Raw genomic sequence first — 72,089 nt, forward strand, 5'->3', positions numbered from 1 at the left:
AAGAGGCGGCACGGGGGCCCCACACCACAGGGCCGCGCGGCCAAGGGGGGGGCGTGCCGCCCTAGGGTGTGGCCCCCTCGTCGCCCCTCTTCGTCTCTCCTTCGGACTTCTGGAAGCTTCGTGGAAAAATAGGCCCCTGGGCTTTGATTTCGTCCAATTCCGAGAATATTTCCTTACTAGAATTTCTGAAACCAAAAACAGCAGAAAACAAAGAATCGGCACTTCGGCATCTTGTTAATAGGTTAGTTCCAGAAAATGCACGAATATGACATAAAGTGTGCATAAAACATGTAGATAACATCAATAATGTGGCATGGAACATAAGAAATTATCGATACGTCGGAGACGTATCACCCCGCTCGCATGCAGTGAGAGAGAGGAGAGGGAGAGAGCGCAGAACTAAAATTTGACTTTACCACCGCGCGTATACGGAGGGGGCAGCGAGCCTCTCGTCGCCCCCTCCGTATACGCGCGGTGTTTTTTTTGGATCGAGAGGGGGCGGCGAGGGTTATGTGTACGTGTTGTCCTCGGCACCGCCACTGCCCTTTCGCCACCGCCACCGTCACCGACACCACGTCTTTAATCGCCGCCCCGTCTCGCGCTCTACCGCGACACCCTCTCCCACCCCTTCCAGCTCGCCGGCCCCCTCCTTTTGCCACCGCCCTTTCGCCACCGCCACCGCCCCCCTTCTTCACTTAATTAATTTGTTTTGACTACATGTTTTCAGGACTGACATATGGCGGACGATAGAGCTGACCCGATTATGGACAACTATGATCCGGACGCTGAAGACCATATTTTTGGCATCATAAAAGGCGATATTCTATATGTGCCGACCGGACAAGAAGAAGATGATATCTCTTCTTATCTGAACCTTGAGGGTGAAGATGAAGGGCGCCGTCAGCAAGATGATGCCGAAGAAACGTCGATAAACGACGATCTTCAATTGGAAGTAGCAACCACCTCCGGCGCCGAGGTATATATATACATTGAGCCTCTGGTGATACAAACTAACTGATTTGAATAAATATGTGTGTACTAACGCGCGCGACTCTCTTTCTTATTTTAGCCCTCGGCCGGATCGTCGAAAAAATCGAGTACGTCGTCAAAGCGTGATGCAACCAAGACGATGAAACCAGGAGAAACATGCACCATCGAGGTTGTCGAGGAAGCAACCGGCAGGCCACTGGAGCCCAGCAAGAACGCCACCAAGTTTATCAGCCAATGCGGAGCCGTTGTTAGAGACAACGTCTCGATCACCGTCCAGGAGTGGAATGAGCCAAAGAAGGCACGTCTTGGTTTCACTTTTGTCGATAAGAGAACAAAAAAAGATTGCTTCAACAAGCTTATGGAACATTTCGTTCTACCTCCGGAATACCGCAAATACGATGAGGAGGGTAACAAGATTGAGGAAAACAAGGAGAGGTGCAAGCTAGTCAAACAGTTCGCTCTTTCTAAGATGTCCAACGCATTCCGGAAATACAAGCAAAATCTAGCCCATGACTTTGTCAAGCAGGGCAAGACTCCGGATTTCAAAGGACAATATGAGAAACTGCAACATGATTGGCCAGAATTTGTGAAGCAAAAGAAATCGGAGCAGTTCCTTGAAATATCGAAAAAAAATAAGAATAATGCGGCCAAGAAGGAGTACAATCATATTATGGGGCCAGGAGGGTATCGCTTTTGGCAGCCTAGGTGGGAGAAGATGGAGAACGAGCTGAGGGCGCGAGGAATCCGTCCAGGTACGGAGGGATGGGACCCAAGGGCCAAAAACTGGTGGTACGGGCATGGGGGATCGCTGAACCCGGAGACAGGGGAGTGTGTTTACCAGGACAAAATAATTAAACCCACCCAAAAGCTTATTGAGGCAATGAGGGATGCTCAAGAGGGGAGGATCAAGTTCAACAGAGAGAACGACGCCCTGACAAAAGCCCTCGGGAATCCTGAACACGGAGGACGTGTACGAGGCATGGGGCACATTCCGTGGAAAGTAGGGTTCCCAGACGATGACCCGTACGGTTACAGAAGCCGTAAGAGAAAGATGGATCGGGAAGCAGATGTTGTGGCGCGGTTGGCATCGGAAATGGATGTCATGAAGAAAACCGTGAGTGTACTAGTAGCCGAAAGAGATGCAGCTCGGGCGCAGCATGAAGATCATCCATTGGATCTCGGAAGCCAGCAGCGGAGAAGCAGCGTGGCTTCCACGGAGGCCCCACCGGCTGGTGCACCGACGATCGAAATTACTGCACCGGAGCCTCTGGTGGTCGAAATTACTGCACCGGAGCCTCCTCGCTACCCCGTGGACGATATAAAGGAGATGAAAGCATGTCATCTGTATTATCCTATCGGGAACATGTCCATGAAGGTAGCCATCGGCAGTGCTTTACCACCTGGAGCACTCCACCACAACAACCCCGTTCAAGATGGCTATGCTTGTGTCACGGTGGAGGACATAGTCCAAGGGTTTGAGGACCTGGACATTGACATTGCTACACCTGAAGGGGCGACAAGACTTGGAGATGTCAAGCGCTAGTTCATTCTATGGCAGAAGAAGTTTATCAAGTTTTCAGGCGAGGCGCCAACAAGTCCACCCCCCTACGGTGGTGGTGGTGGCGGCGGTGGCGGTGGTGGTGGTGGTGCTTCACCTACACCTCCTTCACGTCAGCCGACGCCGCCCCCCAATTCACCTCCGGCGGGTAAGCAGCCGCCGCCCCCTAGTCCGCCCCGGGCGGGTAGCGAACGCCGCCCCCAATCCACCTCCGGCGAAGAAGCAGAAGCAGCAGTCCTGGATTATTAACCCGGACCCTTACGTACCTAAGAAAACAAAGGTACCGGAGCCATCACTGAAGCCTCTCCCCACGAGGCCTTGGGAACGTAGTGCCGAGGAAGTCGAGGCGGCCGCGACTGCTGATTTAGAGAAATGGAAGGCGGCCTGCAAAAGAGAGCCCGAGCCCAAGCCAGTATTTTCTGATGAGCAAAAGAAGTGGGCTAAGTCATTTTTGAACGCACCGTCCCAAGCCGCGAAGAATCTGCCTGACGACTATGCACGTGAACTAAAGAATCAGGCACGCATGTTCAAGGAGAAGAATGAGGAGGCCGATAAAGCGGAATTACAAAGTGCACAAAGCAGGAAACGAGTTGTTGCCCAGCTCGGGGAACAAAGTAAACAATCGATTGCCCCGCTTATAGTGACAGCCGCCGGTCCGGATGCCCCCGAAATCATAGAAGCTGCGGCAGCAAAGGGATTGACTGTAACGAGTGCCAGAGAACAAGCGGCCAACTTAGGTATTACTCTTCGTGAACTGTTAGGCCTTGATGAGGTGCCAGTGAAGGAGGTAGTACTTACATATGTGAAGAATGGGCCTCTCGTCGAGCCTGCGCAGGAAGAGGATCTACCTCCACAAATGAAAGGTCTGCTGAACTGGTACAAGGGTTACATAAAACATAAAAACGCCAAAGATTATATTTATGCGGAAGTTGGATATGAGCATCACTTCAAACAATACTCTGTACAAATTCATCTGAGTGAATTGTTCCAGCTTTTCAATCTGCGCGAGCTCGACAAATCTATCATCAGTTGCTACGTTCTGTAAGTGATTTATTTCTACCCCATCTCGTTCATATTGCCTGCACTATATATATATATATATATATATGTCCTAAATATATTGTTGTGTCCGCTATTATACATGCAGATTGAAGATTAAGGAATGCAAAGTAAGGAGCATCCATGATGTTGGGTTCATTGACCCACACATCGTTAATGGATATACGTTAAAGCATCACCCCGCCGACGTGGAGAAAGACCTGTGGCGGTTTCTTGATAAGCAGGAACTCAAAAGTGATATTCTATTTCCTTACCATTTTGGGTGAGTGTTTATGTCTTGAGCACATTCTCTTTTGTTTACTCCATGCATGGTATGTGGCCGGCTAATCGATGAGTTATGCATGACGTATTGTGCATGTATCGTGTCCGCAGGTTCCACTGGATTCTGCTAGTAATTAAAGTTGACAAATCAGAATGTATCGTCCACGACTCTCTGAATATAGATAAGGCGGAGTGGGCCGACATGAGACAAATGATTCAAAAGTAATTGTTTTCATTCATTTGCGCTCTATATCGATCGGCCTATTTCGTTCATTTCCTAATTAAGCTTCAAGTAATTAACTAATAACTCTCTTGTTCATTTAATTTTCTTTGCCTCGTAGGGTTTGGAGACGGTTCTCAGATACAAAGGTCGGTGAATTCAAAAAAGAGCTAAATTTCATGCGATCAAAGGCTAAGAATGGTAGCGATATGCAGCCACCGGGAACCAATCTGTGTGGATACTATGTCTGTGAGATGATCCGGAGATACACCTCTGAGCGCGTTCCGAGTGATCTCAATGCTCAGAGGAATAACCTCCGGATGATGCTTAGTCCAGAAGCTCGCTTCCGACCACTTCAAGAGGAACTAGCTGGATGGTTCAGGAGGGAAGTCCTCGATCCTAAAGGAGAACACCATTGCGAGGACGTAGAACTATACATGCATTAAATTATGTATGGAAACTTGTTCAAACTTGTATATGGTCATCCGATGATATTGAATATATATTGTATATTCCTCTTGAATTCTTTTTGGTTCTAATTTCAAATTTGTTTGAAATTGTACATTCATATGCATGTATATATGTAGTACCGTAGAATATGTGAAACTCCTTCAAAATTACAATAAAGCACAAAAGAAATAAAACAATATACAAATTAAACAGAAAATATGTTTAGGGGGGGGGGCAGGTTTAGGGGGGCCTAAAACCCTAAACCTGCGGCGGCCTTTAGTCGCGGTTGGCTAGAAGAACCGCGACTAAAGGTCCTCCGCCCCGACGGCCGCCTGGCGCCCATGTGGACGGGCCTTTAGTCGCGGTTCGTAAGGAACCGCGACTAAAGGGGGGGCCTTTAGTCGCGCTACTTTGGTCGCGGTTGCGCAACCGCGTCTAATGGCAGTTGCGAACCGCGACCAAAGGCCCTTTTTCCACCAGTGCATTATCAGTGATCTATATCTGCACGCTCAAGCTTCTTGATGGTGCGATTCAAATCATAGACAAAGCTTAGAGAATTCGCCTTTGGAGAAAGATGGGTGACATGGCTATACCATGACATTCCTGGTGCAAAGTCCGGGAAAAAATAGGGGAAACCCCAAGAAAAAATCTATACGAAGCCAAAGCCCATATACTATGTAAAATAGAAAAGCTAGGTCCATATCGGGTAAACTGACATACAACATGTAAACGACTTCATGGTGGACTCTCAGATCTAGCCCGATATATAAAAGCTAGGAGGAGCCACCGAGGGAGGATAGATTCAACTAGACGCAACACCCTGTAACCTTAGTTTCCATACAATACAATCTCGACGATTTGCCCTTGATCATATTTTTTGTCGGCTGCCTAGCTTAGCTGACCGGTTTGTTGATTCGCCAGCATTCTCCTTCCTAGAAATCCAAGTCTATCATCATGGGCATTGACAAGGTTAATCCTTTCTCATTGGCGCCGTCTGTGGGACGATGAAAGCACGAATTCGACGACCTCTTCTTCAAGTAACTCAACTAGATCGGTGACTAGGTGCGCTTCGGATCGGTAAATTTTCGTCTGCACCCACCCACCTTCTCCCGGTGTTTGGTGACTTTAGACGGGGAGGGACCTGACAATCGGGAGCTTCGGCTTCAACATCGAAACTCAAGGAACTTTCGCCGATCAGAACCAATCAACGGCAGAAGCATCGACATCATCCATCGAATCCATGGGTGGAAAATTCTTGGACATGATGGAAAGGAGCAACATCGGTTCTGCTACAAGTCTGCGAGATCTCGTCGAGTTACACATGGGTCTCTTTCGGGTCGGCATCGACAACCAGCAGCAACGCATCTGATCGGGTGCCCCAGCACTCGAAGACGGAGAACATTGACAAGGAGGGTGATGAGGACAGTGCCAACTCCGGAATCAGGAAAGTCGATTCATACCCAGATTTCTATACTAACAAAGCTTACTTAGGGCCTGTTTGTTGTAGCTTTTGGACGCTTTCCACGAAAATAAGCAGCTCAAACGAGCCAAAGGGCTCGGCTGCGCGCTGGGCTTTTCCAAAACCAGACGTTTTCCTTCAGATGGGGAAAAGCACCGTTTTAGGTGCTTCCCGAGCTTCCCCGCAAGTCAACCGAAGTAGGTTACAGTTTAGGTCATATCGTTGCTTCAAATTACCGAAAAAATGCCACCGCAGGAACAGCCCGACCCGTGCCGAACCGAGCATTTTCTTGCCCCTCCCGAAATATAACCACACCTGCTCGCTCCCGTGCCCCTTCCCTAGCCGCCCTGGACGCCGCCCGCCGCCGCCACCCCTCCCCTAGCCGCCCTGGACGCCGCTCGCCGCCGGCCGCTGCCCCTGGACGCCGCTCGTAGCCCCTGGACACCGTCCGCCGCCCCTGGATGCCGCCTGGTCACTGGCCGCCACCACACCCTGACGCCGCTCGCCGGCAGCCTCCACTCCCTCGCCTGACCGTCGGACGCTGCCACTCCTTCGCCTGACCGCCGGACTCCCGTGCAGATCGAGCTGGAGGCAGGAGGAGCCGATTGATTTTTTGTGCTCTGTTTTAGGGCCTTTTTGCAAAAAAGGTTTTCCTTTTTGCAAAAAAAAAACAACTAGTTAAATACAGAATATTAAATGAGTGTGTATTTTATGGAATATTGAATTAGTGTGTATTTTATAAAGTGTGTATTTTATACTTACATATAGTCTAGCTTTGTTTCAATACATACATGTGCTACCAAACACACTCTACATGAATGTTAGGGTGTTTCAGACAATTCAACAGTTTACAGCCAGACAGCCAGCTGGTTTGCCAAAGACTTTCACTCAGAAAAGCAGCTTCTCCTAGACAGCAGCTTTTCTGCACAGCACCCACAACCAGCCACAGCCAGCCACAACAAACAGGCCCTTAGCACGTCATCAGGTGTGCATGGTCGATATAACTCGACAAACTGGGGAAGATGAGCAAGTAGACGTCTGTTGAAATGATGAAGAGGAATCATATGATGAAAACGGCACTGTCAAAATAAACGTGGATCGATTCGAGCGGCATCAGCGGAGGTCAGTGTGAGACGCTGCGGGCACCGCTAAGCCGTCCCTAGTACACCTGGCGCTGGCCTCGGTGGCGTCGATGGAGGTATCAATACAGGCACACCAATTTAATGGAGCACGAACACGACATAGGCCGTTATTGGAGTTATCTCGTGAGACGTGGGATAAGGCGAAAGATGTTTTTGAGGGTACAAGCTTTTTTGGAACTGATGCCACCCGAGATGAGCTCATGACTTACCACTATATGCTACAGATGCAGAAGAAAAGGTTAAGAAGAGAAAGGAGAGAGCTCGATGATCCCAGGGCAAGAGCCGACGAGTCTAGCGTCGACGTGCAGCACTGAGTTCCATAGGAAACAAAAGTGTGGGAGCAGGAGCAGGAGCAGCATCAGGAGCAGCAGGAAATTGCAACCAAATATCTTCATCTCGGTTGAACAAGATACCAGAAGATGGATGGCGAGAGATGACTAGGAATCTCGACTTATCATTCATGACTTACGATTCAAGAGGAAACATGCACCCTACAACGCCGCAGGCAGCGACTGTAGCGGCTCAAACGTATTCGATGACAACTCAACCCGAGCATGGTCCGCGAGCACAGGTCCACGGAACCTTGATCGCAGGTTTGAATGATATCGGGCAACATCTGGAGGGTACCCCACACCGTCACGAAAGTCCTCGGCAGGAAGTAGTACCACCAGGTCGAAATAACGCCGCGTGGCAAGAAATGGCACCACCAAACAACCCCTCACGACAAGAGGTAGCACCACCGTGCCGTCACAATAGTTCTTGGCAAGAGGTGGAGCCCCGACGATCAAGATCTCTGCGCCAACCTCAAGCAACCGCCAGAATCCATGGCGATGCCAGGAACGATATCACGCATGGTAGAATTGACAGAGCTCGCGAAGAGCGGGGAGGTCGACGTAGAGATGATGAAGACGATTACGGTGATGACTATGAAGATGAAGACGATAAAGAGCTTAGCGGAGCCGTTTGCTTTTCGCAGGTTCGTAAAATAGCTGCTCCAAATGGATTCAAGCTTCCTACGGACAAAATAAAGTATGAAGGGATCACGAACCTGAAGCATGGTTAGAAGATTATCTTCAAACTATAAGGGTACATGGAGGTACCATGGCTACCGCTTAGCAGAGTCTGCAGCTTTTCTTGAGTGGACCCACGAGGTCTTGGCTTCGGAAGCTGACAGAAGGATCAATCGAACACTGGAAGGATTTGCACGATCAGTTCATCTGAAATCTTCGGTCAACTTTTAACCGCCCATCATCAATCGAAGAGTTGCGAAAGTGTACCTAGAAATCAGGAGATTCAATGTGCTCATACATCCAGAGGTGGAGCATGATAAAAAAACACAGCCGAAAACATCTCCGATGAACGGGAAATCGATGCATTTAACAATGGGTTGCGCCGCACGGACTTTATTGAGGAGTTAGGAAGAGCTAGACCAAAAAAAAGTAGGAGAGTTAATGGATTTGGCAAACAAATGGGCTAATGGTGAGGATGCAGCAAGTAATAAACGATCAAGGTCACCCGAAGAGGACCGACCAAGGTGTGGAAACGATCGCAATAGACGGCCTCGAAACTACGACGACTATGATCGACCTGTGCAAGTTGCGGCTAGCTTCACAAGTAAGGATGGTAGGAAGGATGACTATCACAACAACAGATTTCGAGGCAGCAATCGAGACAAACCAAGCTCCCGCAGGAAGATGTACAAATCTAGGCCACGGTATGCTTAACGCACCATGTACCATGCACTTCTACTTTGACTCTAAAGGGCACAGATAGTCGAATGATCTGCCGAAGGATTGCAGAACTTTCTAGCGGATGCTCCCATTATTCGAAAGATCACATCAAAATGCATCAAGGCAAGGGTTTGCTGGAGCGCCTGGGTCGGTTGCGATCAATGCACCCCCTCCGCCACCACTGTCTCCACAGAGAATCCAGTACTAGCGATACAAGCAGCACCAGCAAACAATAGTAATCCATCGAGTGGATATCCCAGGCCCAGGGGAGCAGTCAATATGATCCAGAAGGCGAGAGCACCCAACACACAACTAGAGATAATCACGCGACAAGTAAACTTTGCGATCCAGGCACCACCTCCCACGCCTGAATACCTCGACTGGTCCGATCAATACATCGGGTTTGGTAGGAGGATCACCCTTACAAAATCCCTCGACCAGGTCACTCACCTTTGGTCCTTGATACTAAGATCAGCGGGTACGATTGTAGCATGGTTTTCCTTGACGTAGGAAGTGCCATCAATTTGATTTACGCTAAGACCTTGCGAGCAATGAACATATCTCTCACAAACCAGATACCCTCGGATGTTGGGTTCCATGGCGTAGTTCCAGGAAAACCAGAGATGCCTTTGGGGAAGATTTTGCTTGACTTAGTATTCGGGACAAGGGAAAACTTCAGAAGAGAAAAGCTTGAGTTTGAAGTTGTGGATTGGCCATCATAGTATCATACGATACTAGGAAGACCTGCATATTCTCGGTTCATGGCGGCTCTCATCACCCATACCTTCTTTTGAAGATGCCAGCACCTAATGGGGTCATCACCGTCAAAGGAAGTTTTGTCCGAGTTCCACAAGTTGTCAGACTCTTTCGGGATGCACGCAGAATTCCTCCAATTCTACTCCTCGGGCTCTATGATCTCTTGCTCTTTTGGGTGGAAAGACATTCTTAAGGCTCAATGTCCAAAAGGCTCGCTACCTTCCAAATCGTCTAGTGAATCGGCCCTTGTTTGTAGTGACAATTGGACACAGAGATTCTCTTCAACAAATTTCCCACACTCCAATCCGTTGTAATCGATAAACTGGCCTCAAGTCGGAGACAACCGAGTTGACCCCATCGATGCCTTCCACCTTCCTCTACCTACCCAAGCTTTCAATGAAATCCATGAGTTTAGGCAACTAGTTCTTCAAGCTCAAGTTGGCCTCAATATGAATGACCATGATGTTTGGGCGTACAAGAGGGGCCTTTCTTTTTTGCATCTGAAGTCTACAACCTCCATTTTGAGCAATATTGAGACCCATAGCTTCTCTAGGTGGATCAAGAAATCTAGCTGCACTCCAAAGATCGAACCTTTCTTCTAGCTCCTAGGCTCCTAGCTAATGGTCGAGTAAATACGAAGGACCTTCTCCGAACGAAAAGCTTCTGAACTAGTAACAATAGATTATGTTGCATTTGGGAAGATGTTTCCCTTGAAACCAAAGATCACCTTTCTTGAAACTAGACTTTTCGCGAGCGTTGCTGCATTTGAATTAATGTTAGACAAGATTTAGTCAAGATATTGCGATCTTGCCAGCATGCTCTCCTCGGCTAGAACATCTTTAGGCAATCCTTTTCCTTCTAGCTCATCGTTGATTCTGCTTGGTGATGGAATGGAACCACTTTGGAATAATTTGTCACAATTACACCTTAGAAGTCACAATCAAGTATATCAAAGATGCCATGTACTGCATCTCAAAAAAAAAAAAGATGCCATGTACTGAAATACTCCCTCTGGTAGCATTAAATTGACGCGCCCTCAGACAGGAAATACACAGGGGGCAGGTACTGTGACGCGTCGATTATTTCAGACCGGAGGGAATATTCGCTAATTCAAAAAAAAAAAAAAAAACATATCCTATAACTAAACCAGCTATTTCTAGCCGGAGATGGTACAAAGAAGCACATAGGCCAGATGACTATACCTATTGCCTTGCTGTGCTCTATATTAGTAAGCAAAAAGGAGGACCTCACGGTCAGTTAGATGTACAATATGTTACTCTTAATTTATAGACAGAGAAGACTATAGAACACGAGGGGTATGAAAGCATTATCGAGCTGTGTCGTATATGCTTCCAATAATAAGCTTAATATCACGGCTACCGAAAGTGACACCCAGTGCTGTGTCAACATGAGAAAATTGGTTATTAGACTTAGTCTGCGTGTTCCAGCATAGAGCTTCAGTGACTGGTGAAAGAAATTAAGGGACCAAACCTGTGAAAGAATGTATCCACTTGAAGCTAAGAGTGATACCAGAATTGAGCAGGCTGCCAGTACAGAGGTTATGCCTGCTGCCGTGCCTTCAATTGTTTTCTCTAACATTCCAGGGAAAAATGCACAAATGAGCAGAGAGCAAGTGTGGAAAGAGGACCAAGAAATAATTATGACCAGACTCACTTCCTGTTTTGCTCCATCTTAGGACACCATACTTGTACCCTATCATTGATGCCTAGGTACAAATAGGAGAATTCATCAGAGAAAACAGACTAACAGTAGAAGATGTTAACAGACTATTGAACATACCATGGTATCACCTATTCCCAAGCTGAGAATTCCAGCAAAAGGGGCAAGTGGCCGGTCATTGAATCCAGATGACATCCATTTAGGAAGCGCACAGCCCAGCAAGAGTGAGAAATGACTGAAAACAAAACAATAAAAGACAAGTTTAATCCTACAATGGAATATCAAAGGAGGTATAAATGTGGAAATAAAGACAAAGCGCACTTACCTAATAATGAGAATCTCAGAATCACGATGGTCAGTGAAGGCGTTCATGAATTGATGTACAGTATGCCCAAGAGGATATACTTCCCAAACCTGAGAGCATAATTTTGTGGGAGAAATGAGCAAGCTTGGCATAATAGATACGGTTGAAGAAAAAAGGGAAGGGAATGGGGAAGAAAATGAGGAAATCAAAAGATTCTTACACGAATCATCTCTAGTATTAAGAAAACTGCAAACGCTGCACCAAATGCCAAGTCCAAGAAAGCAGGCTTCAAAACATAGAACAAATTGATCAAAATAATCTCTGAATGTTCTGATAGGATTTAAAAGTAAGAAAGATGTACATTACCTGAAATATAACAGCAGGAGAGAAAATCAGGACAGCAACAAGATGATAGTACTTGCGCAAAAGAATCCTTTCTGTTTTGCTTCGCTTTGATATACTGTAGAATTTTTTAACAGATACAAATATCACACATATCCAGTATGCACATAATGCGAGACGTTCATGTGAATTGGTGAACATATAGTTAAGAACCCTGTGAAATAATGAGCCATTAAAAAAAAGGGAAATAAGTATCGACAATATACAGAGGATATCTAAACTTTTAAGAGAAAATTGCTAATTTAAAGTAATAAATTCAATATACTGATGATAACAGACACCATTTTTATCTTCTCATGAATGTCAAATGCTGATGCTTACCAGACAAACGGATGCACTTCGAGACCCTGAACAAGGTGTGTCCATGATGGCACTAACATCAGCAATACCACCAACAATGAGACATAAAATACAACAGAACCTATTCTTTTTTCTGCATGCTTCTCAACTGCTTGTGTCCTTTGCTTCCCCAGTGTTTTAAAGTAAACCCAAACTTGAAGAGAACATTTGCACAACAAGGGAAGTAGAAAAAGTCCAAGCAAAATCCCCTGCCAAAAGAAGGAAGACATATAAACACACAATAAAGTTTCCTTTAGATTAACTAGGAGGAACTGGCCAACTTTTCACTGATAGAAAAACTAGGCACCCAGATTCGAGTTGAAGAGGATTCAAAATGGGTGGTGGGTTGGGTGTACACGCACAACTCCCACAAACTTAGCTAGTCTCAGTTCCTAAAACGCACTAACAGCTCAAGCCAGAACTTTCAAAATAAAAGAAACTCTACCTGAATAACTGTGGCTATCTCGCTTCGAGTTCTAGGCGTGTGAATGAGTGCTTCTGATGATGCAGAAAACTCCATCTGCCATACAATTACGATGAAAAGAAATGCATGAGATTTTCTCCTTTTATATCAAACATATAGTTAGGATTAAATCATACCTTTGAAAGAGTATGGGCCAGCATATCACCAAAGTAAAGGGCGAGGCCACTTGATACCAAAAGTGCCTCCCCTGGAATACACAACAGAGTATAAGTAAATAGGAAAAAGAAGTGCCACTTCCAAGTCAATGAAGGAGAGATATACTAATATACTGCACCGCTTAACAAGAACCCCTCAAAATGACTGCAAGAGATACTAAACAGAGTGGGGCAATTATAATCGTTCTTATATGCATATGTATTTCTGCAATGGAATTTATCTGTAAGATATGCACGAAAATGTATAAATCCCTGTCAGCATATGCAATCACATATGACCAAAGTAAGAGAAATAAAGAACTAATTACATCTTTAAACTTCAGGTACAAACCAAAAGATGAACATGAAGGGAACTTCTCTAGGATGTGCTTCATTAAGATCACAGCAGCCACACCATGAACGAGTAAATACCCATTTTTTGCCATCAACAGACCTACAGTAACATGCAGCATAGATGAATTTGCCAATCTCTTGTTATCAGTGTACTCGAATTAGGTTAACAAACAGGTCGTGTTGTTGCATGTTACCTCCATCAGTCTTCAGTAGGAAAAATAATAATGTCATGACATATAAAACTACGATCAATGAACCACATTTCAAAGTTTTAGAAACTCCATTGTTGGCAGACTGGCGTAGATGCCAAAGGAATGAAGCTAGCACACTGAGGCAACTGATAGATACCGCCCAGTACTGCATTTCGAGGTATGCAAATTCTGGCCACATAAAGAGAAAGATGTGGAGTTAGTAAAGTGTATGCATCACAGAACAGATCAGTAGCACATATAAGACAATAAATACAGTTCACAAGATGGCTGAATCGTGAATTGTTGATGAAGATGATAAAGTATAAATATACCTTCTGGCCCATTAGGATCTGTCGGTAAGATCCTCAAAAGTTGGATTAACCGTGCAAGCATGACACAGGGCAGAGTAGTAGCGCCAAGAAGAATGCCTGACGAAGCACCTGGCCTGGAGCGTATATACATCAGACAGCAAGCACCAGGGGCAATTTTGTTTTGCAGCTCACAAAAAAAAGGATAATATTTAAGTAGCTACACAATTACAACAGAGTATCTTCAGGAGTAAAGGCTGTATAATTCACTTAGCGGATCATAGAATCAAAGTGTATCCAAACGGACCCACTGAATGCGTATGACCAAATAACATCTTATTGGCCTATTCCACAAGAGTTAACTAAGCAACGATGAAAACCAAACTACCTGCAAAATTGACTAAGCCCTGAGGCCACTCCCACTGCCTTCCATTAGTGCGTTAACCATCTGAGTCTAATTGGATGATGAATAGATCCACTTCAATTTCAGACCATCTGAGTCTAATTGGATGATGAATAGACAATATCTAAGATAAGAGACAGTTTCCTCTTCTCTCCTCATTAACTTTGTGTCATGGAGAAAAAAAAAATCATATGTGAACGACTAATAGACTCCTCCGTCCACAAATTAATAAGAGGTCGTTTGGTATCCATCATTTGGGCCTGGAATCCTGGAATTCATTTTGGAATTCCATAGGTGGGCTGTTTGGTTGCCACAGAATTGTGCTGTCATTTCATTTAGGAATTCTAGCAAAATGACTCCATGGGTAAACATGATTCCAAGCTGAAACCTGTCATTTGCAATTCTCTATGGAAGCCTCTACACATTCAATATTGAATTCTGCTGTCATTTGCAATTCCTGTGGCAACCAAACAAGTGTATATTTCTGAAATTACAATGTAAATGAAATGAATACATGTATTCATTTTCAAATGCTACAAACGAAATGAAAGCCTGGCTTCCAAACGACCTCTAAGTGTAATTCCAATTCTTGTCCTAAGTCAAAAAAAACTATATACATATGTTGAGCAACTTTGGAAAATTGTAGTGCATGTAGTGATATTATGAAAATTGTAATGTAGCAATAATTGTACTAGCAACAACTATTGCTCAATTGTATGGCAAGCCACGGAATGAGGCAGCTAAGGAGCATCGTTCTGACCAACTCGTACGAGAGATTTTGGGAGAGAACCACACCATCCATGCAAGTGGAGCTCGTCTAATCCCGCCCGGAACCAAATCGCGAGCATTTTTTACCATACTAATCCCTTGTTGTGGGGGAAAACCGACGCACCTCGTCCTGAACCTTTGGAGCGGGGAGGAAGGGGCGGAGGCGGAGCGGTCGACGGCGAGGTCGACCGCGAGGGCGGCCGCGGCGAGGAGCGCGAGCGGGGCCGCGAGGTGGGCCGGGGCGGCGACCGCGACGCGTGCGGCGAAGAGGAAGACGACGAGCCGCTCCCCGGTTACCAGCGCCGAGGAAGACGCCATGGCCGAGCCCGATCCCGGGGGAGGTGGCGCGAAGAACCGGCCGGGTCCAGGTGTTGGAGCTCGGGTGTTAGAGCATCTCCACTCGTCCCCCCGAACAGGCCCCCGGCGAGCGTTTTTTCCATCCGGACGGCGTAATTCGGCCCAGTCGCGTCCCCGGTTCTCGTTTTCGTCCGGATTTGGGCCTAAATTCATCCGGCGATCCCACGACATCCCCGGCCCCCCGGGGAGCTCTCGGGGACTCCGGACGAAACGAAAGCGCGCGAAACGGCGAGGAAACTTCCCGCGCGTCTGGTGGCCCCAACTTGTCGGCGAGAGAAACCGATCGTCGTCCTCATCGCATCGTCTTCCGCGCGCTGTAAAGGCCTGCCGCCGGTCTGCATTCGCCGGCCACGCGGCGAGTTAATGTCGTCGTCTTCCGCGCACGCATCGTCTTCCACGCGCACTAAAGGCTGCCGCCGGTCAGCCACGCCTATATACGCCGGTCCACTCGCCGCGAAACGTACCCCGTGCTCCACTCTCCCTCCACTCTCCCTCTACTCTCAAGATGGCGTTCTACGACGACGACGGCGCAGCCAACAACGGCTTCCCCCGCCGGTCGCTCCACGCGTGGGAGGGGCACCTCCTCCACCAGGCGGGGTACCCCTGCCCGCCGGACACGAGGCCTCCCGTCCTGCGACACCTCCATCCGGCGTCGCTGTCCCCGTCGTCGACCTCGAGTCCTCCGACGACGACTGGTACAAGCCATCCCCGGGGTGGGGAGACGCCGGCCAGGGCAGCAGCAGCCAGGCCGCGCAGCCGAAGGCCAACGACGACGGCTCCGACGACGACGGCGGCGACTACACGGTGTTCTACCGCCATTTCGGCATGTAGAGCGCCGTGTTTTAGAATTAGCGTTTGAATTCCCCTAGCCGAATTCGAAATATAGTCGAATTCGGCCTCTATGTATGAACTCCTCCCGTAATGTAATAAATATCATTAAATTTAGTCTATATTCACCCGTTTTTAGCCGTAGTTTGTCAAGTTTCCGTTTTTTAAATTCGCATCGTCAACTTCGCCTGGGCACGCGGCTGGGAAACTACTACTCCCCACGCCAAATCTTCCTCCGATCCGGACGAAAATTTCGCCGGATTTGGGCGTGGGGAGCGCCAACGAGTGGGGATGCTCTTAGGGCATCTCCAACGCGGGGACTCAAACCCAAAAACGGACTCCGGATTGGTCCGGATGGGTCAAAACTGCACCCAGCGGGGCAACCCATCTTAAAAGCGGATACTCTCAGCGTCCGGTTTGACCCAAAACTGACGCAAATCTGGGAGCGCTTTGGGTCGAGGCGGACGCGAGCGCGCGTCCATCTGTGGTCGTTCTGTCCGGCCGGACAAGCGTTCTGGCCCATTTGACAGGGAGACAAAAGCAAGCCAGTAGACCCCGCAGCATTCTCTCTCCTCTGTCCTCCTTTCTCCATGAAAATCGTTGGTGGAGCTGACAGAGTTTGGCTCGCCTCGTGGACTGCCGCCGTCGCCTACTCACGGAGGCACCGGTCGCCGCCGTCTCCCTTTTTTTCACACCCGCCGGAAGTCGCCGAAGGCGAAACAAGCTCCGTGCCCCCAGCGAGCTTGGAGCCGCGCCGGCGATGTCGAACGGGGCAGCGCCCGCTACGAGCTTGCAGCGACGCCGGCGGCATCGAACGGGGGCCGCGGCGGCGGACGGGGCCGTGCACGCGGCGAGGCACAGGGCCGCGCCTCCATCCGGTCGGCCGCGCCGGCCACGGACGGGGACGGGCACAGGCGGGGCGGGGCGGCGCGGCGCCGGCCGCGTCGGCCATAGAGCTTGCACGAGCGGGGCGGCACGGGCGGACACGGGCGGGGCGGCGCGCGTCGGCCACGGGCGTGCTCGTGCCCGCGCCCGCGCCACGACTCGCCGCGTCGCGCATGCCGGCCACCATGCCGCTCGCCGAGAAGCCGCCGCCCCTGGTCGTCGTGCGCGCGGCACCACGACGCGGCCGGCGTCCGTGGCGGGGCCGAGCTCGGCGAGGAGGCGCGCGCGGCGTCCTCGGCTGCCTTGGGTTTCTTGCCGGGAGCACCATCCTGGCGCCGCGAATGGCCAGCACCCGCGCCGTCTCCGCCCAGATCCCCGACGTGGCTCAGGTCGCCGGCGCCGTCCGTGGCCTCCTCGGCGGTGGTGCGCGAGCCGAAGCCGCTCGGGCCCGCCGTGCCGGCCAGGTACCAGGGGCAGGGGCGAGCCATGGCGGGGCGATGTGTGCTCTGGCGATGTGTGCTCTGGTTCAACTAGTACTACATGCGGAGAAGAGGGATAGTATTTGGGTCTCACTGCGCGTTGGGCAACGAAAAAAATCGCGGATGTCCTCGTCTATCCGCCTCTCGAGAGGCCGACCCAAACAGCAAAAAACGGACGGTCCAATGCGTCCATTTGGGTCGGAGCGTTGGAGATGCCCTTAGAGCCATCTCCACTCGTTGGCCTCCCATGTCCAAATTGGACGAAATTTTCCTATGGATTGGAGGAAAATTTGGCCTACGAGCGTCGAAGTTCCAGCTGTCCCCCGGCAGGACACCCCCAACCTCGGCCATTTGACATATTTCAAACAAATTTGACATAAAATTTAACAAGTTCGGTAAACAAGATTCAAAAAGTTGCTGAAACAAATTCTACGAAAATCAGTACAATGTTTAACAAGTGCTGAAACAAATGAAGCACAATAATTTCACAAGTTTTAAAACAAATTAATAAAGACAGACTAGTTGGCGTCGACGTTGCCTCGGAGCGTCCATATGTGCTCCACCAGATCATCTTGCAGCTGTTGATGCATTGTAGAGTCTCGAATCTCCTGGTGCATAGCAATGAAGGCGGCCCATGATGTCGGCACCTGGTGATTAGGTTGTGCAAGAGGACCCTCTCTCTCATATGGTGCTTCTTGCTCAGCCAGAGGAACCGGATGTTTTCGCTCATTTTCAATAATCATATTGTGTAAGCACCCAACAGTTCATCACCTCCCACATCTGATCTTTGGACCAAGTCATAGCGGGGAACCGAACGACAGCAAATCTCTGCTGGAGGACACCAAATGCACGCTCGACGTCTTTTCGGCAAGCTTCTTGTTTCTTGACAAACTCGAAATGTTTGGGGTGCCGGGTCTGGAGATAGTCTTCACAAATGTTGCCCACTTTGGATAGATACCGTCTGCAAGGTAGTATCCTTTGTTGTAGTGCCGACCATTGATCACATAGTTCACCGGGGGAGCATGACCCTCAACAAGCTTGGAAAAGATCGGGGAGCAGTTTAGGACGTTGATGTCATTGTTGGATCCAGGCATACCAAAGAAAGAGTGCCAAATCCAGAGATCATGGGTAGCCACTGCTTACCACAGTGCAGCCTTTTTTGTGACCCTTGTACATTCCCTGCCACGCAAACGGATAGTTCTTCCATTTCCAATGCATGCAGTCAATGATTCCAAGCATCCCTGGAAAACCCCTAGCTTCATTTCTTGCAAGGATCCTCTGAGTGTCTTCGACAGTGGGTGATCTCAAGTAAAAGTCCCCGAACACTGTTATGACGGCCCTGCAGAACCGGTAGAAACAATCAAGGGCGGTGGACTCCACCATCCGAAGATAGTCATCTGCACCATCACCGGGAGCTCCATACGCCAGCATCCTCATAGCCACTGTGCACTTCTGCAGTGACGAAAATCCAACCAAGCCAGTGCAATCCGCCTTGCGTCTGAAGTAGGGGTCAAAGTCTCGGATGGCATACACAATTTGCAGAAATAGCTTTCTGCTCATCCTGAAATGACGCCTGAAAACAGTCTCACCGTGCAATGGATTGTCGGCGAAGTAGTCGGCGTACAACATGCAGTAGCCCTCCATTCGCTGTCTCGGCTTGCACTCCGGCAACCTGGTGTTAACCCACCACGTCGACCAGTTGCCACCCCGGCGTACATGCTTGATAAGCAACCGAGGATCATCATGTGCTCCTCGTCTTGGGCGACGGCTACCATCTCTTCTCGAATAAGCTCGACGAACATCTGCTCCTCCTCTTCATCCGAGTCCATGCCGGCGAGGCAAATGGACGAACACCTGACGGGCGTGGTCGAGACTAGCCGAGACGCGAACGACGAAGAGTAGGTCGTCGTCGAAAAACAGGCAGACGGATGAGCAGGCAAATAGGCCATCATCGAAAGACGGCGAAATATAGGCAGGTGGGAAGGAGGGATGACGGAATTTGGGCAACAAGCCGGCGGGGTGGTGCCGGCGGCGAGAGAGATACGAGGGGTGGGGGGGATTTTGAGCGAGGTGGTGGTGGGGTTCGTGTGTCCAATCGCCGACAGATCGGGCCCTTTCCCGCTTTTCACTCGTCCGGATTCCCCGATAGCTCCCCGGGGGACCGAGGATGGCGTGGGCTCGCCGGATGACTGAAGGGCTAAATTCGGACGAAAACGAGGAACCGGAGGCACAACTGGATCGAATTTCGCCATCCGAATGGAAAAAACATCGCTCGGGACCTCATCAGGGAGACGAGTGGAGATGCTCTTAGCAGATGAATTTCTTGAAGTCGAATGTTCTTTGGCGATTCGTTCACTACTCCGGCTGATGCTTTTCCCCGTTTATTTGAACGAGATTACATCATCATAGGAGGGCATATCCACTCCTGTCTCAGAGCATGAGACAGGTTCTTCCTATAGCGCCACCTAGGCTTTTTTGATGTAACCATATATTTATTAGACGATATGTTTACAGTGATCACACATATGATCATCACACAAGATAAATATTTATGTCAAGCAACTTTACACAAGAAAACTCACAAGAAGTAAAACTACAAGTTCACCCTTGAATTGAAGCAATTGAGCGGTAATTATGTGTAGGAGTAAAATAGGAGTACTGCAGAACAAGCCAAGAAATGTCATCCGTATCTAGATAAAGTTGAGGACATGTTCCAACATTTTCTGATTAGGAGCCACATTCTGGCTGGCGATAGTTCAAGCAAACCGGTGTGTAACATCACACGCTTCAAACATCACACGCTTCAAACACTCTTGGAGAAATATATAGGTCACAGCATAACGGAGATATAAAATTATAGGCAGTCAACTGAAAACACAACCTAGGCAACCGTTCAAACCATAAATAGCATGTTGCGGCACCGTAACAGTACACACCTCGATGATTTGTTACACAAACATCGCTAACACAAAGTTTTGATAACGGTACTTGCTTCTGCTACCAATATTACATGGACATAAGACGATATTGATGATCTTCACTCTCCAAAACAGTACTATCCTCAGCTACTCTGACGCGGGTCTCAATACAGAAAACACTCTTCAGCATCACCTGAAAAGCACAACAGTTTAGAAAACAGTTAGTGCCTCGGATTACGGAAACGGTTTAGTAGCCAGGTAACAAAAGAGCATTTCTTAAAGATTGCATCCCCTTCAGGAAGGAACACGCCTGCAAATACAAAACAGGCAGCTTCAATAAAAACAGACATCACAACAAGCAACACTAAGTAATTATTATTAACTGCGAGCTCTAATTCAAATACCACCCCAGTTCATGTGTCACATTGATCGATGCATGTGGATGTCGATACATGGATATGCACATCCTGCCAATGCGTTTGGAGATCAGATTCTTACTTTTGTGGAGAGAAAAAAAATACAACAAAATTGCAACAGGAAAATGAAAACACAAGTTGTACACCACTTGCTACTGCTTAAATGCTAAAATGCCATGTGCCCTGACTCAATAACAAGGGGCAAGGACTTCCAGTCTCCTAGTGGTGCAATTATGTATCCATACCTAAACACTTAACCCAATATCATTCTGAAGAAAGATATTACAAAAGCATATGATATCATGAAGTGCTAACAGAAAATCGATTAACGTTTAAGAACTATAGCTACAAAAATTGTTGTTTGTATTTAAGTAAGCATCCCTCCAACAGGAGGATCACTGCTCTAAGGCCTACTGGCATAGCCAGGATCATGATGTGAATTTATTCAGGAAGATCACAAATTTAAGGAAAAGCACAGTAAACTAAAAAGGAAATTAACACATAAGCGGAACTGAGCACCCAAAACTAGAAAAGAATTAATGCATGATCCAACATTACAAACTTATCATTAAGAATTAAGAAATAAGAATGACTCACGTTGATCACACAAACATGGCTAGCTCTGGACGGCTGAAGATATTGTCCCCGTCGTCGCCCAGTGCAGGGTAAGAAGCAACAAGTGCATCTTGTGCACCAATATACAGTGAATTGTAGATCTTCCAATATACTTCACGTACTTTCCTTGCTGGGTGGAAAAGTCCTTGGAGACAATAATTCAGAACCACAGCTGCACCTAGAGCAACTCTCATCCCCTCAATGGCCTCCATGACAGCATTTATGACATGGGGAGATGTCTCAAATATATTGGGCCAGACAAAGTTAAGCAAGTGGACAAGAGCATCCTCACAGCCCAAGCCAGCAACTCCTAGAGCCATATGTTTAACAGCAGATGCAGCAGTCTGTCTGTGAACTAGATCCCTGTCCATTAAAGCATCTTCAAGCAAGGGAGTGACAGCATATATGTAATCTTTCCCCATCTCGCCAATATACTCAAAGAGGAATGAGAGAGATTTCAAAACACCATTCTGGACATTGAGCTCTGGAACCCGGTACTCATTCATGAGGGCAGGTAAAACTGTGAAAGGCGAGCAAGTTTCAGCAACAATAGCAATTGCCACAGTAGTGCAAACACGGTTCTGTCTCTCCTGCACCTTCAAGTTATTCAACAGAGTGGCCAACACATCCTGTGGCCCAATCGCCTTCGCAATATAACCAAATGTGTTCACAGTAGCTCTTCTGATGCCCTTCTTGTGAGCCTTCAACATTTCCAGCAGCTCAAAACAAATCCTCATCCACTCCCTAGCTGGTACAAATTCTGCTCCACGGTCAGCAATCCTACCAACTAGATCAATGCAGTTCTCTTGGACCTTCTCGTGCCTATTCTTCAAGATGGGGGTCAGCCGAGGAAGAAGATCCTTGATAGGCGGTGTCATCTTGGTCATACCAATAACATTCACAATAGCCTTCAAAGCTCCAAGAATTGAACCCAGGACCTCAGGATACTCCTCTCCCAAGTACTCATACAGCACAACACCCAGGTGACCCATAAGCTGCTCCTCCTGGCACTGCTTCATCACAATGGCTATCCTTGAGATCAAATCAGCAGCTTGCTGCCTAACTTTTGCACTCTTATTGTTCAACCGCCACTTGATGGTACCACATATCTGAGGAAGGTAAGGCTTGACCCTCTGGCCGAGTGCATTCACAACAGCTCCGAAACCATTAAGCATGACATTTGCATCATCACTTGTCTGCTCTTGGAAAGCATACAGGATGCCATCGATAAGCAGCTCCTCTAAACGAGGATCAATATCTGAGGCACCCAAATTAGCCACCACCTTCTCAATTGTTTCCATCACCATTCTCCTGTAAGGCTCACTTTCATCTTTCAGATCCTCAACAATCTTACCAACAATACCAGTAACTCCCACCTTGTTTGCCATCTCCACAGTTGTTTCCACGAGTTGCTTATAGTTCCTACGATCTAAAGCCATCCTCCTAACCCAGAAGTGTTTGAAGAATTCTGGAAGGATGTCGGACCGGATATAATCAGCCTCTACACCCTCTGTGCTGACACACTGTTTAACAACCTTTAGGACAATCTTCTTCATCTCTTCATCTGGTGACTGGAATTCCCTAATTAGGACTTGCATCACCTCCTTCGTGTAGTAACTGGCATACAGAGCATCCATAAGAGGGATGATGAAACCAATAGCCTTCAAGAAGGCAGCAAGGACCTTTCCACGGTGAGATCTGATACCCTTCCAGAGAGGCTTCAACACACTATCAAAACTTTCTATGCCATAGGGCGCAGCAGCTTCAGCAAGTGCAGCAAGAGAGAGGGCAGTGATCGTCCGTACTTTCTGGTTCTCATCACTTAGACCATGCTCAATGATCTCAACTAGACTCTTAAGGTGAGGCAGAACAGCGCAGCCCATGAGAATAGCAATCTGCTGACAAATCTTGATACCAGTGTGCCGAGCTTGCCATGACTTCTTACTCTGACAGACAGCCTTCAAAAATGGGAGGAGGGCAGGGATACCCAAAGCAGAAGCCACCACACTGAAGGCCCTAGCAGTTGTATTCCTCACATACTCGTCAATGTTATCAATATCTGGTCTCATGGCGGCAATCATTGTAGCAAGACCAGCAGCTTTGCTCAGGTTAGAGATAATCTCCCTGCCCTCAACACGAGCATAGTAATCCTCGTCAATCAGAAGTGGTTCAATAACAACCAGAATCTTGTGCACAAATGGACGGACCAGCTCATCGAGTTTATACAGCACCCTATCAATGACCTTCACCAGGAGATGCCGCTCCTGGTCCTCGAGCGTCGGCTGCATGAGCAATGGCAGGATTTTGTTGAACAGAGGACCAGCACCAAACTCCCGCGCTTTGTCAGTGAGCTGCCGAAGTGCTGTCTTTCGCTGCGGGGGCGTGCCATTCTTAACCTTGAAGAGAAGTTTCATGATCTTCCTCTCCTTCTGCTCCTCCGGCGTTAGCTGCTCCTCGCTGTCCTCATCCAGCAATGGTCCAAAGTACTGGTAATCTTCCGGCTTCATGTCTGGCAAGCCACCGCTCATTTCCTTGGGCACATCATACTGCTGTCCACGATTCTCCTCTGGAATGTTATAAAGTGGTGTGGTCAGAGGCGTTGGCGTAGCAAGCAGCTTCCTTGCCGGTGTGCGTATGGGCTGGTATGAAGCTGGAGGTTCGAGAATCTTGTACCCCTCCTGCGGGAGCATGGCGTCAAGCTCCTCATCGGTGAGAGGCCTGTTGCGCTCCTCAATGTCCCGCTCCCACTTCATCAGCTGCCACTGCTCCGGAGTCACGGCGCCTCGAGCGATATGGCCAGGTGTTGGCGTTGCGAGGTTTTCTGCCCCAAACGGCGTCGGCCCAGGAGTGTAAGACGCAGGCGTCGCTGCGGTGCCACCAGGTGTTGCACTCCCCATACTGGCCGGCGTCTCATCCCACCGCGACCTCTGCTTCTTGGGCGTTGGTGTGACAAGCCCGCCAGGTAGCTTAGGTGTAGCATCCCACGCTCCAGAAGGGGTGGCTCCTGGAGTGATGCCGCCGGCTGCGGGAGTTGCGTCTGCATCAGCCATCCTCCCTGGAGTTGGCGTCTCATCCCATCTGTTCCTCCTCACAGAGGGCGTGGCATCTCCCACACGGCCAGGGGTGGCGTCCCAGCGTCCGATCCCAGGAGTCGCGTCAGGGGCATCCCAGTCCGAGGCAGTCTTGGCCTTCTTGGCCCCGGCAGCAGCAGCAGCAGCATCGCCGTCCTGCGACTGATCCCACCTGTTGCGCCGCTTGGTGGCTGCCGCTGGAGGTAGGTCGGGCGCAGGCTTCTTGTCCTTGGCCTTCTCCTCCTCCTCCTTCTTCTTCTTGGCGATCTCGCGCAGGACGTGCTCCTTCTCCTGCTGCACCTTGCTCTCGCGCATGGCGTCGCCGTAGGTCCGGACGGAGGGGTCCGGGGTGGCCTCCCCGGCGGCGAAGGGGTCGTGGCGCGCGGGCGAGATGATGCGGTCGAGGCGGCGGCGGCGGTAGTCGTCCTCGCGGTCGATGATGCGCTGGGACTTCTTGGCGGCGGCCCCGTCGTCGTCGTCTGACCGGGGGATGTCGGCGGCGGCGAGGGCGTGGCCCGTGTAGGACGCGAGGCGGCGCGCGGCGGGGTTGGCGGCGGCGGCGGGCTCGTCGTCGGGTGCGTCGTCCTCGGAGGCCGGGATGGAGGTGTCGTAGCCGGCGAAGCGGTCGGCGCCCGAGCTGCCCCCGCCGTAGAGGTCCTTGTCGAAGGTGACGGAGGAGACGGCCATGGGCGCGCCGGCCGCCAGGGCCTCCTCCAGCTTCCGGCGCTCGTCCTGTGCGTGCGCGAGCTCCGCGTCGATCCCGTCCATGGCGGCGGCGCGGGCTAGGGTGTCGCGTGGGAGCGAGATTTGGGTGGGGAGGGAGAAGGGTTTGGACTTGAGATCGGGCGAACCACACCTAGCACTTATTATGATATGAGTCCAAGGAAAAAAAACTTTCTTTACGAAATATCCTCGCCGTTGGTTCGGTCAGCGAATGATCTGAACGGGGCTCCCTTGGGAAAAAATCCTTTTTTTCACGGACGGATCAAGAGTTAAATCAAACGATATCAACTATTGTGGTAAAGAATATGTAGCTTATGATCTTATTTCTTATAAGTTGTTTGTTGAGCGGTAACCATGTTTCTGGGGACGCCATCAACTATTACACATTTGTTGAATATCATGTGAGTTGATATGCATGTTCGTCTTATCTGAAGTAAGGGTGATTTATCATGATCAAATGGTTTGAGTATGCATATTGTTAGAGAAGAACATTGGACTGCCAACTAAAGTCATGTATTATGGTGGAAGTTTCAATTTGGACAATATTATCTGTTGTTGAATGCTTATGCATTAAAGAGGAGTCCATTATCTGTTTTCTATGTTGTCCCGGTATGGATGTCTTTAGTTGAGATTTATCAAAAACGAGAAATCAAATGCGATCTATCTCCATGGACCTTTGTACAGGCGGCATAGAGGTACCCATTTGTGACACTTGGTTGAAACATATGTTATGCAGTGATAATCCATGTAAATCCAAGCTAATTAGGACAAGGTGCGAGCACTATTGGTATTCTATGCATGAGGCTTGCAACTTATAGGATGTCTTATGCATAACACATATGAATTATTACTACTATTGACAAAATTGTTTCTATGTTTTCAAAATAAAAGCTCTAGCACAAAAATAGTAATCCATGCTTCCCTCTGCGAAGGGCCATTCTTTTACTTTATGTTGAGTCAGTCTACCTACTTCTTTCTATCTTAGAAGCAAACACTTGTGTCAACTGTGTGCATTGATTCCTACATACTTTCTTATTTGCATTCATCATATTACTTTGTGTTGACAATTATCCATGAGATATACATGTTGAAGTTGAAAGCAACTGCTGAAACTTATATCTTCCTTTTGTGTTGCTTCAAAATTTTCTACTAAGAATTTATTGCTTTATGAGTTAACTCCTATGCAAGTCTTATTGATGCCTGTCTCGAAAGTACTATTCATAAAAACTCTTTGCTATATGATTTAGTTGTTTAATTATTGTCTTTAGCATTGCTTCGAATCACTTCATTCACCTCATATGCTTTACAATAGTATTGATCAAGATTATGATAGCATGTCACTTCAGAAATTATCCTTGTTATCGTTTACCTACTCGAGGGCGAGTAGGAACTAAGCTTGGGGATGCTTGATACGTCTCAAACGTATCTATAATTTCTTATGTTTCATGCTAGTTTTATGACAATACTCACATGTTTTATACACTTTATGTCATTATTATGCATTTTCCGGCACTAACCTATTAACGAGATGCTGAAGCGCCAGTTCCTGTTTTGTGATGTTTTTGGTTTCAGAAATCCTACAAAGGAAATATTCTCGGAATTGGACGAAACGAACGCCCAGGGTCTTATTTTTCCACGGAGCTTCCAGAAGACCGAAGAGGATACGAAGTGGGGCCACGAGGCGCCCAAACCATAGGGCGGCGCGGCCAGGGAGGGGCCCGCGCCGGCCTATGGTGTGGGGCCCCTGTGCCTCCACCGACTCTGCCCTTCCGCCTACTTAAACTCTCCGTCGCGAAAACCCTATTACCGAGAGCCACGATACGGAAAAAGTTCCAGAGACGCCGCCGCCGCCAATCCCATCTCGGGGGATTCAGGAGATCGCCTCCGGCACCCTGCCGGAGAGGGGAATCATCTCCCGGAGGACTCTACATCACCATGATCGCCTCCGGACTGATGTGTGAGTAGTTCATCCTTGGACTATGGGTCCATAGTAGTAGCTAGATGGTTGTCTTCTCCTCATTGTGCTATCATGTTAGATCTTGTGAGCTACCTATCATGATCAAGATCGTCTATTTGTAATGCTACATGTTGTGTTTTATGGGATCCGATGAATATGGAATACTATGTCAAGTTGATTATTGATCTATCATATATGTGTTGTTTATGATCTTGCATGCTCTCTGTTGCTAGTAGAGGCTCTGGCCAAGTTGATACTTGTGACTCCAAGAGGGAGTATTTATGCTCGATAGTGGGTTCATGCCTCCATTGAATCTGGGACAGTGACAAAAAGTTCTAAGGTTGTGGATGTGTTGTTTCCACTAGGGATAAAACATCGATGCTTTGTCTAAGGCTATTTGTGTTGATTACATTACGCACCATACTTAATGCAATTGTCTGTTGTTTGCAACTTAATACTGGAAGGGGTGTGGATGCTAACCCGAAGGTGGACTTTTTAGGCATAGATGCATGCTGGATAGCGGTCTATGTACTTTGTCGTAATGCCCTAAGTAAATCTCATATTAGTCATCGTGATATGTATGTGCATTGTTATGCCCTCTCTATTTGTCAATTGTCCAACTGTAATTTGTTCACCCAATATGCTATTTCTTATTGGAGAGACACCACTATTGAACTGTGGACCTCGGTCCATTCTTTTACATCTGAATACAATCTACTGCAATCATTGTTCTCTGCTGCTCATTGCAAACAAACATCATTTTCCACACCATACATTTAATCCTTTGTTTACAGCAAGCTGGTGAGATTGACAACCTCACTGTTAAGTTGGGGCAAAGTATTTTGATTGTGTTGTGCAGGTTCCACGTTGGCGCCGGAATCCCTGGTGTTGCGCCGCACTACACTCCTCCGCCAACAACCTTCACGTGGCCTTCATCTCCTACTAGTTCGATAACCTTGGTTTCTTACTGAGGGAAAACTTGCTGCTGTACGCATCACACCTTCCTCTTGGGGTTCCCAACGGACGTGTGCTTCACGCGTTAACAACGTATCAATGCCCAACACTGTCTACAAGAATAGAAGTGTGCGTAGACATCAGCCACCGCCAAACTCCAACACCGTCTAGACGCACGTGGGAAGTGACGCTGAACCTCCACCTTTGCTAGATCAAAATAAGTACCATTGCCAACGAGGCTTTGTGAGTCGGCAAGCAGGCTCGCTGCAAGCAGCAAGGCACTTGTCGATGTGGCACATCGACCGAGGGACATCCTTGTGCTACCTTGGACCAAGATCCACCGTATCCCATCGACGAAGTGGGGGATAACGACAGACCCACCACGATGACCAACATCCTTGCTCCAGCGCATCCACCTCGTCCTTGCCCCCGGCGCCGCCGTAGATAAGACGAACACCATCGACACGCCGAGAAACTAATTTCGCTAGAGCTGGAGATTGGAGAGAGGACCAAGCTGTTGATCTGAAAGATCGACAAGCATATGTTGCCATCAACTCCGAGACACCGCTGTGAAGGCCGTCGCCAATGTGGAAGTAGAATTGAGGCAGATTTATTCGCCGGGGCACCACTCCCACCACCCCATTGACGCGACAAATTCTAAACCTAACTACTAAGGCAAAACTCAATATATTAGTTTATGGTTTTTGCCTCCATGTTAACAAAGATAGCAACGTCTGTAATAAGTGATCTTCAGCCTTTATAACCTACAATTTTATAATAGAGTTATCCTAGTATTTTCATAGGAAGTATATCCACAAGTATATCGTTGCACGAAAGAGTTTTGCTTCTATCCTTGGAAACTACTCTTCCCTGCAACTACGTTGTCACAATACGCAAAAAGATTTCACACCCGAACTATGCTTTAAAAATATCCTATTATACAAGTTGCTATGGATTTTTTGTGATTTTAAGAATGGACTAAAAGTAACTAGAATACAAATTAGACAAGAACTAAACTAGAACAAAAATTAAACTATAGGGAATTTACACGTAGGATTGACTAGAATGAAAGGTGGTTTGTAGGCTTTCGGTCTCACTAGTACTAAAGGGAGACTATGTGTCATCCATTATTATACGAGAGGTTTCTTGGATAAAAAATATTCCCCTTATGATTACCAGGCTATCACACATGTGTGCACTATGTATAATCCTTGGGCTATCACTCACAAGACAATAGTACACTTTCGGACCAAAAAATCACATGCACTCATCTTTCTACTCTATATATGCAAATACTAGGTTGGCGACATATTCTAACATCGCGCACTACATCATACCTCAACCTATAACTAGATCAATCACTCAAGCATGGATGAATAATAAAACATAGATGCATATTTAATTAAGGTCACAACCATGCTCAACTTACAAATACACAGGGTAGGGGGATGTGGGCATTGATGGACATGGTGATGATGGTTGGCGTGCACAAATCCTAACCAAGAGCCAAATGGTGATGGCGACGCTCCCCTTCTCCCCCTCTTCCTCTAATAATTTGATAGTGGTGGTGTTGAAGATCTATCAATGGAGGTGGCACGACGGCTGGGCTCCGTCGTGGAGGCTTATGGAGGGGATTGTTGGAGGAGGCTAGGTTCTCCCCATCCTTAAATAGGCTCCATGAGGTTGATTTTGGGATCCTTGGAAGCTCCGCCGCGAATACACCCATACATATTCACAAAATAGGTTTGGTTTGACGTTACGGGCCCAACGGTGGGTGGTACGGGCTTTCGGTACAGTCGCCATGTCCATACCAATGCTCATTAAAGTTTTTGGTTTCTTTCATATTTTGGGTGTCATTTCATCAAATAAACTTGATGATTGAGGTGTTCTTTGTCTTGTTGGATTCGTATGGACGAGGGCTACAACACCATGGTCTTGAATCTTAATTATCTTGTGACGGGATAATGTCACTTTTCCACTGAAAGTGCATGGAGCCTCCATGTGTGGTTTTGGTAATTAATGACAATCCCTATGGACTAATGTTTGCATTGAGTTATATTTGTAGGAGTTGTCCATAGGCAATTCTTGAACCATATGTTGGCTTCAAGGTTGCAATAAGAAGAATTTGATGAAGGATATCAAGTGTCAAGTATGTCTTGAAGATGAAGATGAAGTGAGCCATCAAGTTACTTCAAGACATCAACATGTTTGTATTAGGTTGCAATAAGAAGAAATTGATGAAGGATATCAAGTGTCAAGTATGTCTTGAAGATGAAGATGAAGTGAGCCCTCAAGTTACTTCAAGACATCAATATGATGAAGAATGAAGAAATGAAGTGCAAGTTCAAGATGAGCCAACTCGAAGAGATCATAAGCTTGAAGCTTGCCATGGAGAAATGAAGTGCTAGTTCAAGATGAACCATCTTGAAGAGATCCTTTGATTGACTCTTGCCATCCATATGGTGATCATGGATATGTGAAGTTGCGTCGAAGAAGAAGCTCTCCCATGGTGGTTTATGGGGGAGCAATCTACAAGACTTTGTCAAGCAAGCACAAGCAAGAAAAGCGTTCCATCTTGTTGCGGTCAAGATCGTCATCATCGAGCTCAAGTGGAATGCGCAAGTATAAGGTTTGCTCTTGATAGGGTTTCTTTCTCACCGGTCTCATAGTGTAGTTGGAGACCGGTTTATAGTTTAGTTGCCGTACTATCAAGAGGGCTCTCGAGTGACTAACTCGATCGTATCCTTCGGAGAGCTCAAACCTTTGCATCCTTGCATCATCTTTCTTGTTTGTTATTTGTATCTTATCCATATGGTGTTTTAGAGCTTGTGCTTATTCTCATTACAATCTCTAGTTCATCGAAAACGGATTCCGCATTAATCACTTGTTGCGTTTTCGATATTGGAGTTTTTCTCGGTTTCTCGTATTGAGAGGTTTCACTCTAAAATACATAGAAAAATCTACCCCACTTGTTCTTAAGCTTTTCACTTTTTGTGGGGTAGCTCTTGTCATCTTCTTTACAACAAAATTGGTTTCACCCAAATTCGAGTTTTCTAACTCAAGTTGTTGCATTTTCGAGGTTGGAGGTTTTACCGGCATGTCTTTTTTAGATAGGTCAAACCTTTCATCATTTATTTCTATCCTAACTTACTGGACTATGATGGTTCCCTGCATGATCTTGTAGAGCTTGTTACTAGCTTCGAAACGAGCCCAAGATCATCAAAATCGGAGTCCGGATGCAAAAGTTATTCAAGTTTCCGTGAAGCAGTTTTTTGGCCGGAAGTTGGCCGGAAGTTTCGGTGGCCGGAACTTCCGCCCTACTTCCGCCGAACTTCCGGAAATGACGATTCTGCACGTAGAAAACATACTGTAAGCTTCCCGGGGACGCCCTACTTCACCCGGAAGTTGGCCGGTACTTCCGGGGGGCGGAAGTTCCGCCCCAAATGACCGGAAGTTCCGGTTTTGACGAGTTTTGTGCATAACGGGCAGATTTCTCTTGCCCTATTTAAGGGGGTCTTCTTCTCCAAAGTTCCCCAACCGTTTGAGCTCGTTTTTGCCTCCATTGTTGACCTTCTTTGAGCTTGCTATCTCCCTCTCCCTCCCATGATTCTTGCATCTTTTTGAGAGAAAGATTGAGGGGATCTAGATCCACACTTTGACCAAACCAAATCATCTCTTTGTGAGTGAATCTTTGGGATCTAGATCTTGGAGAATTGTGTGTTCTCCTCTTTGTTCTTCCTCTCTTATTCCCCCAATAGCTTTTGTAGCTTTGTTGGAATTTGAGAGAGAAGGACTTGAGCATCTTTGTGGTGTTCTTGCCATTGCATTTGGTGCATCAGTTTGAGTTCTCCACGGTGATTCGTGGTGGTGAAAGCAAGAAGGTTGTTACTCTTGGGTTCTTGGAACCCTAGACGGATTCTAGACCTTTGTGGTGATTTGTTGGGAGCCTCCGATTAAGTTGTGGATGTGTGCCCCAACCTTTGTGTAAGGCCCGGTTTCCGCCTCGAAGGAAATCCCTTAGTGGAACCGTGACCTAGGCCTTTGTGGCGAGGGTCACCGGAGATTTAGGTGAGGCGCCTTCGTGGCGTTCGGTGTGTGGTGTGAGTACCGCATCTTGGGGTGAGGCCTTTGTGGCGTTGGTGTGCATCGAGCAACCACACCTCAAGGTGAGCCTCTTGTGGCGTTCGGGAGCACTAAGCAACCGCACCTCTCCACCGGAGATTAGCACTCGCAAGAGTGTGAACTCCGGGATAAATCATCGTCTCCCGCGTGCCTCGGTTATCTCTATACCCGAGCTCTTTACTTATGCACTTTACCTTGTGATAGCCATCGTGCTTGAAGTTATATATATCTTTCTATCACATACTTGCTTGTATTGCTTAGCATAAGTTGTTGGTGCACATAGGTGAACCATAGTATATAGGCTTTGGGCTTGACAAAGTAAAACGCTAGTTTAATTCCGCATTTGTTAAGCCCATCTCGTAAAAGTTTTAAATCGCCTATTCACCCCCCCTCTAGGCGACATCCGTGTACTTTCAGTTGGTATCAGAGCAAGGTCTCTCATTCTTAGGCTTCACCGCCTTGAGAGTAAAGATGTCGATTAGGGGATTAGCGCACAATAACTTGTTTATATTTGATGGCACAAATTATGATCTATGAAAAATTTATGTGCTTAAAATCTTACGGGGTATGTCCCCGGACATGGAGCGATTTCTTGGCATGGGTTTTTCTTCTCCTAAGGATCCTCAAAATTTATCTCTTGAGGAGGAGAAAAACTCTTGCCTCGATGCTCTTGCTTCTCATGTGTTTTCCGTTGTTGTGAGCAATGTAGTTACTTCATCAATCATGCCTTTTGGGAGCTCTCATGAATTATGGACAAAGCTTCAAGACAAATATGATGTGTCCAATATTATTAAGGATGATTGTATTGCTTCCACTTCCGGCCGTGATGAGTTCTCATCTTCATCCACTTCACCAATGTGTGGCAAGACACAAAGTAATGATATGGTGAGTGGTGATGGAAATTGCAATGTCGGTATTGAGCTTACTATTGATGATCCTTCATCTATATCTCATTCCAATGGTTCATCTCTGGACTTAAACACATCTAGCACTAGAAATGATTTACATGCTTGTGTTGACAGTCCTTGCATATCATGTGTAAGTTGCTTGAATAAATCTAATGATGATATGCTTGCTTTGTCTTGTGGCCATGATAAAAATGCTTCTATTTCCTCTAGTTGTTGTGTGACTAACATTGTAGAGGAAACCAAAGATTCTATTGGTCAAGACAAGATCTTGAAAGGAGCCTCAAGTAACTCCTCATCTTTATCTCATGGTTCTCATATGTGCCTTATGGCCAAGGGTTCCACGGTATCTCCTACCATGGAACCTCATACTTCTCGTGGTGATAAGGATGAGGATGTTTATGAAGAAGAGGATTGGGTTGTCTCTCTACGCGATAAGGGTAAGAGTGTCTTCAAGGTTATTTGCAAAGATAAAATTGCTTGCTCTCACTTCTTTGAAATCTTGACTACCGCTATTGAGAGCCAAAAACTTATTTGGATGCATGAGAACACCATTGATAAAAAGGGTGCTCTTGAACGTGAGTACGCCAATGATGTGGCATCTCTAAAGGATGAACTTGAAGAAGAACAAACCACCAAGGAAGCTCTTGAGGAAACCTTTGCTCTAGAATTGTCTAGAGAAAAGGAAAACCATGATAGAGCTCTTGAGGTGGAAAATGAACTAAAGCTAAAAAATGATAAGCTTGTGTTTGTTAATGCTAAACTCCTTGAGGATTTTGAGCAACTCAAAAAGGGCTCAAGGGTTATTGAGAGTGCGCTCACCAAACTCACCGAGTTGCATGAGCAACTTAAAGCTTCTTATCTAAAAGAGCATGACAAATTGCCTTCTCCCATTGCTATTAATAATGATGCGTGTGCTACTAACTCTACTTCTTGTGAAGCATCTATCTTGAAGGAGGATGTTGAGCTAAGGGCTCAACTTAAATTGCTAACTAGCAATTATGGGAAATTGGAAGAAAATCATGGAAAGGTTTCTAGCTCCTATGAGGATCTTCTAGCCTCTCATGATAGGCTAAAGTTAGCTCATGAGGCTATAATATCTAAGGCAACACCTTGTGAGCCTCATGTGGGTACTAGCACTACTACTCGAAATGTTATATTGCCATGTGCTAGTCCTAGTAATTCATCCACTCATAATATTGCTAAATCTTGTGATGAATTATCTTCCTTGCCTTGTTGCTCTAACAATGAAGGTTCTACTTCCTCTAGTACTTGTGTTGTTACTAACCATGTAGAGGAAATCAAAGAGCTCAAGGCCCAAGTCTCTTCTTTGAAGAACGACTTGGTAAAGGGTCATGACTGGAAATGCAAACTTGACAAGATGTTAAGTGTGCAACGATCCGCCAATGACAAGAGTGGACTTGGATTCAACTCCAACAACAAGAACAAGTCCAAGAACAACAAGATTAAGAAGGGCCAATTACAAGTCAAAGACCCGGCCAAGATTGTTTGCTTCAAGTGCAAAATTGAAGGGCATCATGTTAGATCTTGCCCTTTGAAGGAGAAGAAAAAAGGGAAGCGGCCTCAAGCTCAAACTCATATTCAACCTCAAGTTGAAGAAATGCCACTTCCCAAGAAGATTCAAGCCAATGCTCCCATTGTGGAGAAATCTAGTGAGAAGAAGGAGAAGAAAAGAACTTGCTACATATGCCGTGAGAAGGGCCACATCTCCTCCTTTTGCACTATTGGTACCTCATCCAACTCTATCACCATTGATGATGTTTATTCTCTTCGTAAGGATGAGGGTGGCAATGTGTTTGCCAAATTTTTTGGTGCTCAAAGTGGTGTCAAGAAAAGAACCATTTGGGTTGCCAAGCCTATTGTGACTAACCTCTTAGGACCCAACTTAGTTGGGGACCAACAATCGAAAACTTGATCAATAGGTGATTTTTGGAGGGCATTGGAGACTTGGCTACATCATGAAGAATTAAGGGATCTTCATCATTTATATTATCTCAAGCCAAGTCTTGGTTATCTTGCTTCTATCATATATTCAATGTTCCTCCTTGCGGTAACATGTGCTCAACTCATTTATATTCAAAGTTACTTGCCCCTTTGCATGTGTTAGTTTTGTTCCTAACATGTGTGTGTATATGTTGTGCTTCCTACTTGCTTTTCTTGAGAAATCAAGTCTATGCATGTTGGGTTGCACACCATGTATTTGTGTTTGTGTTGGAGCCTCTTTGCATCTTGTTGTATCTTATATGGCTCTTATGAGCAATTAATGGACTATCCCATTTTGGGGAAGTGATATTCCTTTGGGAATTTCATGATCCTAACAATGTGTGTACATGAGGAATATCACTTAGAATTGATATTGCAAGATTATCTAGTCTCTATGTGATATGTCATATTCATGAGAAATTCAAATTCTGTTGTCCATTAATATCTCTAGTTGGATCTTATTTGCCTCTTGTGAAAATAAATTCCTTATCACATTATGGGGGAGTAATAAGCTTTGTGCATATTACAAGCCTAGAAAATGTGAACATTTGAGGTTGTGTCACATAGAATTGATATTGTAAATTATCTCTCTCCTATGTGGCATGTTTGCTCAAACAAACTCCAATTTGCTTAAATAGCTTCATTGCTAACATCTTTGTGGATCTTATTTGTGAAAGTTTTTCTTGGCATGGTTTTTCACAACGTGTCCCTCAATACATTTTTGGAAAACCATGTTCTTCAAGTCATACTATTAATTGCTTTGCATGTTGGTATGAATGCTATTAATTGCCTTGCATGTTGGTATGACTAAATGAAGCTATCAAGAAACTTTCTTTGCATGATGGTTAACTCTTATCTTTTACCATATGCTTTGTTCGTTGTAAATATGATCTTATGTATACTTACAAACTACCACCGGGAAATATTTTCTAATACCTCTTGTCCTAGGACAATTGGTAATCAATTATGAGGTAGATATTTATTGATCATATCTACATTGGCTCTTGTGTTTAAATTGCCTTATTTATTGCCATGAATTTGTTGTGCTTTGACTCCCATGTGTCTTCCTTGCATCTCATGGATCTAATTTGTCTATTCAAACTTTCTCAGCGTTTTTAGTAGATATAGGTAGCGTGATGATCCTAGTTTTGTGCATTTTGTATCCATATTCTAAATCCTAGATAATGCACTAATCTTGGGAGAGCTCTCCTATATTTGTTATAATGCTTAAACTTCTTTTGATCATTATCAAAAATTTGGTTTTGGGAGACATAAATTTTCTTTTTGGTACTTTGTGCCATCATAAAAAGTGTCGAGGGTTTGGTTTATTTGCTGGAACCTTGCTCTCTTGGGAGTTGGTTATCTCATTCCTTTGTGCTTAGGCTTAATTAGCTTCTTATAATGAGATAAGTCTTTGGAGTCAATCTTGTGTTGATTTGATTCTTTGATATAATTTGGGCAACCATTGTCTCTTGATTTATTTGGTGTTATGTCCAAATTGTATCTTCCATTGGTCCTTGAAAGTATTGATCATGCATATTTAATATATGTATATCTTATGGCATGTGTCACTTTCATTGATCCAATATATAGGGTAAACTCCATCAAATCCTAATTTGGCTAAGATGTGCATGAAATTCAATTTCATATCTATATGCACATAGAATTGTGGAGTTTGTCCTATATGTTGTAGTGTGTCTAACTACTTCGGACCCAATTAGTTTGGGGACCATTTTGTACTTACCTTTGTGTTAGGTACAATGGATATGCATTGAATGTTTGTCTCACTCTTGGAAATAAGTGGTGACTCAATGGTAACTTGAGGCAAGCTAGGATGGTCAACGAACACATATCTACTACATCCACACTAATGCTATCTTGGTAACAAGTATCTTCTCATGCATACTTTTCTTGTATCCAACATTATGGTTGCATCTTGGCATGAATCTCTTGATTTGCAAATGTTGTGCTTCTTGCAAAAGTCTTAATGAAACCTCTTTATTGTGAATGTGAGTAATTTGAGATGAGTGCATTTGTTGGGAAGTATTTTAAATCATGCTCATGATTCATCCATCCCAACTATGCCTATCTAGCAATTTTATTGCATATCAATTCCTCAAGGCTCTCACATGTGCAATATAGATGAAAGTGCAAATTTAGTTACTTCTTTTGGTATCCTCGTTTGTGATACTTGTTGCCTTTCTCAAATGCATCCCAACTATCTTCTATCCCTTGTTGATATTTGTGATGTATTTTAGTTGTTTGTGGTTGAAGTTCATGAATGTACAATAAGATAAAATTGAGCCTTTGGCCATGCTATTAAGCACAAATTCTTATTGGTATATTGCATGACTTTGTCTTGGATATCATACTATTTTTCTTGCGTATCTATTTTGTGTGTGCATGTTTCTTTGTGGATAAATATCTTTGTGATATTGCCCACTTAGAGAAACTTATACACATAAGAGATGATACATCTCCTTTTGATATCTTATTTATTTATTGCGTGTTGATTGGTCATGCTAAGCAATATAATTCATTGAAGACTATGATGATGCTTTTTTGCTCATCCTTGTAATAGTCTTATAATATGCTTTATCATGCCTTTCACATATCCTCTTGGTTGAGCCTTTTTATTATGGTGCCTCTTACTTGTTGCTCAACCATTTGTTTGTTTCAAGTGTTAAGCTTAATTTTCTATCTATGATCTATTGCAAATGTTTGTGTTTTAAATGGTAATAAGGGAGTGAGGATTCCATGTTATGCATATTGTATTCAAATGCAACATTTTAATTTATACATGTACCTTGGGGAGCTTCCTCATTTTATTTAAGGCACTATTTTGTGGTGATCATTAGAGTTTGATTCACTTGGTATCTTTTGTTTTTGAATGATATTATGGGAGTGATGATTCCATGTTTGTGTACTTTATACTCCAATGCAAATTTTCTAGTTTTGTGCACAAACCTTGGGGAGCTTCCTCATATTATTTAGAGCAATCTTCTTGATCTTATCATAATATCTATCTTTCTTTTGGTACCTTCTTTGTGGTTCATTTGGTTGCTTGCTTCATTTGTTGAAGCTGCTTGACTTTGTTATATTTTTGCAATCTTTGATCCTTTCTATAGTGTGATTCCTTCCGAATATTCGTCATTGGCTACGTGCATTTGATTCCACTCAAATTATGAGAAATGCACACGCTATGGAGGAACTCTCACTATATTGGCCTTCTAAATTTTTCACCCATTTCGGCAATTGGTGCCAATGGGGGAGAAGTTTGTAGGGTTTAAGGGAATTTGGTTATGTATTTGCTTTGTGCTTAAGCATCTGCCTTTATTGCATTGCATCTTGTTGCTTTGCATAGTTGAATAGTTAGAGGAAACTCCACTAGGCTTTGAATGCCAATATATGCAATGAAAGTCAAGATCATTCACACATGCATATAATATGGGGGAGTTTGCTCTATATATTCAACTTGTTTGTTACTTCAATTCCTTATATAAACCCACTCAAAGAGATTGTCATCAATTACCAAAATGGGGGAGATTGAAAGTGCATGGAGCCCCCATGTGTGGTTTTGGTAATTAATGACAATCCCTATGGACTAATGTTTGCATTGAGTTATATTTGTAGGAGTTGTCCATAGGCAATTCTTGAACCATATGTTGGCTTCAAGGTTGCAATAAGAAGAATTTGATGAAGGATATCAAGTGTCAAGTATGTCTTGAAGATGAAGATGAAGTGAGCCATCAAGTTACTTCAAGACATCAACATGTTTGTATTAGGTTGCAATAAGAAGAAATTGATGAATGATATCAAGTGTCAAGTATGTCTTGAAGATGAAGATGAAGTGAGCCCTCAAGTTACTTCAAGACATCAACATGATGAAGAATGAAGAAATGAAGTGCAAGTTCAAGATGAGCCAACTCGAAGAGATCATAAGCTTGAAGCTTGCCATGGAGAAATGAATTGCTAGTTCAAGATGAGCCATCTTGAAGAGATCCTTTGATTGACTCTTGCCATCCATATGGTGATCATGGATATGTGAAGTTGCGTCGAAGAAGAAGCTCTCCCATGGTGGTTTATGGGGGAGCAATCTACAAGACTTCGTCAAGCAAGCACAAGTAAGAAAGGTGTTCCATCTTGTTGCGGTCAAGATCGTCATCATCGAGCTCAAGTGGAATGCGCAAGTATAAGGTTTGCTCTTGATAGGGTTTCTTTCTCACCGGTCTCATAGTGTAGTTGGAGACCGGTTTATAGTTTAGTTGCCGTACTATCAAGAGGGCTCTCGAGTGAGTAACTCGATCGTATCTTTCGGAGAGCTCAAACCTTTGCATCCTTGCATCATCTTTCTTGGTTGTTATTTGTATCTTATCCATATGGTGTTTTAGAGCTTGTGCTTATTCTCATTACAAGCTCTAGTTCATCGAAAATGGATTCCGCATTAATCACTTGTTGCGTTTTCGATATTGGAGTTTTTCTCGGTTTCTCGTATTGAGAGGTTTCACTCTAAAATACATAGAAAAACCTACCCCACTTGTTCTTAAGCTTTTCACTCTTTGTGGGGTAGCTCTTGTCATCTTCTTTACAACAAAATTGGTTTCACCCAAATTCGAGTTTTCTAACTCAAGTTGTTGCATTTTCGAGGTTGGAGGTTTTACCGGCATGTCTTTTTTAGATAGGTCAAACCTTTCATCATTTATTTCTATCCTAACTTACTGGACTATGATGGTTCCCTGCATGATCTTGTAGAGCTTGTTACTAGCTTCGAAATGAGCCCAAGATCATCAAAATCGGAGTCCGGATGCAAAAGTTATTCAAGTTTCCGTGAAGCAGTTTTTTGGCCGAAAGTTGGCCGGAAGCGCCCTACTTCCGCCGAACTTCCGGAAATGACGATTCTGCACGCAGAAAACATACTGTAAGCTTCCCGGGGACGCCCTACTTCACCCGGAAATTGGCCGGTACTTCCGGGGGGCGGAAGTTCCGCCCCAAATGACCGGAAGTTCCGGTTTTGACGAGTTTTGTGCATAACGGGCAGATTTCTCTTGCCCTATTTAAGGGGGCCTTCTTCCCCAAAGTTTCCCAACCGTTTGAGCTCGTTTTTGCCTCCATTGTTGACCTTCTTTGAGCTTGCTATCTCCCTCTCCCTCCCATGATTCTTGCATCTTTTTGAGAGAAAGATTGAGGGGATCTAGATCCACACTTTGACCAAACCAAATCATCTCTTTGTGAGTGAATCTTTGGGATCTAGATCTTGGAGAATTTTGTGTTCTCCTCTTTGTTCTTCCTCTCTTATTCCCCCAATAGCTTTTGTAGCTTTGTTGGAATTTGAGAGAGATGAACTTGAGCATCTTTGTGGTGTTCTTGCCATTGCATTTGGTGCATCAGTTTGAGTTCTCCACGGTGATTCGTGGTGGTGAAAGCAAGAAGGTTGTTACTCTTGGGTTCTTGGAACCCTAGACGGATTCTAGACCTTTGTGGTGATTTTTTGGGAGCCTCCGATTAAGTTGTGGATGTGTGCCCCAACCTTTGTGTAAGGCCCGGTTTCCGCCTCGAAGGAAATCCCTTAGTGGAACCGTGACCTAGGCCTTTGTGGCGAGGATCACCGGAGATTTAGGTGAGGCGCCTTCGTGGCGTTCGGTGTGTGGTGTGAGTACCGCATCTTGGGGTGAGGCCTTTGTGGCGTTGGTGTGCATCGAGCAACCACACCTCAAGGTGAGCCTCTTGTGGCGTTCGGGAGCACTAAGCAACCGCACCTCTCCACCGGAGATTAGCACTCGCAAGAGTGTGAACTCCGGGATAAATCATCGTCTCCCGCGTGCCTCGGTTATCTCTATACCCGAGCTCTTTACTTATGCACTTTACCTTGTGATAGCCATCGTGCTTGAAGTTATATATATCTTGCTAGCACATACTTGCTTGTATTGCTTAGCATAAGTTATTGGTGCACATAGGTGAACCATAGTATATAGGCTTTGGGCTTGACAAAGTAAAACGCTAGTTTAATTCCGCATTTGTTAAGCTCATCTCGTAAAAGTTTTAAATCGCCTATTCACCCCCCTCTAGGCGACATCCGTGTACTTTCATCCACCCTTCAAATGGCTAAGTCTTGGTGCATGTAACTCCTGCATAATGCATCCTCTTGGCTCCTTTCACTGTGGTTTGTTCATAAATATTTAGAACACATACACACACCAAAGACAAAGAAAAGTGATAAAATCTTAATAAAACAACTATTGTGCAAATATCACATGTAAATGAATGGAAATAAGCAATCGTGTATATAATGGACATAATAATTGCTAGATGGAGCATGTGATGAGGGATTTCATATAAAAAAGTATATTCAAAACACTATATAAAATCTACTCATCAAGATCTTCGTTTGATGATGAGATCTCCTTCCCGATGCAAATGGTGGTGTTGCAAGATTAATTTTCTCTAGGTATGGGCGATTTGCACAAAAATAACCCAAAAGTGAAAGAAAAGCACAGACTAACCCTCCGGCGAAACTATTTCACCAATCTAACCCTTTTGTGTGGCGCCCCTTCCACGGGCGCCACACATGCACATGTGGCTCCCCTCCTGCCGGCGCCACTGACCCAGCCGACGTGGCCCCCTCGCCGCTGAGCTGGTGCGCCCATCCGACGTGGCAGCATGTGTGGCGCCCCTCCCAACGGCGCCACACATGCACTTGGAATTGCCCAACCATACTGTGAGACAAATGCTCTGGGACTTAGCCGTTTTGCGAGGCTCGATGTGTGGCGCCGACTCCACTGGCGCCACACTAGCATCTGTGGCGCCGATTCCACGGGCGCCACACATAGAGGCTCGCGAAAACGGCTAAGGACTTATCGTCCGGAGCCCCCTGGATGTTTTCGACCCAATGTTGATATAAGTTGGCATATGTGGCGCCGATGCCACGGGCGCCACACAAGCACTTGTGGCGCCAGTTGGAAGGGCGCCACACATTGACTTTTGTTAAAAACATGAAAAATCCTACCAAACTCCAACAGTTACGAGTACAACATTGGACACAACAAGTAGCAATTTCATGACATACACATATAACACTTCATAGGTCACATTGGAGCACGTAGATTGAAACAACAAGTAGCATTACAGACCATGGTTCGACATGACATAGGGTTCACAAATCGATACTTATGAATATAGAGTTCACAACAACACGTGGGCACATCCTAGTAGCGTCCTCGACGTGCCGTCCTCGCGGGTTGCTTCCGGACGGCCATCCTCTTCGTCCGCTGCCGTGGCTGCTCCTGCTGCTGCTCCTGCTGCTGCTCCTGCTCCTACTCCTCCTCCTCCTCCTCCTCCTCCTCCTCCTCATCCTCCTCCTCCTCCTCTGAAGAGAACGGCTCGTCGTTCCTCATCTTCGACAAAGCTGATCTCCGCCGCGGCCCCTCGTCCTCCTCAGTGACAACCTTCTTTCCTCGGTTGACATAATCTTCCGGAGTGTACCGGTTTGGACCCTTGCCCCTTGGCTTCAACTGGTAAGCTGACCGTGAGGCTTGCTTCGAGGTACGCTTTGGAAGTATGGCTTGACTCAGAATTAGCTCGTCCTCAGGAATCTTCACAGACACGAACACATGAGATTACAAAGTTGAAATTAGTAAGAACATGTTTGACAGCAACAAAATAGTCCATACCTCCCGCTCTTCTGAAGAGGAAGATGTAGCGATTTCGGCTTCCCGGCAACCTAGCAAGCTGGCTAACCGCCGCATCTTTCGTGCAGTGTTCTGCGTCATCCCGTTCATGGTTACAAATCCACCACATCATAGTATCGTACATTCAAAGTTGGTGATCATACCTTAATGAAATACCGCAGTCGGACAAAGTGCTTGTCATCTCTCCCGCTCTCGCTCCCACATAACCTCGCACTCCTCGCCTGTTTTTTCGATCTCCTTCCGCTTGTGACAAATATAGCATACACAATTGAAGCGTTCACATGGCAATGTAGATGATGTACTAGTTAGTGAGAGAATAGAATACCACGAAGTTCAGCTCGGAAGCAATAGAAGTCGATCTCCCTCTCGCGAGCAAATGTCAGGTCGGCTTTGCCCAACCTCATCGAATCCGGATGGGGTCGTCCAAGATCTCCTCAGGATACGCGTGCTTAACTAACTCGATACGCGTGTTCTCATGGAACCACTCGAGGTAGTTGTTGAAAGCGGCGAAGTTGTGAGGCACAATCTGCTCAGGGCCAGCATTCCATGCCGCTTCCAAACACTGTTGGAACGCTGCGATGTGGCCGCTATGATGGACTGGCTAATTTGTGATCTTCCTCTGCCGCTGCCTATCAAGCCTGCAAGAATCAACAAGTTAGTTTGTACCTCTTCTATCAAGAATCTTCCATCGCATGATTCCAGAAGTTTACCTATGAAGCGCCTTGTCCGTGTCTTGCCACACTGGTGGGCACTCCTGATACAGCCCAAACTTGTCTCATCACTCTTTGCGGCTGGTGGTGTTCAACAAGCCACATGCATATGAGTGGGCAGCGCATACGCGTAACCGCGCCTCCTCCGTGCACTTGTGGTTGAGGTCAGTCATCGACGCGCCAATACGGTAGTAGCTACCATATGGCTCCCATTCCACCTGCAGCATACAAACATCTCAGAATTTAGAACATGTCAGTAGAATCAATGAAAACTAGGATTGCAAAAGAGTGATCGGTTACCTGCTCAGCGGTAAGAGTGTCCAACTCCGCAGTGTACTTTGCATGTACATGATCTTTGGATCGCCCGACATCTCCGAGACATTGTCCCAAAGGTATGCCCAAGTGGGCTCCCGATCAGGAAAGTGAGGGTAATGAGGCCATGGCCTCTCGTTGAGTACCCTAGGCCGCCCAACTGATAGGCGGTCCCAGCTCCATACGGAAAGTAGGAGCATGCATCCACCAATACCGCCGCTCCCAGTCCTGCTCCCAGTTCTGCGACAAGCTTCGTCCAACTGCGCACGTAAGACATTTGGTTAGTACTCTGTCTAGCACACTACTATAGGAAAATAGTACATATAGCAAATCATCACCTGCCGGTAGAGGTAGGCAAGTGCCGCTGTTCCCCAACTCCAACGGTTATCCAACACCGTTAGCGCCTTCAGCCAACACCAATGGGCCAGCTTCCCCCCACTGTTAGGAAAGAGAGTCCTCGAAATCATGTACCATAAGTACACGCGGGCGTACGTCCTCCGAGTGTCCTCGTCGGCCTCTTCCGGGCATTCTCCAAAGTTAGTCCTGATCCATTCGAAAGACGCGCCGGCGGGAGCTCTCTTCTTTGGTTCTGTTGGCAGCGGAGGAGCCATGCCAATAAGCACCTGCATCTGCTCGCGCCACCCATCAGAAGCTGTGTTCATACACAGCGGCTCGCCCTGAATAGGTAGTCCAAGGATCATGGAAACATCCTGGAGAGTAGGGGCCATCTCGCCGGCCCTCAAGTGGAAGGTGTGAGTCTCCGGCTTCCACCGGTCGACAAGGGCGGTGAGTGCCGAGGGGTTCATGAGTGGCCCCCCACGGCTTACAAGGGATATGAACGGGAGAAGACCGGTAGGCCGGATGAACTCCGTGTACCTCTCGTCATACGGTATATCCGATGTGCCATGGTAACGAATCTTCAAAGGTTGAAGATCCGTTCCCTTCTCCGTCATATGAACAGCCCGGTGCAACCTATCGTACTCTTCATCCAGAAGCCACACCATCCTACATGTATGAGCAACACATACAACATATTATGAGCCATTCTATATCAACATATTATGAGCCAAAATATGAGTTATTCCATCACAAATAATAGACATTTCAATACATACATACATAGAATTTGAACACATACATAACCATTTTATATCTACATAGCCAAATCTAGGGTTCATATCCAAATCCACCAACATATCCAAATCTAGGGTTCATATCCAAATCAACTAACATATCTAGGGTTCCTACACATACACATTCAACACTTACATATCCATTTCAACACATACATAGCCATTTCAACACATACATGTAAAATTTCATAATATAGTCAAGAACAACATATCAATGGTTCATATCTAAATCCACCAAAATCTTGCACCAACATATCAATGGTACATATCTAGGGTTCCACCAAATCAATGGTTCATATCCAAATCAATGGTTCATATCCAAATCAATGGTTCATATCCAAATCAATGGTTCATATCCAAATCTACCAAATCCACCAACAATAGTGGACGAATCAGAGGGAATCGAAGGGGAATACCTTGAGGAATGGAGGAGGAAGGACTTGGCCGGCCTGATCTGACGATTGCTTGGTCGATTTGGTGGGGGGGACGAAGGGGAGTCGGGCGGCGGCGGCGGTTTCCAGGGAGAAGAGAGGAAACAGAGAGAAGAACTGGCTGGGTCGGGCTGGGCGCGGGCGCGGGCGCCACACTTAAGTGGATGTGTGGCGCCCGTGGCATGGGCGCCACACAGGCTAGTGTGGCGCCCGTGGTGTCGGCGCCACACATCGAGCCTCGCAAAACGGCTAAGTCCCAGAGGTTCCGGAGCCCCTGGATGTTTTCGACCCAAAACTTCATATAAGTTAGCATGTGTGGCGCCGTTGGGAGGGGCGCCACACATGCTGCCACGTCGGATGGGCGCACCAGCTCAGCGGCGAGGGGGCCACGTCGGCTGGGTCAGTGGCGCCGGCAGGAGGGGAGCCACATGGGCATGTGTGGCGCCCGTGGAAGGGGCGCCACACAAAAGGGTTAGATTGGTGAAATAGTTTCGCCGGAGGGTCATTCTGTGCTTTTCTTTCACTTTTGGGTTATTTTTGTGCAAATCGCCCTAGGTATGGGCATTCGGATCTTCCTTAGCCAAATTGATTTTGGAATTTTTTATCATGGTTGTCGGGAGAAGGATTGTCCTTGTAACATTTGTCACGACTGCTACGTCCTTGACAATGGTTATTTGTACTCTCGGCTCCCAACAACGACAACATAGTCGATAGGTTGCTTTTCCTGCCATACTGGTGTTCGTACTCTTGTCAATATTGGTTGATTACTTTAATGGTTGAGTGCATGCACATATATTGGCATTGTGTGCGTCTCAAATTAAAAATTACGGAAGAACCTTCATTGGTATTTACAGGTAGGTGGTTTGATACTTATGTTATCCTTCTTTGGTCGCATTTAGAAAAGCATAAGACCGTGTCACATGAGAAAAAAAAGAGTTTAAAGACCTCGAAGATTTACTCGTTTATTTTGTGCGTTATTATGTAGTTGTTGGAGACAACTTATGAATTTCTACCATGTAATATTTGATACTATAAATATATCATTGTAATTATTATAAAAAAAATCGAACGACAAAGTAAAGAAAGAAATCGGTAGGAAAATGATTTTGTTCTATTTATTTGTTTTATTTGCGTACCTTCTTCATGTTATTAGCAAACAAGCCATCAAAGTTCCAATATCTTCAAACCAGTCCAAATCCCCAATCTAAATTCACTAGTCTCCGATCTCTCTAGCCGCAGCCGCCGCTTATCGACCTCAAACCTGCCTCTTCTCCCTATGCACCTCTAAATCCTTTAGAAATGTCTTCGGTAGTAACCGGCGTGATGGGGAAGAGCAGCTTCCTCATGCGACACAATCATAAACCAGATCATGGCCAACTGGTTGCAGAAGTTGCGGTGGTACTGTCGGATGTGGAAGAAGCCGTGCCGCCCAGAACTAAAATGGGTTCAGTGTCAATGCATGCAAAAGTCCATCTTCGGTCAGGCTGCCAGTCGCACGACTTCCGAGTAGTTCCACAGGCTGATCCATTAAAGCCCATCGCAACTGTCACATCGCCGCCACTATCATCTACAATGAGTTCCTCGCCGGTCGCCATCTCGTGCACATGAACTCCACCAACTAGCACATCGAGTTCGACAAATTTCTCGAGTGTGAGGGCAATGCCAAGTTTGAGGACACGCCATGGGAATCCAATAAGAAATAGCTAAGTAGGGGTAGGCACACCACTAGGTACACACGCACACCGTGTAGCTGCATTACATTTTAGAACACCATTGTTCTCTTCTTATTGGGGGAGAACACCATTATTCAACAAGTTAGACGAGCGAAGAGTATTGATTTATTTCTTACTTCATGTGACGTACATACAGGCCTAAAGCACACTAGCTTGATTCACAAGTATCAAGTACCACATCAAGCATTTTATAAAGCTATACATTTTGATACTGCTACTAGAGTATCACGTTTTATATATTTATCGCTGATTTGGATAGTATATATCTAGACACATGTCTAGACATGTGGCGACTGATATGAAATAGAGGGAGTACAAATTACGCTACATGCCCACTCTGTATACTTTGCGCCAGCAACTTAGCCGATGAGGCAGTCCCCACAACAGCAAGAACAAACCCAAGGGCGATCATTGCCGCATTCAGCAGGATGACAAGCCGCGACAGCCCGCCCCAGCGGATCTTGAGGTAGAAGGCGCAGGGGAAGATGACCGAGATGGCCACGCTGATGAGCGATCCGGTGAGGCTGAGCACGTATTGGAAATATGGAACCGAGAGCGCCAATGCCAGGATGAGGAGAAGCCCCGCCGAGCCGACGCTGCCACGGATGATTACCCGGGCGCGAGGCTCCATGGTCGCCGGCAGGTGGTGCTCGAGCTGGATGGCAAAGGGCGCGAACTCCAGCGCGTACTTGGTGACCGGCGTGAGCACGGTCGCCCACAGCGCCACCCTCGTGAACACGAGCCGCGGCGGCATGCTGAGCGTGACCTGGGAGTTCACGGTGGGGCCGAAGAGGCTCGCGCCGACGAACGCCAGAGCCGTGTAGAGCACGGTGACCAGGGAGAAGCTCGTGATAGAGACCTTGGTAAAGCTCGAGGGGTCTTTCATGGCCGTGTAGATGTTGGGGAACACGATGTGGCCGGCGTAGCTGAACATGTACAGGCCGGACACCGCCGGGATCCTGTCAAGCCTCAGGGCAGGGATGTGCTTTCCTAGGCCGACATTGCTGAAGGCCGCGGTGCAGACGATGGTGGCGAAGATGATCATCGACATGACGATGCCAACGAAGGAGAGGAAGGATATTGATGACAGGTTCCTTAGCCAGAGGCTAGGAAGGGCCACCAAGACGGCGATGATAGTGAGCAGTTGCGTGGTACTGAGGTGTAGCCATGGCAGGTGGAGGCGGGCACCGGCGAAGACGAGCGGGATGTTGTCGCTGAGGGAGATGGTGTAAGAGACCAGAGCGAAGAAGATCTCGAGGTAGATGAATGCGGAGGCGATCACTCGACCCTTTGAGCCGAACGCCTGGTGGCCGATATCCTGGTATGTCTTGGAGCTAGGGTCCTCGTCTAGGCACTTGCCGATGATGTGTGCGGTATAGGCGCACATGATGCCTAGGCCCACAAGGAGGAAAACTGAGGCCCAACCGCCGTTTTCCAAGGCATAGGGAGTGGAGAGCTGCCCAAGTCCTGAAAACAAATTCGAATTAGTGATTTCAGCAAAACTACTTCATCCATTTCAAAATTAAAAAGCATATTTTATTTCCGTCAACTGAAGTTTAACCAAGAATTATACATTTGACATGCGACCTAGAATGCACTATGTTAAGCCGATTCAATCAAGAAATGTGGCATAGTGAAAATCGGTAGCCATTTTTCTGCTATATATGTTTTGAACCGCTTTGCATGTTGACACATGCATTAAGAAGTACTTGCATGCAACTTTTTATTTTCATTATTCTGTACATGACATGTGGGTCAAGCTTAAATGTTGATTCTTCTGAACCGAAGCTACTAGTTGGTTCGCTTTTGTTGGGAGATGGCATGATGGGATGCCCTACTATATATGAAATTGACACAAAGGTCTTAATGGCCGGTTTGCTTTGCTGCAATATAGTGTCTGTTCTTAACGATATAATTCACAATCATAATAAAAATACTTTTGAATAGGAACGGTGATAGCAATTTTATGTCACATAAATTATACTATCAATAGACTAATTATAGTCAAAGCCTTGGTCAAGGCAAACCAAATACTACACGGTGTGTGAGTAATTAAGCTTCGTACCTATGAGCATCCCAACCATGTTGATGACCGACTGGACAAAGGTGCTGGTAGGCTTGCTGTAGTGCTGCTCACCGGTCATTGCCACGGCCACGACCCTCCCGTCGCCAGCGACCTTCTCCCCCTCTTCCTCTTGCCCCCGTGCGCACTTGCAAGGCTCGCCGGCCTCGACGTCGCAGGCATCGCAGCGCCTGCACAGCCGTTGCGCCGCAAGCCGAGCACCGTGCACGCTCTCGCTCGCCACCTGCTTAGGCTGCGGGCACAGCAACCGGCACCACCAGCTCGCCATTGCTGCCTCCGTTAGTGTTGATCTAGTAGCTAGCAAGCGTACGTGTTAATTATCTATGTGCGTGTGTGTAGCTGAATGTGCTGCTGTACTGGCCTTGTTGAACACGGACGTTGTGCTCGTGCCTATTTATAGGCGTGTCTTGACTACAGATGGCCAAGATGGAGAAGGGAAGATGGAAATCCTGAAGCTAGCACGTGATCACTACTGACGAAGTTAGTGGAGCTTGCTTGGCAACGACATACAAATATACAATGTTCGAGCAAATTAGATTCTCTGTTTAGATATGTTTACTTCTTTTTTCCGCTGAGTCAGTTAGAGCCATAAACTTAATTATGAAGAGTGAGTCTGTGAGTGTCTTGAGTGACAACTGACAAGGGCGGCACCCGCGTGAACCTGGGAATTAAAGTAGCGGAATCTGCCTCTCGTGTAAGTCGTGTAAGCGAATTGGATTTGGGGGCGGCGTGGCAAGAGGTCCAACATTTGATGCCAATTTGCATTGCAGTGGAGTCAGGATTCGGATTCCATCGAGCCAACGAGGACCGGTTTGTTCCGCGAATGTGGCAACCGGTCCAGGAAGCCAGGAAATGGAAGGCGCCACCATCGTCCTACTTGAGATGGAGTGCAAGTGTGCAACATGGTATTGGTACCCAAGCAAGCAGCCCAAGATTCATCGTAACAACAGGGTCAGCCTGTATTCACTTTTGTTCGCATAATTTGGATCTTGTTTATCGCTGCCGCCAGACAAATAAGATTTGTCGCAGGAATTTGTGTTCGTCAGACGTGAAGTTGAGTGGTGGATGAGAAAAACCAGGTTGATTGATACGTTGATTTTGTGCTTCCTCTTAGCCGCCGTATCCTGATCACTTCTTGGATGCTGCCCAACTGTGGTTCTTTCCATCATTCCTCTTGCTCAGAGGAAGCACACAATCAACGCAGTATTCGAAAAGGGAAAGTTTACCATCACTTCATCTTTCAGCAGTTGCACATCATGCGAAGTTACATACTTATGTGTTAAATCTTTTTATTGAACTGTATAAGCAGTTGTATTTAGGAAGCCTTACTGTTCATTGATTTCTTTTGCTTGCATATCCGCAAACATTTGTGTTTTGGGATTGTCCGTATTTCACGCAATCCATATTCAACCTATGTCCATGGCTGATATTAACTATCTGCATATATGTATTTCTGTCTGAACACTATCGTGTCCGACACCATCTCTAAGGAAAATATAATTTGGGATATGATAGTAGCAATATCCCACCAAACCCGCTCCAATCATTCCTGCTCACAAGCATCGTCCAGCTCTTAGACAAGTAGGCAATGCCTTATTTGCCTCCTCAAGGAGGAAAACATTCAGCTCATCCATCTTCAGGCAGATTCCCCGTACTCCATATTCTTGCACTCACAAATGTAAGAGAGATCTGACTAACTTACTACATACGTTTCATCACTTCAATTCAGGCACTGGTGGAAAAAGGGGCTTTGGTCGCGGTTCGCAACTGCCATTAGTCGCGGTTGCGCAACCGCGACCAAAGTAGCGCGACTAAAGGCCCCCCCCTTTAGTCGCGGTTCCTTATGAACCGCGACTAAAGGCCCGTCCACGTGGGCCGCAGGCAAGCGCCAGGGCGGAGGACCTTTAGTCGCGGTTCTTCTGGCCAACCGCGACTAAAGGCCTCCGCAGGGTTTAGGGTTTAGCCCCCCCTCCCCCTAAATCTGGTTTCTTTTTAATTTGTATTGTTTTATTTCTTTTGGGTTTTAATTTTGAAGGAGTTTCACATATTCTACGGCACTACATACATGCATATGAATGTACAATTTCAAACAAATTTGAAATTAGAACCAAAAAGAATTCAAGAGGAATATACAATATATATTCAATATCGGATGACCATATACAATTTTGAACAAGTTTCCATCCATAATTTAGTGCATATGAAGTTCTACGTCATCGTAATGGTGTTCTCCTCTAGGATCGATGACTTCCCTCGCCAACCATCCAGCTAGTTCCTCTTGAAGTGGTCGGAAGCGAGCTTCTGGACTAAGCGTCTTCCGGAGGTTATTCCTCATGATGTTGTTCTCACACTTCTGGTCCCGCTCATTGCAGTATCTCCGGATCCTCTCACAAACATAGTATCCACATAGATTGGTCCCCGGTGGCTGAATATCCCCAGTCGTCCGCACTGCCATTTTAAAATGTAGCTCTTTTTTGAATTCACCGGCCTTGGTATCTACGAACCGTCTCCAAACCCTACGAGGCAAAGAAAATTAAATGAACAAGAGAGTTATTAATTAGTTACTTGATATTAGGAAATGATGAACGAAATAGGCCGATCGATATAGAGCGCAAATGAATGAAAATAATTACTTTTGCATCATTTTTCTCATGTCGGCCCAAAGCGCCGGATCCATATTCAGAGAGTCGTGGACGAGAACTGAGGAGGTGTGAAATTGAATTACCATAAGAATCCAGTGGAACCTGCGGACACGATACATGCACAATCATGCATAACTCATCGATTAGCCACATACCATGCATGGAGTAAACAAAAGAGAATGTGCTCAAGACAGAAACACTCACCCAAAATGGTAAGGAAATAGAATATCACTTTTGAGTTTCTGTTTTCTAATAAACCGCCACAGGTCATCCTCCACGTCGGCGGGGTGGTGTTCTAACACATATGAATTAACGATTTGTGGGTCAATGAACCCAACATCATGGATGTTCCTTATTCGCATTTCCCGCTTCTTCATTCTCGCATAATAGCGTACACAACAAGATAGTTAGGACAATATATATATATATATATATATATATATATATATATATATATATATATATATATATATATATATAGTGCGAGCAATGAACGAGATGGGGTAGAAATTAATAAATCACTTACGTAACGTAGCAACCGATGATAGATTTGTCGAGATCGCAGATTGAAAAGCTGGAACAATTCACTCAGATGAATTTGTACATAGTAATGTTTGAAGTGATGCTCATATCTAACTTCCGCATAAATATAGTCTTTGGCGTTTTTAAGTTTTATGTAACCCTTGTACCAATTTAGCGAGACCTTTCATTTGTCGAGGTAGATCCTCTTCCTCGCGCAGGCTCGACGAGAGGGCCATTCTTCACATATGTAAATACTACGTCCTTCATTGGCGCCTCATCAAGGCCTAACGATTGCACGAAGAGTGATACCTAAGTCGGCCGCTTGTTCTGCGGCACTCGTTACGGTCAATCCATGTCTGCCGCCGCTGCTATGATATCGGGGGCATCCGGACCGGCGGCTTGCACTATGAGCGGGGCGATCGATTGTTTACTTTGTTCCCCGAGCTGGGCAACTTCTTTCCCCTTTCTAATTTTTCTCGGCCTCCTCCAAGGCTTTCTTCTCCGCCAACTCTTGGTTCCTCTTGAACGCGAGTGCTTGCCTACGAAGTTCACGTAAATAGTCGTCGAGGCAGATTCTTCGCGGCTTGGGACGGTGTGTTCAAAATGACTTAGCCCAGCTCTTTTCCTTGTCGAGAAAATACTTGCTTGGGCTCGGGCTCTCTTTTTCTTCTTGCAGTCCGCCTTACATTTCTCCTAATCAGCAGCCTCGAGTGAGTCGACTTCATAGTCACTACTTTCCCAAGGGCTTGTGCTGAGAGGCTTCAGTGATGGCTGTGGGATCCTGGTGCTTCTAGGTACATAAGGGTCCGGGTTAATAACCCAGGACTGCTTCTGCTTCTTCGCCGGAGGTGGATTGGGGGCGGTGTCCGATCACCCGCGGACGAGGATCGGGGGCGGCGTACGCTTACCCGCCGGAGGTGAATTGGGGGCGGCGTCGGCTGACGTGGAAGGAGGTGTAGGTGAAGCACCACCACCACCACCGCCACCGCCACCGTCACCGCCACCGCCACCGCCACCGCCACCACCACCACCGTAGGGGTGGACTTGTTGGCGCCTCGCCCGGAAACTTGATAAATTTCTTCTCGCCATAGAATGAATCGGCGCTTGACATCTCCAAGTCTTTTCACCCCTTCAGGTGTAGCAATGTCAATGTCCGTGTCCTCAAACCCTTGGACTATCTCCTCCACCGTGACACGAGCATAGCCATCTTGAATGGGGTTGTTGTGGTGGAGTGCTCTAGGTGGTAAAGCACTGCCGATGGCTACCTTCATGGACATGTTCCCGATAGGATAATACGAGATGACATGCTTTCATCTCCTTTATATCGTCCACGGGGTAGCGAGGAGGCTCCGGTGCAGTAATTTCGACCACCGCAGGCTACGGTGCAGTAATTTCGATCGCCGGTGCACCAGCCGGTGAGGCCTCCGTGGAAGCCACGCTGCTTCTTCTCCGGCTCGGCTTCCGAGATCCATTGGATGATCTTCATGCTGCGCCCGAGCTGCATCTCTTTCGGCTACTAGTACACTCACGGTTTTCTTCATCACATCCATTTCCGTTACCAACTGCGCCACAACATCTGCATCCCGATCCATCTTTCTCTTACGGCTTCTGTAACCGTACGGGTCATCGTTCTGGGGGAACCCTACTTTCCACGGAATGGGCCCCATGCCTCGTACATGTCCTCCGTGTTCAGGATTCCCGAGGGCTTTTGTCGGGCGTCGTTCTCTCCGTTGAACTTGATCCTCCCTCTTGAGCATCCCTCATTGCCTCAATAAGCTTTTGGGTGGGTTTAATTATTTTGACACGATAAACACACTCCCCTGTCTCCGGGTTCAGCGATCCCCCATGCCCGTACCACCAGCTTTTGGCCCTTGGGTCCCATCCCTCCGTGCACGGACGGATTCCTCGCGCCTCGGCTCGTTCTCCATCTTCTCCCACTTAGGCTGCCAAAAGCGATACCCTCTGGCCCCATAATATGATTGTACTCCTTCTTGGCCGCATTCTCCTTATTTTTTTCGATATTTCAAGGAACTGCTCCGATTTCTTTTGCTTCACAAATTACGGCCAATCATGTTGCGGTTTCTCATATTGTCCTTTGAAATCCGGAGTCTTGCCTGCTTGACAAAGTCATGGGCTAGATTTTGCTTGTATTTCCGGAATGCGTTGGACATCTTAGAAAGAGCGAACTGTTTGACTAGCTTGCACCTCTCCTTGTTTTCTGAATCTTGTTACCCTTCTCATCGTATTTGCGGTATTCCGGAGGTAGAACGAAATGTTCCATAAGCTTGTTGAAGCAATCTTTTTTGTTCTCTTATCGACAAAAGTGAAACCAAGACGTGCCTTCTTTGGCTCATTCCACTCTGGACGGTGATCGAGACGTTGTCTCTAACAACGGCTCCGCATTGGCCGATAAACTTGGTGGCGTTCTTCTTTGGGCTCCAGCGGCCTGCCGGTTTCTTCATCGACAACCTCGATGGTGCATGTTTCGTTTGGTTTCATCGTCTTGGTTGCGCCACGCTTTGACGACGTACTCGATTTTTTCGACGATCCGGCCGAGGGCTAAAATAAGAAAGAGAGTCGCGCGCGTTAGTACACACACATTTATTCAAATCAGTTAGTTTGTATCACCAGACGCTCAATATGTATATATATACCTCGGCGCCGGAGGTGGTTGCTACTTCCAATTGAAGATCGTCGTTTATCGACGTTTCTTCGGCATCATCTTGCTGACGGCGCCCTTCATCTTCACCCTCAAGGTTCAGATAAGAAGAGATATCATCTTCTTCTTGTCCGGTCGGCACATATAGAATATCGCCTTTTATGATGCCGAACATATGTTCTTCAAGGTCCGCATCATAGTTGTCCAGAATCGGGTCAGCTCTATCGTCCGCCATATGTCAGTCCTGAAAACATGTAGTCAAAACAAATTAATTGTGTATATGCATTATCACATCTCTTCTACATATAAACAGAGAGGGCGACGAGCGGGAGGCGAGAGGGGGGACGCAGTGACCGCGTGACCGAGAGACCGTGTAAACGGTGGCGAAAGGGCGGTGGCGGTGACGCGTATTAGATGTGTATATGCGGACGATCGACCTCGCCTCGCAGTGACCGCGTGACCGAGAGACCGGTGGCGGTGGCGAAAGGGTGGTGGCAGTGGAGGTGGCGGTGCCGATCCTCTCTCTCGTAAAAAAACAAAAAAAAACCCCGCGCGTATACGGAGGGGGCGGCGAGGGCCTCGCCGCCCCCTCCATATACACGCGGGTCGTGGCGAAAGGGTGCGAAAGCGAAAGGGGCAGCGGTGGCGACGGTCGTTCTTTTATAACAAAGTTGTTTCATTTTTAATTAAAAAAACTTATTTACAAAGTAGTTCTTCACATAATTTAATTAAGTTACATTTTTAATTAACAAAAGTTAGTTACAAATTAGTTCTTCACATAATTTAATTAAGTTACATTTTTAATTAACAAAAGTTAGTTACAAATTAGTTCTTCACATAATAATTTAATTAAGTTACATTTTTAATTAACAAAAGTTAGTTACAAACTAAAAAAAAACAAAAAAAACAATAAAAAATCGGCCAGCGCGCGCGCCACGCCTCTCTCTCTCCCTCTCTGCTTCTCTCGATCTCTCCGAAACAATGGCGCCAGCGGGAGCAGCGGCAGCGAGCGGATGCAAAAAGCGCGGCGGCGCGAAGCACACACGGCGGCCAGCCTTGCGCGTGTGGCGGCCAGCGGACGGCAGCGGTTACGAGGAGGCAGCGCGCGCGGCGTCTCCGAGACGAGGCGGCACGCGACGCGCGGCGCGGTTCTTACGGGAAGACGACGGCGACGGCGGCGCGCGGCGCGCTCGGCGAGGGCGACGACGTAGAAGACGACGGCGACGGCGCGCGCGGCGTCGGGCAGCTCGACGGCGTAGAAGACGAGAGGGCGGCGACGCGCGCGCAGAGTCGAGGCGACGGTTCGGCGGAGAAAGAAGAAGTGCGCGGCCGTCCGCGCTTGCAAATATTTATAGGGAAGCACTTTTAGTCGCGGTTGGTGAGGCCAACCGCGACTAAAATACCTTTAGTCGCGGTTGGCCTCACCAACCGCGACTAAAGCCTTTTTTTCGCCCCATTTGCGGTTCCCGCGGGAAATGACCTTTAGTCGCGGTTGGCCATTCATAATGTTTCAAATACATATAATATATCAATAAATTCAGAAAATTAAAACTAATTCATTTAAAAATCTTAAAAATACAAATATTATATCAAAAAAATCAGAAAATTAAAACTAATTCATTTCTAAATGTTAAAAATACAAATAATATATGAAAAAATTCAGAAAAATAAAACTAATTCATTTAAAAATCTTAAAAATACAAATAATATATCAAAAAAATCAAAAAAATAAAACTAATTCAATTCAAATTCTTAAAAATACAAATAATATATCAAAAAAATCAGAAAAATAATATATCAAAAAATTCTTTCTTCCCGCCACTTTCTTCCCGCCACTTTCTTCCCGCCTCTTTCTTCCCGCCACTTTCTTCCCGCCTCTTTCTTCCCGCCACTTTCTTCCCGCCACTTTCTTCCCGCCTCTTTCTTCCCGCCACTTTCTTCCCGCCTCTTTCTTCCCGCCTCCTGTCTTCCCGCTCCCATTTTTCCCGCCATTTGTCACTACATATAGGTAGCCCGGCTTGGCCAGCATTATCACATCTCTACAATCTCTCATCACTCTCTCATGGCTTCCACCGCACCCACTCTAACCTACCAAAGCAGGTGGAGGAGCTTTGCGCCTCGAACTACCCTTGCCCACCGGGCTACTGCGTCCCCGCCGGCCGGAGCCTAAGCGTCGGCGGTGTGCCGGTCCCTCCCGTCCTCGTGGTACTGGCGCCGGCGGCCATCACGAACCACTACTACCTCGACCTCACGCCGAGCAGCGGATGAATCCCCGCCGGCATCCCGATAACCAGCATACTTGGGACGCCTTCTTCATCAATCGGCGTGAGAGGGCGCTCGCCCGAGTATGAGGAGGACGGTCCCGCCTCCTGGAAACTTCCACGAGGCCGGCCGTCGGCTATGGTGGTACGGCCGGACTCTGCAGAGCGTCATGGACTACATCACGGCCGGCGATATCCCCGCCCGCGCTACCCTCGATTCGAGCCACGAGCGCCGCCCGACGACGCAGCCGACGACAAAGCCGACGACAGCAGCCTTCGGCAACTTAGAAGGCGACGACTACCAAGACAACGGCGGCGGCTATGAAGACTACGAGTATGCATATTATACGCCTAGGCAGGAGTATGACTAAATCACTCCAAATTTCATGTATGCAGGGGTATGACTTAGTCACTCCAAATTTCCTGTATGCAGGAGTATGACTTAGTCACTCCAAATTTCCTGTATGCAGGAGTATGACTTAGTCACTCCAAATTTCATGTATGCAGGAGTATGACTTAGTCACTCCAAATTTCCTGTATGCAGGAGTATGACAGAATCACTCCAAATTTCATGTATCATCGAGTGCTATCTCGAGTCAATTGAATCATTCGAAAATGGACACCAAACACATCACGGGTAATATAATTCACATGATTCATTCAACAAAGTTTGGTACAATAAATTATTACACATCATTTCTTCCCTTGTGTCCCTGCTTGCTTACGATTGTGCCGTATCCATGGAGCATCCTCATCATTTAACTTAATGCTTGGGTCGGTGTTCACTTTGAAGGGCGGAATTTCAGCAAACATATTATAATCTTCTCGACATGTCATCTTGTCCTCCACTCCCACGATGTTTCTTTTCCACTGAAAGAACAATGTGGCGCTTTGGATCATCGCATGATGTACTGATCGTTTTCTTATCTTTCCGTTTCCTCGGTTTGCTACTCATGTCCTTCACATAGAAAACCTGAGCGACATCTTTCGCTAGGACGAATGGTTCGTCAAGGTAACCAAGATTGTTGAAATCCACCATTGTCATTCCGTATTGCTGGTCCACCTTTACCCCACCTCCTGTTAGCTTGAACCATTTGCACCGGAACAAAGGGACCCTAAAGGAGGGTCCATAGTCAAGTTCCCATATCTCCTCTATGTAACCATAATATGTGACCTTTTGCCCATTCTCGGTTGCTGCATCAAAGCGGACACCACTGTTTTGGTTGGTGCTCTTTTTATCTTGGGCGATCGTGTAAAATGTATTCCCATTTATCTCGTACCCTTGGAAAGTCGTTATAGTCGAAGATGGTGTCTTGGCCAACATGTACAGCTGATCTACAACATGATCGTCACTCATTAAATGTTTTCTCAACCAACTGCCGAAAGTCTCCATGTGGGCCTTCCTAATCCAGGATTCGAGGCTTCCTGGGGTTGTCCGAGCGTAAAATATTCTTGTGTTTCTCAAAGTACGGAGCCACCAAGCTGGAATTGGTCAGAACTATGTGGTGTGCTTCAGTCAGAGAATGGCCGTCCATACATATCGTTGATTTCCTTCCGATCGTGCCTTTTCCACTTAGTCTCCCCTCGTGCCACGATTGAGGAAGACCAATCGGCTTAAGGTCAGGAACAAAGTCAACACAAAACTCAATTACCTCCTCATTTCCATAGCCCTTGGCGATGCTTCCTTCTGGCCTAGCACGGTTACGAACATATTTCTTTAATATTCCCATGAACCTCTCGAAGGGGAACATATTGTGTAGAAATACAGGACCGAGAATGGAAATCTCATCGACTAGGTGAACCAGGAGGTGCATCATAATATTGAAGAAGGATGGCGGGAACACCAACTCGAAACTGACAAGACATTGGATCACATCGTTTACGTAACCGTGGTAGAACTTCTGGATTGATTACCTTCTGAGAGATTGCATTGAGGAATGCACATAGCTTCACAATGGCTACTCGAACATTTTCCGGCAGGAGCCCCCTCAAAGCAATCGGAAGCAATTGCGTCATAATCACGTGGAAGTCGTGAGACTTCAGGTTTTGGAACTTTTTCTCTGCCATGTTTATTATTCCCTTTATATTGGACGAGAATCCTGACGAGACCTTCATACTGCTCAGGCATTCAAAAAAGATGACCTTCTCTTCTTTGGTCAGAGCGTAGCTGGCACGGCCTTGAAACCGTTCCGGATGCCGGTCATCAGGGTCTTTCAAACTTTGCTGGTCCTGCCGTGCTTCCTTTGTATCATTTGACTTCCCATACACGCCCAAGAAGCTTAGGATGTTCACGCAAATATTCTTCGTAACGTGCATCACGTCGATTGCAGAGAGGACTTCTAGGACTTTCCAATATTCTAGCTCCCAGAATATAGATTTCTTCTTCCACATGGCTACGTGCCTGTCAGCTCCCTTCGGAACTGATTGTCCGCCAGGACCCTTTCCAAAGATGACTTTCAAATCCTTGACCATATCAAATACCTCAGCACCAGTGTGTTCCGCAGGCTTCGGCCGGTGATCTGCCTTGCCGTTGTAATGCTTGCCTTTCTTTCTTCTCGGATGACCTTTCGGAAGAAATCGACGATGCCCAAGGTACACGTTCTTCTTACAATTTGGCAAATGAACACTTTCAGTCTCATGTAAGCAGTGCGTGCATGTATTGTATCCCTTATTTGACAGTCCCGAAAGGTTACTAAGAGCAGGCCAATCGTTGATGGTTACGAAAAGCAACGCTCGTAGGTCAAATTCCTCTTCTTTGTGCTCATCCCACACACGGACACCAGGTCTGCCCCACAGCTGTAAAAGTTCATCAACTAATGGCCTTAGGTACACATCGATGTCGTTGCCGGGTTGCTTCGGACCTTGGATGAGCACTGGCATCATAATGAACTTCCGCTTCATGCACAACCAAGGAGGAAGGTTGTAGATGCATAGAGTCACGGGCCAGGTACTATGGCTGGAGCTCTGCTCGCCAAAAGGATTCATGCCATCCGTACTTAGACCAAATCTTATGTTCCTTGCGTCAGCTGCAAAATCTTTGAACTCTCTGTCGATCTTTCTCCATTGCGTTCCATCTGCGGGTGTCTCAACTCCCCGTCCGACTTACGGTCCTCTTTGTGCCATCGCAACAACTTGGCATGCTCTTTGTTCCTGAGCAGACGTTTCAACCGTGGTATTATAGGAGCATACCACATCACCTTGGCGGGAACCCTCTTCCCGGGTTTCTCGGCCTCAACATCGTCACCGGGGTCATCGCCTCGATCTTATAACGCAATGCAAGGTGCATACCGGGCATTCATTCAAATTCTCGTATTCACCGCGGTAGAGGATGCGATCGTTGATGCATGCATGTATCTTCGTAACCTCTAAACCTAGAGGGCAGACAACCTTCTTTGCTTCGTACGTAGTGGCGGGCAACTCGTTATTCTTTGGAAACATATTCTTCAACATTTTCAGCAAGTTTTCAAATGCCGAGTCAGCTACACCTGCCTGTGCCTTCCATTTCAGCAAATCCAGTGTGCAGCCCAGCTTTTTCAGACCATCATCGCATCCGGGGTACAGCGCCTTCCGGTGAGCCTCTAACATGCGAGCCAAATTCTCCTCTCTTTTTCAGTTTCGCGACGTCTCCGTGCATCAGCAATGGTCCGACCAAGATCATCAACGGGATCATCACGTGCCTCTTCTTCACCTTCCCCTTCACCTTCCCCTTCACCTTCACCATCCTCCATGAAAGTATCACCGAAATGAGCAAGATAGCTTTCATCGATGAAATCATCCCCTTCTTCATCTTCTTCCATTATAACCCCTCTTTCTCCATGCTTGGTCCAACAATTATAGCTTGGCATGAAACCGTGCCGAAGCAGGTGCATGTGAACATCTCTTGAGGAAGAGTAACCCTTCTAATTCATACAGTTAACACATGGACAGATAACAAAACCCCCCTGCTTGTTCGCATTAGCCACTACGAGGAAATCTTTCAAACCCGTACTGAACTCGCCGGAGAGTCGGTTACCGTACATCCATTGTCGATTCATCTGCATTATTATAATATAAAATATATAATTAACCATCATGCATTTGTTAAACTAACTAGCTACAAACAATATAAATTAAACAATGAACTACACACACATGCATATTTTATCAACGACACATCAAAGGTTCAAGTTGCTAACCGCGATCGAGGAGGAAAAAATAAATGAGAAAGCTCAAGTGTGGCTCCAACACTTCATATCATGTTTGTTTCATGCTCTTGGGGCATTTCATCAAACACCTTATGTGCATAAGAGGAACCAAAAGCAAACCTAACACCCACTTGTGAAGTTTGTGAAGAGAATGGCTCCAAATGGCTAAGTGTTGGCTGCTGGATGGGTATATATCGGGGGGGGGGGCTTTAGTCCCGGTTGGCCTGGCCAACCGCGACTAAAGGCCCGGCCTTTAGTCGCGGTTGGCCTGGCCAACCGCGACTAAAGCCCCCCACGTGCACCGGCTGGCCACCGAGCACCCTGGGCCCAGGCCTTTGGTCGCGGTTCGCCTCCCGAACCGCGACTAAAGGTCCCATTAGTCGCGGTTCCTACAGCTTCGCGACTTATGGGGCTCACCGGAAGCCTGTTTTTCTACCAGTGAGGGTTGTGGGATAAAATTTGTTTCATTTTAAAAAAATAGTTTTTTTTGTAGTAATAACTAAAACAATCTTGACAACCTGTTTGGCAATGGTAGGAATAGGAATGGGAGTCTTGTTTTTTTTTTGTTTTAGAGGAAAATAGGAATGAGTTTAATTCTCTTCCCCATCTTAACTACTCTACCAGCCCCTACCTAGGTAAAAGACCTGTGGGAGTTATGTACGTGAACTTTTCTTCCACTACAGTGTTAAATTCATGTTTCACCAAGCATATACAATGGAGTGACGCCAACCTTTCCTTATGTTTGCCAAATCGGATTTTTTGCTTATTTGGAGGAGAGAGAAAAAGAAAGATAAGGTTATCTTCTCTTAGTTAAGGGATGATCTCTTATGAAATAAGAGAAGGCTATTTTCCTCATTGTATGACTTATCTTCTCTTAGCCACATAATTTTACTAAAAATAATTAATTCTCATTTATTGCGAGTGATGCTAATAAGAGATAATGCACTATACCTCTTATATTTATCGTTCTTTTCAGATGACGTGGACTACTAAGAAGAGACATGCCTTCTCTACCACTGTATATGCCCTAAACCAAAGAAGGTGATGTACAAGTCTCTATGGCTCAAACTCACGTTCACTATATCCAAATCTATCCAACCAAGCACGATATAAGAGAAGTTCATTTTTTTGTTCCTTATGGCCATCTATTTTCTATATATGGACTCTGTATGGCCATAATTGGGAAACATATAATGGGTTCACTAATAACAGTTCTAAGCATGTGATATTGTGTTAGATTCATGACCTCGGGCATATATGCTCATGTTGATCCCTGCATATATTCTCATGTGGAATATGTCCCAAATACACGAAAGAAACTTGCGTGAATATTGGAATATATTGTGAGTGCTATTTATTTCATATTAGATGCCGATCCCTTCCTTGGTGGTTGGAAGTAGTACAACATCTCATTTTGTGACCATGATGGTTTAGTGGATATATTATCATATGAAAGCTGGCTTCCTAGTAGCCACAATTTTCTTTAACTCTCTTGAGTCAAGTTGGTAGGATTGCATTGTTGTTAGTGTGGTGAATCATACTTATGTGGCATCTTAGTGTGCACATTTGTCCCTTCAATTCCTAGTATATGATGGGTCATTAGTTATCCATGTCGATAAATAAAATTAAATATTCCATGTAGGTTGCGCGCTTTGTTGCTCTAGCTGTTTGTTGGTGAGGCAATCCTCTCAACGCTTATTGTAACCATGCAACACAAGAGACAATGATGTAATTGCACCCATGGGCAAGCCATGCTCTAGCCCTACTTAGGCCCGAAATGCCACAGTTAATTATTTCTTAATAATTGGAGGAAAAATAGATAAGTGAAGAACTCTCAACACACTGACCCAGTTGGTACCCCTTCCTCTATCACAACTACAACGATGGGTTTAACAATGCGAGTAGCCACCGTGTCCCCATCAAGGAAAAGTTATCTCTTTTTATCCGTGTACTTTTTTTTTGTAAAAGGACTACATGACACTATGTATTGGTGCTTCTTATGGCATTATGTTCCATATGTGTGTTTTTACGCCTTAGTTTATCGATCTTTTTCATTGAGGCGCTCTCTATCCAAGTGGTAGATTAACACCTACTTCTTCTATATTCGTTAAGAAACTTTTTCCCTTGGAGGATTTTTAAAGGATTCTAATCTATAGGATATGAAATCCCTATGAATCACAGGATTGAGGTCATCAAATTTGTATGGAATCTATTCCTATGCCCTTCCGCTCCATAGAAATCTCAACATGAGCTAAAACCTCATTTTATTTTTCTTTGAGAAGTCTAGTGCAATTACTATCTATCTCTCTACTAATTCCTGAAGTTCAGTGGAGTCGGTTCCCTCCCGCATGGCCTCTACCTCGCTGATCCTTGGCTTCAGGATCCTCCTTGGTCTCGCTGACCTCGGTTCGTTGCCCATGGTAAGATGTTGATGATGTTTCTAAGGCTATGCTAGCGCGCGTTGGTTGGGAGTGAGTTTGGTGGAGCACGATGGTGCATGCGTCCGGGGCGGGGTGCGAGGGTCGGGGAAATCTGTGTCAATTTGGCCAACACCGATGCGGTGACGTCCGCGAGTGCCACCTTTCCTTCATGAAGGGTGTTGGGTGGAGGACCTTGATGACCCACAAGTATAGGAGGTGTATCGTAGTATTTTCGATAAGTAAGAATATCGATCCCAACGAGGAGCAGAAGGTGTTGACAAGCAGTTTCGATGAAGGATTCACTGTAAATGCTCACAGACAAGTATTCAGGGGGTTTTGATGTAGCAGTTGAATAAAGTACGAGTAAGTAAAGTGCGAGAGTAACAATTGCAGCGAGTGGCCCAATCCTTTTTAGCACAAAGGACAAACCGGTTTGTTTACTTATAATGACCAAACGTTCTTGAGGACACACGGGATTTTAGTCTAGTGCTTTCGCTACATACGGCTAATTAATCTTCATTGTTTTGATAAGTGTTGTATGGGTGAACCTATGCTAATGTACCGCCCTTCCTAGGACTAATACATACTTGTGATTATACCCCTTGCAAGCATCCGCAACTACAAGAAAGTAATTAAGATAAATCTAACCACAGCCTTAAACTCTGAGATCCTGCTATCCCTCCTGCATCGATATACCAACGGGGGTTCAGGTTTCTGTCACTCCGGCAACCCTGCAATTGGCAAACGAGTACAAGATGCATTCCCCTAGGCCCATAAAGGTGAAGTGTCATGTAGTCGACGTTCACATGACACCACTAGAAGAATAACACCACAACTTAAATATCATAACATTGAATATTACTCAACCATACTTCACTACTAACATTTAGACTTCACCCATGTCCTCAAGAACTAAACGAACTACTCACGAGACATCATATGGAACATGATCAGAGGTGATATGATGGTGAATAACAATCTGAACATAAACCTTGGTTCAACGGTTTCACTCAATAGCATCAATAACAAGTAGAAATCAACACCGGGAGAGTTTCCCCTATCAAACAATCAAGATCAAACCCAAATTGTTACAGCGGTGACGATGTGCAGCGGTGGAGACGGCGGTGATGATGATGGAGATGATGATGATGGTGATGGAGATGATGTCCAGCTCGATGACGGTGACGATGGCGTCGATTTCCCCCTCCGGGAGGGAATTTCCCCGGCGGATCTCAGCCTGCCGGAGAGCTCTTTTCTCTCTGATGTTCTCCGCCCCGCAGAGGCGGCTGTGACTCTTCGCGACTCTCTCCCTGGAGCTTAGGTTTTCGGGATGAAGAAATACGCGAAGGAGAGGAGGCCAGAGGGGGCTGTGGGCCCCCTCCTCACAGAGCGGCGCGGCCAGGGCAGGGCCCGCGCCGGCTGATACGCGTACAGCACGAGACCGTTGGGAACCCCAAGAGGAAGGTGTGATGCGTACAGCGGCAAGTTTTCCCTCAGTAAGAAACCAAGGTTTATCGAACCAGTAGGAGCCAGGAAGCACGTTGAAGGTTGATGGCGGCGGAGTGTAGTGCGGCGCAACACCAGGGATTCCGGCGCCAACGTGGAACCTGCACAACACAACCAAATTACTTTGCCCCAACGTGACAGTGAGGTTGTCAATCTCACCGGCTTGCTGTAACAAAGGATTAGATGTATAGTGTGGATGATGATTGTTTGCAGAAAACAGTAGAACAAGTATTGCAGTAGATTGTATTCGATGTTAAGAATGGACCGGGGTCCACAGTTCACTAGAGGTGTCTCTCCCATAAGAATAAGCATGTTGGGTGAACAAATTACAGTTGGGCAATTGACAAATAAAGAGGGCATGACCATGCACATACATGATATGATGAGTATTGTGAGATTTAATTGGGCATTACGACAAAGTACATAGACCGCTATCCAGCATGCATCTATGCCTAAAAAGTCCACCTTCAGGTTATCATCCGAACCCCTTCCAGTATTAAGTTGCAAACAACAGACAATTGCATTAAGTATGGTGCGTAATGTAATCAACAACTACATCCTTAGACATAGCATCGATGTTTTATCCCTAGTGGCAACAGCACATCCACAACCTTAGAACTTTCTGTCACTGTCCCAGATTTAATGGAGGCATGAACCCACTATCGAGCATAAATACTCCCTCTTGGAGTTAAGAGTAAAAACTTGGCCAGAGCCTCTACTAATAACGGAGAGCATGCAAGATCATAAACAACACATAGGTAATAGATTGATAATCAACATAGCATAGTATTCTCTATCCATCGGATCCCAACAAACACAACATATAGCATTACAGATAGATGATCTTGATCATGTTAGGCAGCTCACAAGACCCAACAATGAAGCACAATTAGGAGAAGACAACCTTCTAGCTACTGCTATGGACCCATAGTCCAGGGGTGAACTACTCACTCATCACTCCGGAGGCGACCATGGCGGTGAAGAGTCCTCCGGGAGATGATTCCCCTCTCCGGCAGGGTGCCAGAGGCGATCTCCTGAATCCCCCGAGATGGGATTGGCGGCGGCGGCGTCTCTGGAAGGTTTCCCGTATCGTGGCTCTCGGTACTTGGGGTTTCGCGACGAAGACTTTAAGTAGGCGGAAGGGCAGGTCAGGAGGCGTCACGGGGGCCCCACACGCTAGGGCCGCGCGGGCCCCCTGTAGGCTGATACGCGTACAGCACGCGTCCGTTGGGAACCCCAAGAGGAAGGTGTGATGCGTACAGCGGCAAGTTTTCCCTCAGTAAGAAACCAAGGTTTATCGAACCAGTAGGAGCCAAGAAGCACGTTGAAGGTTGATGGCGGCGAGATGTAGTGCGGCGCAACACCAGGGATTCCGGCGCCAACGTGGAACCTGCACAACACAACCAAAGTACTTTGCCCCAACGAAACAGTGAGGTTGTCAATCTCACTGGCTTGCTGTAACAAAGGATTAGATGTATAGTGTGGATGATGATTGTTTGCAGAGAACAGTAGAACAAGTATTGCAGTAGATTGTATTCGATTAAAAGAATGGACCGGGGTCCACAGTTCACTAGTGGTGTCTCTCCCATAAGATAAATAGCATGTTGGGTGAACAAATTACAGTTGGGCAATTGACAAATAGAGAGGGCATGACAATGCACATACATGATATGATGAGTATTGTGAGATTTAATTGGGCATTACGACAAAGTACATAGACCGCTATCCAGCATGCATCTATGCCTAAAAAGTCCACCTTCAGGTTATCATCCGAACCCCTTCCATTATTAAGTTGCAATCAACAGACAATTGCATTAAGTATGGTGCGTAATGTAATCAATAACTACATCCTCGGACATAGCATCAATGTTTTATCCCTAGTGGCAACATCACATCCACAACCTTAGAACTTTCTGTCACTGTCCCAGATTTAATGGAGGCATGAACCCACTATCGAGCATAAATACTCCCTCTTGGAGTTAAGAGTAAAAACTTGGCCAGAGCCTCTACTAATAACGGAGAGCATGCAAGATCATAAACAACACATAGATAGATTGATAATCAACATAACATAGTATTCTCTATCCATCGGATCCCAACAAACACAACATATAGTATTACAGATAGATGATCTTGATCATGTTAGGCAGCTCACAAGACCCGACAATGAAGCACATAAGGAGAAGACGACCATCTAGCTACTGCTATGGACCCATAGTCCAGGGGTGAACTACTCACTCATCACTCCGGAGGCGACCATGGCGGTGAAGAGTCCTCCGGGAGATGATTCCCCTCTCCGGCAGGGTGCCGGAGGTGATCTCCTGAGTCCCCCGAGATGGGATTGGCGGCGGTGGCGTCTCTGGAAGGTTTTCCGTATCGTGGCTCTCGGTACTGGGGGTTTCGCGATGAAGACTATATGTAGGCGGAAGGGCAAGTCAGGGGGCCACACGAGGGGCCCACACACTAGGCCGGCGCGGCCAGGGCTTGGGCCGCGCCGCCCTAGCGTCTGGCCACCTCGTGGCCCCACTCCGTATCATCTTCGGTCTTCTGGAAGCTTCGTGGCAGAATAGGCCCCTAGGCGTTGATTTCGTCCAATTCCGAGAATATTTCCTTACTAGGATTTCTGAAACCAAAAACAGCAGAGTAAAACAAAGAATCGGCTCTTCGGCATCTCGTTAATAGGTTAGTGCCAGAAAATGCATAAATATGACATAAAGTATGCATAAAACATGTAGATATCATCAATAATGTGGCATGGAACATAAGAAATTATCGATACGTCGGAGACTTATCAGCATCCCCAAGCTTAGTTTCTGCTTGTCCCGAGCAGGTAAACGATAATAAAGATAATTTCTGGAGTGACATGCCATCATAACCTTGATCATACTATTGTAAGCATATGTAATGAACGCAGTGATCAAAACAATGTAAATGACATGAGTAAACAACTGAATCATAAAGCAAAGACTTTTCATGAATAGTACTTCAAGACAAGCATCAACAAGTCTTACATAAGAGTTAACTCATAAAGCAATAATTCATAGTAGAGGCACTGAAGCAACACAAAGGAAGATGAAGTTTCAGCGGTTGCTTTCAACTTATAACATGTATATCTCATGGATATTTGTCAATGTAAAGTAATATATCAAGTGCAATATGCAAGTATGTAGGAATCAATGCACAGTTCACACAAGTGTTTGCTTCTTGAGGTGGAGAGAAATAGGTGAACTGACTCAACAATAAAAGTAAAAGAAAGGCCCTTCGCAGAGGGAAGAATTGATTGCTATATTTGTGCTAGAGCTTTGGTTTTGAAAACAAGAAACAATTTTGTCAACGGTAGTAATAAAGCATATGTGTTATGTAAATTATATCCTACAAGTTGCAAGCCTCATGCATAGTATACTAATAGTGCCCGCACCTTGTCCTAATTAGCTCGGATTACCTGGATTATCATTGCAATGCACATGTTTTAACCAAGTGTCACAAAGGGGTACCTCTATGCCGCCTGTACAAAGGTCTAAGGAGAAAGCTCACATTGGATTTCTCGTTTTTGATTATTCTCAACTTAGACATCCATACCGGGACAACATAGACAACAAATAATGGACTCCTCTTTTATGCATAAGCATGTAACAACAATTAATTTTCTCATATGAGATTGAGGATGTTTGTCCAAAACTGAAACTTCCACCATGGATCATGGCTTTAGTTAGCGGCCCAATGTTCTTCTCTAACATTATGCATGCTCTAACCATTTTAGTGGTAAATCTCCCTTACTTCAGACAAGATGAACATGCATAGCAACTCACATGATATTCAACAAAGAGTAGTTGATGGCGTCCCCAGGAACATGGTTATCGCTCAACAAGCAACTTAATAAGAGATAAAGTGCATAAGTACATATTCAATACCACAATAGTTTTTAGGCTATTTGTCCCATGAGATATATATTGTAAAGATAAAGAATGGAAATTTTAAAGGTAGCACTCAAGCAATTTACTTTGGAATGGCGGAGAAATACCATGTAGTAGGTAGGTATGGTGGACACAAATGGCATAGTGGTTGGCTCAAGGATTTTGGATGCATGAGAAGTATTCCCTCTCGATACAAGGTTTAGGCTAGCAAGGTTTATTTGAAACAAACACAAGGATGAACCGGTGTAGCAAAACTCACATAAAGACATATTGTAAACATTATAAGACTCTACACCATCTTCCTTGTTGTCCAAACTCAATACTAGAAATTATCTAGACCTTAAAGAGACCAATTATGCAAACCAAATTTTAGCAAGCTCTATGTATTTCTTCATTAATAGGTGAAAAGTATATGATGCAAGAGCTTAAACATGAGCACAACAATTGCCAAGTATCACATTATCCAAGACATTATAGCAATTACTACATGTATCATTTTCCAATTCCAACCATATAACAATTTAACGAAGAAGAAACTTTCGCCATGAATATTATGAGTAAAGCCTAAGGACATACTTGTCCATATGCAACAGCGGAGCGTGTCTCTCTCCCACACAAACAATGCTAGGATCCATTTTATTCAAACAAAACAAAAACAAAAACAAACCGACGCTCCAAGCAAAGTACATAAGATGTGATGGAATAAAAATATAGTTTCACTAGAGGAACCTGATAATGTTGTCGATGAAGAAGGGGATGCCTTGGGCATCCCCAAGCTTAGACGCTTGAGTCTTCTTGATATATGCAGGGGTGAACCACCGGGGCATCCCCAAGCTTAGAGCTTTCACTCTCCTTGATCATATTGTATCATCTTCCTCTCTTGATCCTTGAAAACTTCCTCCACACCAAACTCAAAACAACTCATTAGAGGGTTAGTGCACAATTAAAATTTACATGTTCAGAGGTGACATGATCATTCTTAACACTTCTAGACATTGCACAAAGCTACTGAAAGTTAATGGAATCGAAAAATCCATCAAGCATAGCAAAACAGGCAATGCGAAATAAAAGGCAGAATCTGTCAAAACAGAACAGTTCGTAAATACGAATTTTATTGAGGCACCAGACTTGCTCAAATGAAAATGCTCAAATTGAATGAAAGTTGCGTACATATCTGAGGATCACTCACGTAAATTGACATAATTTTCTGAGTTACCTATAGAGAATTAGACCCAGATTCGTGACAGCAAAGAAATCTGTTTCTGCGCAGTAATCCAAATCTAGTATGAACCTTACTATCAACGACTTTACTTGGCACAACAATGCACAAACTAAGATAAGGAGAGGTTGCTACAGTAGTAACAACTTCCAAGACTCAAAAATAAAATAAAGGTACTGTAGTAAAAACATGGGTTGTCTCCCATAAGCGCTTTTCTTTAACGCCTTTCAGCTAGACGCAGAAAGTGTGTATCAAGTATTATCAAGAGACGAAGCATCAACATCATAATTTTCACAATTTGTCTGTCAACACCCGGCTTTTTAAGTCCGGATGCCTATTATGTCATACATCGCAATCCCAGGAATATTGTTGTTGCGAGGCATAATAGTTAAGTATCACAGTCATCATTCATTACAAACCATAAGTCTTACAAATTTGGAATCACATGATCCATATTACACGAATAGTTGATCTATTGATCAACGAACAAACACAAGTTCATAGTTCAACATAGCGGAAGCGTAAGATACAAGGACTCTCTAGTCCACAGGCCAACGCTTGACGTCGGAAGGTGCTTAGTTGTCGTAGGCGTCCTGCTGGTCATCTCCTTGGTCATCTTCATACTCTGGCCATTTGAATAGCCAGGGACAAAGCCGTGAGTACGTTGAGTACTCGCAAACTAATACTAATGTAAGTGCTAGACATTCTAGTATGGTTTGCTAAGCTCTAGTTTATTTGCTTAAAGCTAGTTTTAGTTCACAAAGTTTGAGAAAAAGCTTATTCAAGTGCTAACTAACTCAAGTGGGAACATTAGTGTCATTCCCACCATTCAAGTGGTGATTTCAATTCAATTCACCACAAGTCATTTCACCATCATCTTTCAACATCGTTTTCAAAGATATGACATCGGAAACTGTATGGCCTTTCCAACCGTCCGTAACCGTGGACGCGGCTATTCGAATAGGTTTACACTCTGCAGAGGTTGCACACTTGTGCCACAACATTTGATTTCATCCGTCGGGATTACCCCGAATCATCGTAACACAGTACGCGGATCATCAACCATAACCTTTCACTTACAAATCCTAGTATGAGCACCTCTCCCCATGAGCTTGGCCTCCCAGTGAAAACCAACTGTCAACCTGGGAACTGCACAGGGCTTGGGCCGGACATTCACCTCATTTCGCATCATATCATATCATTTCTTTTGTTGTAGAGGCAGCTTTCGGCATAACCCCGATGACGCTTGTTTAGAGGGAACCCATACTAAGACGCATAAACTTCCAGTTAAGCCCTACCCATAATCAGGTATTGTGGGGGTACTTGATAATTGGAAAGGTATCGCATTCAAACCAACACCATTGTTTTATCAAAAATCACTATCTTCTCTTGTTCACATTCACCTTCATAAATCATTCAATGGAATGCATCATCATTCCAAGGTTTCAA

The 72,089-nt window shown here is 46.0% G+C and overlaps 2 protein-coding genes, 1 long non-coding RNA gene and 1 other non-coding gene across 7 annotated transcripts; all 4 read right to left on the reverse strand.

The window, feature by feature from the left end:
- Window positions 1–10,508: 10,508 nt before the first annotated feature.
- Window positions 10,509–15,404, reverse strand: LOC127293921 (dolichol kinase EVAN). Its single transcript, XM_051323629.2, has 14 exons — window positions 15,117–15,404; window positions 13,846–13,958; window positions 13,517–13,702; window positions 13,321–13,422; window positions 12,951–13,021; window positions 12,796–12,870; window positions 12,333–12,559; window positions 11,976–12,165; window positions 11,830–11,895; window positions 11,631–11,719; window positions 11,426–11,540; window positions 11,300–11,351; window positions 11,117–11,217; window positions 10,509–11,023 (listed from the first exon to the last, which is right to left on the reverse strand). Exons 1-14 carry the CDS (start codon window positions 15,308–15,310, stop codon window positions 10,910–10,912), a joined length of 1,695 nt encoding a protein of 564 aa, XP_051179589.1. The 5' UTR covers window positions 15,311–15,404; the 3' UTR covers window positions 10,509–10,909.
- Window positions 15,405–20,369: 4,965 nt separating this feature from the next.
- LOC127293920 (uncharacterized) lies at window positions 20,370–25,402 on the reverse strand. Of its 4 annotated transcripts, none has more exons than XR_007846233.2 (3): window positions 21,473–25,402; window positions 20,864–20,926; window positions 20,651–20,769 (listed from the first exon to the last, which is right to left on the reverse strand). It is a non-coding gene; the product is annotated as an uncharacterized protein (transcript). The 4 variants fall into 4 exon arrangements; XR_007846234.2 differs by having other exon boundaries at window positions 20,654–20,769; window positions 20,867–20,926; XR_011742823.1 differs by lacking the exon at window positions 20,864–20,926 and having other exon boundaries at window positions 20,370–20,652.
- Window positions 25,403–47,312: 21,910 nt separating this feature from the next.
- On the reverse strand, window positions 47,313–49,672 carry LOC127293922 (amino acid transporter AVT1H). Its single transcript, XM_051323630.1, has 2 exons — window positions 49,296–49,672; window positions 47,313–48,697 (listed from the first exon to the last, which is right to left on the reverse strand). Exons 1-2 carry the CDS (start codon window positions 49,579–49,581, stop codon window positions 47,550–47,552), a joined length of 1,434 nt encoding a protein of 477 aa, XP_051179590.1. The 5' UTR covers window positions 49,582–49,672; the 3' UTR covers window positions 47,313–47,549.
- A 1,688-nt stretch (window positions 49,673–51,360) lies between these two features.
- Window positions 51,361–52,318, reverse strand: LOC139830911 (uncharacterized). Its single transcript, XR_011744427.1, has 3 exons — window positions 52,160–52,318; window positions 51,947–52,057; window positions 51,361–51,829 (listed from the first exon to the last, which is right to left on the reverse strand). It is a non-coding gene; the product is annotated as an uncharacterized lncRNA (long non-coding RNA).
- Between the last annotated feature and the right edge of the window lie 19,771 nt (window positions 52,319–72,089).

The sequence above is a fragment of the Lolium perenne genome, chromosome 4, assembly GCF_019359855.2.
Source record: "Lolium perenne isolate Kyuss_39 chromosome 4, Kyuss_2.0, whole genome shotgun sequence".
Classification (NCBI taxonomy): domain Eukaryota; kingdom Viridiplantae; phylum Streptophyta; class Magnoliopsida; order Poales; family Poaceae; genus Lolium; species Lolium perenne.

Bases quoted from the DNA above. Each gene is read 5' to 3' on its own strand.
- LOC127293921 (XM_051323629.2), bottom strand. From the start codon at position 15,310: ATGGCGTCTTCCTCGGCGCTGGTAACCGGGGAGCGGCTCGTCGTCTTC. The intron at 12,871-12,950 runs GTATGATTTAAT...ATTGTATGGCAG, and splicing joins TGGCCCATACTCTTTCAAAG to ATGGAGTTTTCTGCATCATC. The intron at 11,218-11,299 runs GTGAGTCTGGTC...CTGGAATGTTAG, and splicing joins AAGATGGAGCAAAACAGGAA to AGAAAACAATTGAAGGCACG.
- LOC127293922 (XM_051323630.1), bottom strand. From the start codon at position 49,581: ATGGCGAGCTGGTGGTGCCGGTTGCTGTGCCCGCAGCCTAAGCAGGTG. The intron at 48,698-49,295 runs GTACGAAGCTTA...ATTTGTTTTCAG, and splicing joins CATGGTTGGGATGCTCATAG to GACTTGGGCAGCTCTCCACT.